At 42.9% G+C, this 63,981-nt stretch overlaps 4 protein-coding genes across 6 annotated transcripts in view; 1 reads left to right on the top strand and 3 right to left on the bottom strand.

Annotated features, from left to right (window-relative positions):
- NC2beta (negative cofactor 2beta) overlaps window positions 1-878 on the bottom strand; it is a 7,519-nt gene extending 6,641 nt beyond the window's left edge. For 2 of the 3 annotated variants that reach the window (XM_045727037.2, XM_069321789.1), the window contains exon 1: window positions 472-878. In XM_045727037.2, the coding sequence (XP_045582993.1) occupies window positions 472-589 (118 nt within the window). In that variant the 5' untranslated portion in view covers window positions 590-878. Of the gene's footprint in view, window positions 1-330 lie in introns of all 3 variants that reach the window. The other variant, XM_069321790.1, reaches the window with a different exon arrangement.
- Window positions 879-20,790: 19,912 nt separating this feature from the next.
- On the bottom strand, window positions 20,791-40,994 carry slmo (PRELI domain containing slowmo). Its single transcript, XM_045727048.2, has 5 exons — window positions 40,835-40,994; window positions 37,766-37,931; window positions 36,858-36,944; window positions 30,023-30,196; window positions 20,791-24,133 (listed from the first exon to the last, which is right to left on the bottom strand). The coding sequence occupies exons 1-5, from the start codon at window positions 40,864-40,866 to the stop codon at window positions 23,846-23,848; spliced, it is 747 nt and encodes a 248-aa protein (XP_045583004.1). The 5' UTR covers window positions 40,867-40,994; the 3' UTR covers window positions 20,791-23,845.
- Window positions 40,995-52,259: 11,265 nt separating this feature from the next.
- On the bottom strand, window positions 52,260-60,040 carry LOC123745946 (cilia- and flagella-associated protein 300). Its single transcript, XM_045727057.2, has 6 exons — window positions 59,912-60,040; window positions 58,844-58,925; window positions 57,819-57,888; window positions 57,491-57,657; window positions 56,365-56,537; window positions 52,260-54,922 (listed from the first exon to the last, which is right to left on the bottom strand). The coding sequence occupies exons 1-6, from the start codon at window positions 59,992-59,994 to the stop codon at window positions 54,733-54,735; spliced, it is 765 nt and encodes a 254-aa protein (XP_045583013.2). The 5' UTR covers window positions 59,995-60,040; the 3' UTR covers window positions 52,260-54,732.
- A 215-nt stretch (window positions 60,041-60,255) lies between these two features.
- The window catches only part of LOC123745958 (myb-like protein X), a 28,152-nt gene continuing 24,426 nt past the window's right edge, over window positions 60,256-63,981 (top strand). The window contains 2 exon segments of the mRNA XM_045727068.2: window positions 60,256-60,562; window positions 63,501-63,603. Coding sequence (XP_045583024.2) covers window positions 60,418-60,562; window positions 63,501-63,603 — 248 coding nt within the window. The 5' untranslated portion in view covers window positions 60,256-60,417.

The following is a 63,981-nucleotide window of genomic DNA, read 5'->3' as shown; positions in this document are numbered from 1 at the left end:
ATGTAAATTTTGCTACAGTGTACCTATTAATAATCCTCAAATTATGCTAAAATGTACCTTTTGATAATCTTCAAATTTTACTACAAATTCCCCATTTCAAGTTATGTTAGCTTAAGGACCTGCCAGAAATGTTATGAGTGATAGTGGCTGAACAAGAACGTAAACACATCAATGTTCTGTACTCTCATACACCCAATAGACCTCCTTGTAAAGAAATAAAGAAATAAAATAAATAAATATTAACAGGAGTAGTATCATTGAGTATCAAGAGTGGAGGTGGTGGCTAATGCTTAGTAACGAGACAAACGTTACCAGTAACTACTAACGAACCCGAGGCTAAGGTAGTATGGTAGACAATTACTAGTATGCTCCCTGGGTCATCACTGCCTGCCCCGCTCTCCCTCTCACACCCTCTACAGCGTCCTTACTACTAGTCAATACACAAGGTTCACCAGGATAATATTGCTGTACCTGACATTGTTGGTTCAGCGGAGGGCGCCCGTCTCTCCGTCCGTGGCCCGTGACGCTCACGGCCTGACTGGTGGCTGGCGGGGCTCCTGGAGCCTCCCTGACGGTAGTGAACCCCCATAATGATCCTGTGGGCGGTAGTGAACCCTCATAATGATCCTGTGGGCGGTAGTGAACCCCCATAACGATCCTGTGGGCGGTAGTGAACCCCCATGATGATCCTGTGAGCGGGAGTGAACCCCCATAACGATCCTGAGGGCGGTAGTGAACCCCCATAATGATCCTGTGGGCGGTAGTAAACCCCCATAACGATCCTGTGAGCGGTAGTGAACCCCCATAACGATCCTGTGGGCGGTTGTGAACACCCATAACGATCCTGTGAGCGGTAGTGAACCCCCATAATGATGCTGTAGGCGGTAGTGAACCCCCATAATGATCCTGTAGGCGGTAGTGAACCCCCATAATGATCCTGTGGGCGGTAGTGAACCCCCATAATGATCCTGTGGGCGATAGTGAACCCCCATAATGATCCTGTGGGCGATATAGTGAACCCCCCATAATGATCTTGTGGGCGGTAGTGAGCCCCCATAATGATCCTGTGGAGGGTAGTGGTCCCAATGCCCATCCTGTGGGCGGTAGTGAACCTGTACCGGAGACTAGTGCGGTGCGACACTCACCATCTGAGATACAGTGAACTTTGGCGGTTGCTCTTGCATAATAACTGGAATTTATTACCCCTCACAATGGGTATATCAAGTCCTGGGAATTGTGTCGTACCCTGAGAAGTATTATGAGTTCGAAGGAGCGTCTACTCAGCTCAAGAGATACTTCTTGGTCTTAAGAATTACTTTCTGAGTCATGCTATGAAATTTCGCCAGTGTCATGAAACATTTCCCCATAATTCTGGAAAGTTTCTCCAGAGCCTCGAGACCTATCAAGGCCCCTCCCAAGAGGTGTGATTGATATACCTTTTGATCTGCGAGAATACTCGTCTGAGCCCTGCGACTCCACCCATGAACCGTGGTAAATTGCACCGTCATGTTCATGAAAACTATCTCAGAAAATCTTGAAATTACTTGCAGACAATTGAGAACTATCAAGGCCCCCGAGGAGAATCTGGCGTTCCCTGTAAAAGACGTCCACAGGTAAGCAAGAACCAAGCGGAACAATTTGAAAGCCCTATAAGAATTATTAATGAAAATTATTTGGTACCAAATCAGATTGCTGATGAATCTGGCCAATTTTTTTCCAGTACGCATGCGCATAAAACAGTAGAGCGTATTCTCGGTAAGAAAGCTCGTATACAACATTAGATTCCACTGTTTTTTAATTTTTTTCTTGAGGTTCTTCTTCATTTTCTCTTTCTCTTTCTTCCGGCTCTTCTTGCTGTCTCCTGGCCTGACATTAGCACAAAAGAACTCACAAACAATCATCGCACAGAAAAGACCGCAGATGACGATAGCCGCCATACGTAGGAGAAACGAAGGCCATCGCCAAAAGTTGATGTTGGCAGCGTCCTTTGCTAACCCTGCCTCACCATCTGACTCAGGCAGGGAGACGAGCAAGCTGCTGTCGACCTGAGTCGCAACGTTCTTCACCGCCGGCTGGGGAGAGATCTCTTGCCCTGCGACAGGCAGTGAGGCGAGCCAGCTGCTGTCGACCTGAGCCATCATCTGTTGGATCTTCCGAAGGGGGAAGAATAGTCGCCCTACGACAGGCAGGGAGGCGAGCCAGCTGCTGTCGACCTGAGCCATCATCTGTTGGATCTTCAGAAGGGGGAAGAATAGTCGCCCTACGATAGGTAGAGAGGCGAGCCAGTTTCCTTCAGTCTGGGTCTCCACCTTCTGCTGAAAAGAGAGCAGGCGCTCTTCGACAGCGCCAACAACCTGGGCCTCCACCTGCACTTTCTGCTGGGGGAAGAATAGTCGCAGACTGTCAGGTAGAGAGTCGAGCCAGTTACCGTCAACCTGGACCTCCACCACCTCCTGCTGGAGGGTGAACAGACGCCTGACCACGGGCAGGGAGGTGAGCCAACTGTTGCCGTCTTGGGCCACCTCCTGCTGGAGGGTGAACAGACGCCCGACCACGGGCAGGGAGGTGAGCCATCTGTTGCCGTCTTGGGCCACCTCCTGCTGGAGGGTGAACAGACGCCCGACCACGGGCAGGGAGGTGAGCCATCTGTTGCTGACTTGGGCCACCTCCTGCTGGAGGGTGAACAGACGCCCGACCACGGGCAGGGAGGTGAGCCATCTGTTGCCGTCTTGGGCCACCTCCTGCTGGAGGGTGAACAGACGCCCGACCACGGGCAGGGAGGTGAGCCATCTGTTGCTGACTTGGGCCACCACCTGCTGGGCGGTGAACAGACGCCCGACCACGGGCAGGGAAGTGAGCCATCTGTTGCTGACTTGGGCCACCACCTGCTGGGCGGTGAACAGACGCCCGACCACGGGCAGGGAGGTGAGCCATCTGTTGCCGTCTTGGGCCACCTCCTGCTGGGAGGTGAACAGACGCCCGACCACGGGCAGGGAGGTGAGCCAAATGTTGCCGACTTGGGCCACCACCTGCTGGGAGGTGAACAGACGCCCGACCACGGGCAGGGAGGTGAGCCATCTGTTGCTGACTTGGGCCACCTCCTGCTGGAGGGTGAACAGACGCCCGACCACGAACAGGGAGGTGAGCCAAATGTTGCCGACTTGGGCCACTACCTGCTGGAAGGTGAACAGACGCCCGACCACGGGTAAGGAAGCCGTCCATCTGTTGCCGTCACGGGCCATCTTCCGCTGGGGAGCGAAAAACACCGTTAGTGGCATTACAGAGTAGATTTTGGACATCACTATTCTTAAGAGCATTAGAATAAACATACTTTGTCTGTAACTTTTATGTAATTTAAGAAAAATCAACTATAACCCACTGTATATTTATTGCAATTTCCAATACACGAGGAAGTAGGATGAGAGTTGGCCAGTTTAGAGTGGTAGGCCCAGTAACACCGTGTGGTGTAGTGGGGATAGGCAAGCTTGTACTGCCGCCTCACACAAATGGAAACCAAATTGAATCGGTTACAGGATATTGGTTACTCATGTGAAGCTTGTCGAGGCCTACCTACATCCCAGGGCGTGGCTGGCGGTGTTGTCACCAGGTCCATGGCAGGTTCCCTGACTATTGGCTCTATACTTATCATCAGGGGTAGGGGAAGGTGGTGAAGGGTAGGGGAAGGTGGTGAAGGGTAGGGGAAAGTGGTGAAGGGTAGGGGAAAGTGGTGAAGGGTAGGGGAAAGTGGTGAAGGGTAGGGGAAAGTGGTGAAGGGTAGGGAAAATTGGTGAAGGGTAGGGGAACGTAGTGAAGGGTAGGGGAATGTGGTGAAGGCAGGGGAAGGTGGTGAAGGGAAAGAGAATGTGGTGAAGGAGAGGGAAAATGGCGAAGGAGAGGTAAGATAGTGCCGATGATGGTCGTAGATGTGGTACCCCTGCAGTACCCGGATTACGACGATGGTTACAGTGATGAGGATGGTAGTGTGTAGTATAGATGGCTACAGTGATCAAGACTGTAATGAAGAGGTGGCCGCCCTCACAAGAGCAACACCGGGAATCCTCTCTATAATGTTTTAATAATTATATCTGCCAACCAGATAGCCCAAAACATTAGGGCCCCGATAGCACAGTCGGATTCGTTCTTGACTCACAATCGAGAATTACTGGTGCGAATTCCGGGCGAAACAGAAATGGTTGGGTGCGCTTCCTATCACCTAATGCTTTTCTTCTTCGCGATACGTGCAGTTTGCATGAAGGTTTTCCCCCGATGACTGCACGAGTGGTGATGTTGAAAGATGCGGCACTCACAGTGGCGCATTAATGTTCATAATTTGGCAGAAATTGGAAGTTACTATTGGTGTGAGGATAAAGATAAAAATATACATTTGAGTGGAAATGGACTCAGGATGGTGAAGTTGTGTTAATGGTGGTATCCAAGTGTTGATGTTTTATGAGAAGTGTGAGGTTTAATCAAGAGACTGAGTTTGTGAGTCGAAGTATGTTTGGCAGTTAGTCGCAATTCAGATAGGTAAGGGTAGATTATGGTAGGGTAAGTTAGAGTACATTACGTAACATGGGGTTAATGTGTATAAGTTAGGTTTTCGGGCATTTAGGTTAGGTTAGGTTGGGGATAGGTTAGTTGAAGATAGGTTATGTTGTTCTATTTCAGAGTTTTAAGCCTGAGATGTGATTACCTCGGTCATCTTTGACGTGCCAGTAGTACACCGTGTTGAATATCTGGGAGTGGTTGGAGGATATGTAACGATTCTATTGTTACGTAAAGTATGGTGACAAATAAACACAGACACTAAGATACTATATATATATTTGGTCGAATATACAGAAGTACACAGGTGATACGTTGGTGTGAGTTGAGCGCACTGAGCGTTGGTACAGTATCTCGCAAGTGTCTGCTCTAGACCACACTTGAAAGTAGACTAGTTAATGTTTGATTGATTGATTGATGAAGATTAAGCCATCCAAAAGGTGGCACGGGCATGAATTGCCCGTAAGTGGTGGCCCTTTTGAGCCATTACCAGTATCGAGAGCTGATACTGGAGATCTGTGGAGGTGCGAATGCACCCTGCATGACGGGAGATGTCTCCTTTGTGAATGTGTTAAGATGAAGATGAAGCCACCCAAAAGGTGGCACGGGCATGAATAGCTCGTAAGTGGTGGCCCTTTTGAGCCATCACCAGTATCAATAAATGATACTGGAGATCTGTGGAGGTGCGACTGCACCCTGCGTGACGGGAGATGTCTCCCGTGAGTTAATGTTTGCTATTCTTGCTGCTTATATTGCTCGGGCAACACCTCACCGTGTTGCCCGGGCAACGCCTCACCTCATTCATCTCCAAAGGTTGACAGGAATATTAACACTATATTTGGAGCGAGTATATTATTGGGATAATCTACTTCGCTACAGAACTCCCCCTCCCAGGGGATGAAAGGAAAAATACTTGATCAAGGAACTTAGCTGGTCGGTGAATTGTACGCCCTGCTCGCGTTACATAACCATCAAAGTTAACTTCCTCCTCTTCGCTGATGTCATCTAACTGGGGTCGTAGGGTGGGAGGTCGTACAGGATCGTCCGTTGTCGTAGGTGGCGGTGCTGCTGGTAACTGTGGTCGAAAAGTGAACTGCGTAGTCGACGGATGTGTCTCTGGATTTAGCAGTGTCGCAGACGTTGAGACGAAGCCTGGAGCAGAGCAGAGAGCTGAGTGAGGCCGGAGTCGTGGAGCTCTATGTGGGACAGCGTGGCGGCTCGATTGAGAATTGTGAGTGTCTAAACTCGGGGAGCGAGAGCGTGGCGGCTCGATGCGGTCGTAGTCTGCTGTCTGCTCTGTGTCGAAGCTGTAGCGTCTTGGGTTGATTAGGACTGTACACGGCGAGTACTACATTGTTGACTGTGGAAATTGTAGTCTAGTACCAGAAGATGTAGGCAGTGTGTGGACAAGCTCGGTGTAGCAGGAGAGAAGAATGTGCATAATTGTTGCGTCCTTGGGTCGCTGGTGGAGCATTTAGATCCGGGGCGGATGGGCTCGGGCACCAGGACATTAGGAGGTAATGTAGGCACGTAGTTAGGACAACGAGGTAATCACATCTAGAGCTGAATTGTCCTGAAGGCAACGAAGTGTCGGAAACGCAAGCTGTAAGTCCTGTACTACGCAAAGGGCTTGAGTCGGCCGAGTATCAAAATGCAGTGAACGTGTAGATGAATCTGATGACAGAGCAGCTGTCGTGGGCGTAGGACAAGCAGTGCCCTGGCAGCGACGGAGAGTCGGCAGGACAGGCTGTAGATCCAACATGATGTAATCATTGATGAGGCTGTCAGAAGAGTGAGTAACGATCGTGGAGCAGCAAGCCGTAGTAGATGAAAATGCAGAGATGGACGCGATGAAAATCATAGCTGTGGCGAGGGTGTTGGCAGTGTTCCATCACAGCAAACAGTAGCAGTAGAGGTCCAGTGAGAGTCCATGTTGTAGTCCACCGTGGCTGGGTATCGTCGAAACTTCGTGAAGGTCGAAAATAGCCTCCATCTGCGTGAACCAAAATTCTGGCTCATCTGCGTTGTATGCTGGAAACCTGGGGCCAGATTCACGAAAGCACTTACGCAAGCACTTACGAACCTGTACATCTTTTCTCAATCTTTGGCGGCTTTGTTTACAATTATTAAACAGTTAATGAGCTCCGAAGCACCAGGAGGCTGTTTACAACAATAAAAACAGTTGAATGGCAAGTTTTCATGCTTGTAAACTATTTAATAAATGTAACCAAAGCCGTCTATGATTGAGGAAAGATGTACACGTTCTTAAATGTTTGCGTAAGTCCTTTCGTGAATCTGGCCCCTGGTAGATAAATCCATGACGAAGATCTAGTTTGTGACTAGGTGTTCTTTTCACTCACTGGGTCACCAATGTAACGGTTCTATTGTTACGTAAAGTATGGTGACAAATAAACACAGACACTAAGATACTATATATATATTTGGTCGAATATACAGAAGTACACAGGTGATACGTTGGTGCGAGTTGAGCGCACTGAGCGTTGGTACAGTATCTCGCAAGTGTCTGCTCTAGACCACACTTGAAAGTAGACTAGTTAATGTTTGCTATTCTTGCTGCTTATATTGCTCGAGCAACACCTCACCGTGTTGCCCGGGCAACGCCTCACCTCATTCATCTCCAAAGGTTGACAGGAATATTAACACTATATTTGGAGCGAGTATATTATTGGGATAATCTACTCGCTACAGATATGTCGTGGGAGAATGTGGTTTATGAGGATTTTCAAAGTGCGAGGTCGTTGGGAGATTTCTACATCTGGGGGTTTCTTACTCTTGGTGCCGGTGGTTGAAGTTTGTGGCAAGTTAGCCTGGGGAGTGACTTTGGTAAGGCGTGCTAAGGAGTTATTTGGGAGTTTTTCCGTCATCAATTCAAATAATGTCTGTCCAGCAATAGTAGCTGTGTTAGGGCGGATGTCATTGTCTGTAGATGTCGATGGGGTGTCTGTTGGGTCAGCCTCGGGGATGGGTTGGTTTACTTGTGTAAAGAATTTAGTTAGGAGTCGGTCCAGAGCCTTTTCTAGTGCATTTTTAAAGCGGGAGGTCGCCGCTCTGCTACCGGAGGGCGCTGACGTTCGGCCCGGGCTGTCAGTGTTGACCTGTACCTGCTGCGTGGTGGTCGTCTTGTTGACGGTGTGGTGCGGCCATTGGCCGGGGCCTGGCGGGTGTCATGGCGTCGACTAGTGGTGGCCGTGTTCGCCGGGTCGACACCGCCCGGCTTGATTTCTCGGCCCCCATTGACTGGCCCTTGGTGGAGGTTGCCCTTATGGACGTCATGCGTGTTGAGTACCAAGATCTCTACGGTGTTGAGAAACTTTCCCCTACCCGGGTGGCGGTGACATTCTCCTCGGCGCAGGTGTATCAGCTGTTTGTGCGTCGATGGGGTACACGGACGCATGTACTTCCAGGTTCTGCTGTGACGGTGGAGGTCTCCGATCCGTGGGGCCCCCCTGACGTATGTGAGCGTTCATGGTGCGCCGGTGCAGTTTCCTGAGGAGGAGCTGTCCGCCGCGTTCCGTCGGTATGGTGAGGTGGTGGGGCAGCGTCATGCCTGTCTGCTTAGTGGGCGCCTGAAGGGGCTCCGTATGGGTGCCCGTACTTTGCGCATGCGGCTCTCTGGGGCTATTCCCTCTCGGGTGGCTGTGTGTGGGTTTTATGTGCGTGTGTTCTACCAGGGGCAGACTCGCTCCTGTTTCCGGTGTGGTGAGGTAGGCCATTTCGCTGCAGCTTGCCGTGCCCCTCGCCCGGAGGACCCATCGGTTTTCCATGCGGATGATTTTCCACTTCTGCCGGAGGCTGGGGCGCCCCCAGCGGGCCCGGGCTCTGTGGGTGTGCCTCTGGAGGCGTCGTCCCCAGCTGTCCCTACCTCTCCGTCTGCTGCTGGGTCCTCTACTCTGTCTGTTGACTCTGATGCTCTCGCGGCTCCTGCTTCGGGTGCGCCTATGCTGGTGGCGGCGGAGGTACATCGCGACCCGAGTGTCTCCTTGAAATCCGACGTGTGTGGTGTAGTGCCGGAGGGCGACCCGTGTGCAGTGGCCAGTGTGCTTCCCGAGGCCAGGGGCGGTGTTGATACTGTGTCTCCTGACGGCCAGCCTAGCGGTGTTCCTGATGCTGGTGCCGTGGCGCAGCCGCCTGCTGTCGCTTGTGCTGTGCCTCCTGTGGTTGCATTGGGCTCTTCTGTTCCTCGACGAAAGCGCGCTCCGAGGGATCGGTCGCGCAGCAGGGGCCCCCCTGGGAAGAGGATCGAGGCTTCGGGTGGTGTGCCTTTGGCTGGTGCTCCTCCCTCCGCTTCTCCAGTGGTTCCTCCTCCCCCTTCGGAAGCGGGATCTGGGGATGAGCGGGGCATTGAGCGTGGTGTCGGGCTCGGGGCAGCGGAGGAAGTGGAAAAACTGTGGATGGTGTCCTCGACGCCTGGGGCGCCCTCTTCGCATGGTGTGTCTCCTGTGATTTTGAAGGCGGTTCCTGGCCGGTCGTCTTCCAGGGTGCGGCAGGGGGTTGAGCCTGGTGGTGTGGATGTGGCTCCCGCTGCGGGTGCGGTTGTGTCCCCTGGGGGACGCGTTGGGTTGGGGGTGTCCTGAGGTTCTCCCGATGGCGCCCTCTGTTGTCTGTGCGTCTTTGAATGTTCGTGGTTTGAATGATCTTGGGGTCCAGTTGGGCCTGTTGGATGTTCTGCAGGAGCAGCGTGTGGATGTGGCTCTGATCCAGGAGCATAATGTTCGTGAGGTGTCTGTGCTGCAGTGTTTAAGTGCGCATTTTCATGTTGTGCTCAACCCGCCGAGGACGTCCTTCGGGGGGACGCTTATGTTGTTTTCTAGGAGGGCTTCCTTCTCCGTGCTTCACACGGAGATGGATGAAGATGGGCGGGTTTTGTTTGTGAGGGTTGAGTTTTTGGGGGTCGTTCTTCCGTTCCTGACGGTGTACGCCCCCTCGGGGGTGGCTCGCCGTCGGGAACGGGAGGAGTTTTTTCGGGTGGGGCTTCTCCCTTTCCTGCGTCATGATACGCGGTGTATGGTTTTTGGTGGTGATTTTAACTGTGTGACGAGTGCGCGGGACTGTAGTAGCGCCCGCCCGCAGAATGTCTCGGGTGCGCTGCTGGAGGTGGTGCGTTCTTGCGGTTTCAAGGATGCTGCTGTGCTCTATGGAGGCGAGTTGTCCTTTACTTTTGCTGCGCATGGGGCGCGTTCGCGGATTGATCGCGTGTATGTTACTGGCGGGGGGTGTTCTGTGTTTGCTTTCCACACTGTCCCGGTTGCTTTCTCGGACCATAGTCTCGTGGTGGTCCGGGTTGGTGTGCCCAGTCAGGTACGGGTCGGTGCGGGGTGGTGGAAGCTGAATTGTGGGTTGTTGCGTTCTCCGAGGGTTTGTGGGCAGTTTCGGGTTTGGTGGGTCGGGGTTCTCGCCCGGCGGTGTGATTTTCCTTCTGTTTTAGATTGGTGGGAGTGGTGTAAGGAGCAATGTCGGTTGTTTTTTCGGGCGGCTGCCAAACGTGAGGCTGCTGGAAGGTTTGGGTTGCTGCGGTTGTTCCAGGCGAGGCTTTCGCGGTTGTATGTGCGGTACAATGCTGGGATTGACTGTTTTGGGGAGATTGCGGAGTGTAAGGAGCGTATTTGTAGTTTGCGGAATGAGTGGGCCGAGGGTGTTCGTGTGCGTGCTCGTGTGAGTGAACGTGTTGACGGGGAACGGCTCTCTCCTTATCTTTTAGGGAAGGTGAAGGCTGCGCGGGACGGTGTTCTTTTTACGGCTCTGCAAAGGCCGGATGGGTCTGTTATTTCGGACACCGGTGGTGTGTTGCATTATGTGCGGCAAGAGTTGGTTGCGCTCTATGGGGAGGTGGTAGGGGACGACGCGATTGCGGAAGGTTTTTTGGGTGGTTGTGCTCCGGGGTTGTCTGCTGCTGATTGTGTTGGTTTGGAGGAAGATGTTTCGTTGGGGGAGCTTTTCGGTGTGGTGAGGTCATTTCGTTCCGGGAAGGTGCCGGGCTCGGATGGTCTTCCTGTCGAGTTTTATGTTGCCTTTTGGGATGTGTTGGGTGATGTTCTTTTGGAGGTGGTCCGGACTTGCCTCCGGGGGTGCGTTCTGCCTGTCTCTCAGTGCGTTGGGATTGTGCGGCTGCTCCCGAAGCCGGGCGATTTGCGGTTCTTCTCGAACTGGAGACCCATTACTTTGTTGAATGTGGACTATAAGATCCTGTCCAAGATTTTAGCTGGTCGGTGTCGCCGTGTGGTTGCGTCTGTGGTTTCCGTGGAACAGTTTTGTGGTGTTCCAGGTCGCTCGTTACTGCAGTGCAATGCGTTATTTCGGGATGTGCTTCTGTACGTGTCGGGCTCTCGCTTGTCTGCAGCGATGCTTTGCCTGGATTGGTCTAAGGCTTTTGACCGTGTTTCGTTAGCTTTTGTTTTTCGTGTGTTAGAGAGGCTTGGTTTTCCGCCTTTGTTTGTTCGTTGGGTGCGTATGTTGTACGCTCAGTGTTGCAGTCGGGTTTGCATCAATGGGTTCTTGAGTGCTCCTTTCCCTGTCCGCCGTTCGGTGAGGCAGGGTTGTCCGCTTTCCATGCTCCTTTATGTGCTCTTTCAGGAGCCTTTTTTTCGGGCGGTCAAGGCTTGTGCGTTGATCCGTCCCCCCCGGCTGCCTTCTGATCTTCGGTTACCCATCTGCGGTTATGCGGATGATACCATCCTGTTCGTGGCCTCTGCTGGTTCTGTTCGGGCTGTCCAGGTCGTGGTTGAGAGGTTTGAGTTGGCCACTGGGGCCCAGGTCAATCGTGCCAAATCTGGTCTTATGGGTATCGGTGAGTGGTCCTCTCGCCTTGTGTGGGAGGGGTCTTGGTTTCCGGTGGTCTCCTCTCTGCGAGTTCTGGGGATCACCTGGTTCGCTTCTTACGAGAGATCTTTGGAATTTAATTGGGGTGCGGTTTCTCGTAGTGTTGGTGTTGCGGTTGGGTTGTTGGCTGCGCGCCCGTTAACAATTTATCAGCGGGCGTTGCTTGTTACTTGTAAAGTTCTGTCACGTGTCTGGTTCGTGGCTCGGTGTTTCCCCCTCGCTCGCCGGCTGGCTCTGGGGTTGGAACGTCAGGTTTATAGGTACGTGTGGTGTGGTCGTTACCACCCGGTTCGTCGCTCGACGTTGGTGTTAGCGGTGCGGGAAGGTGGGGTTGGTATTCCTGATGTGTTTACCAGGGCTCGGGCGCTGTTCTGGGTCTCGTTGCGTCAGGGTTTAGCGTTGGGTGGGGGGCTCAATGCTTTGTGTGTTTTTTATTGTTCGGTCCGGTTTAGTTTTTTGGTGGATTGCGGTGTTTGTCGGGAGGTGGCCTTTTGTACCCCTCCTGTTTACTCCTGGGCGGTAGACATTCTTCGGGCTGTCTGTCGTTGTCCGGGTTATATGTCTCTCTCAGTGAAGGCGATTTATGGGGTTCTATTTTGTCGTGTTCAGCCGCGGGTGGAGTCTTTATTCCCGTGTTGGGATTGGGGGGAGGTGTGGGCGGCGTTAGGGGCGCGGTTTTTGGCGCCGCAGCAGCGGGAGTTGTTGTTTCGCATGTTGCATTTGTCGTTGGCGACAAATGACCGGTTGTACATGCTGGGTTTGCGTGCCTCTGACGCATGTGTCCACTGTGGTTTGCCTGAAACTCAGTTACATGTTTTCTATTTTTGTGAGAGGCTGAGTGGTTTGCTTGCTTGGTTTCGTGCTGTGTTGGCCGTGGTTTGTGGGCCGGGTTGTCGGGGTAGTTTTTTGCCGTTTTTGTTTTTGTCTTTTCCGCGGGGCTCTCGACGGGTGCGTAATACGCTCTGTCTTCTTGTCGCTGACTATGTGTATTGTGTGTGGGTTGGCCGGAGGGAGGGTTATGGGGTTGATAGGGTTTTGGGGTTTTTGAGAGGGCGCTTACGGTTCACCTGGTGGTGGCTGCAGCGTGCTTTTCCGGATGATTTTTGTGGTTGGTTTACTGGTGCGTATGTTCGTGGGGCTGCTTTTGAGTGATTGGTCGTGGGTTGGGCTCGTGGATGTTGGCTGTGGGTTGGTTGGGTGGGTCTTGTTCCGGTTTATTTTCGGTCCCCGGTCCTCCGATGGGCCTCCTCGGCGGGGGTTGGGCGGGGTGTGTGTGTGTGTGTGGTTGTTTTGTTCTGTTGTGGTTGCTCCTGTGGGTGTGTGTTTCGTTGGGTGTGCTTGTGTGTGGGTGTGGTTTTTATGTTTTCCCTGGCTCCTGCGTGGGCCTTTTTGTTTGCCTTGTATGGGTTTTATGTTTTGTGCATTTTTGTTCTTTATGATATGTATGCTTATGTGCTCCTCTGTGTTTGGAGCGTGCCTCTTCTGTCTTTTGTGATTTCTGTGTGGGGGGGTTGGGGTGCCCGGGTTATGTTTTGTCCTCCTCCCCCCCCCCTTTTCATGTACTACTGTTCCTGTGTTATGAGTGTTTTTTTGCCATTACTGATTGTTATTTCTCTTTTTATGTGCCATGTACTTTGCCTTGTGCTATTTATGTATTATTTATCTGTTCTTTCTTGATTTGTGTTTTGTGTTCTGCCTTTGTATTGTGTCTTTTTAATTATGCTTGAGGAAACGGAGTAAGAAAAAAGAAATGTACTCAGTTATTTCTGTTTGACCTTCACTGTATGTATTTCCATGTTTTTTGTTTAATGTAGTTTTGTAATTTTGCCTCTTAGGGGTTTCGGAGGCCTGTTGTTCTGTACTCTTATGCACCTGTGTTTGGGTTGTTGGGCTGGGCTTGTATGTGCGTTCTCCTTTTGTATTTCTGTACTTAAGGTTGTGTGGATGTGCCTATGTTTTATGTTATTTCTATTGTGTGCTATTAATGACATGTTCTGTTTTTTGTGGTACATACTGTCCCCGTTTCTGGGTTCTCTCTTTTTTTTTTGTGCCTTGTGTCATGTGTTTTCTTTCTTGGTTTTTGTTGGGTATGTTTAATGTATCCGTGGTTTACTTCCTTTGTTATATTGTCCTGTGTATGTTCATAACTTGTTTGTTCGGCGGGTGTCTGTTTTGTACATTGTGTATTCTTTTATAAAAAAAAAAAAAAAAAAAAAAAAAAAAAATTTAATAAATGTAACCAAAGCCGTCTATGATTGAGGAAAGATGTACACGTTCTTAAATGTTTGCGTAAGTCCTTTCGTGAATCTGGCCCCTGGTAGATAAATCCATGACGAAGATCTAGTTTGTGACTAGGTGTTCTTTTCACTCACTGGGTCACCAATGTAACGGTTCTATTGTTACGTAAAGTATGGTGACAAATAAACACAGACACTAAGATACTATATATATATTTGGTCGAATATACAGAAGTACACAGGTGATACGTTGGTGCGAGTTGAGCGCACTGAGCGTTGGTACAGTATCTCGCAAGTGTCTGCTCTAGACCACACTTGAAAGTAGACTAGTTAATGTTTGCTATTCTTGCTGCTTATATTGCTCGAGCAACACCTCACCGTGTTGCCCGGGCAACGCCTCACCTCATTCATCTCCAAAGGTTGACAGGAATATTAACACTATATTTGGAGCGAGTATATTATTGGGATAATCTACTCGCTACAGATATGTCGTGGGAGAATGTGGTTTATGAGGATTTTCAAAGTGCGAGGTCGTTGGGAGATTTCTACATCTGGGGGTTTCTTACTCTTGGTGCCGGTGGTTGAAGTTTGTGGCAAGTTAGCCTGGGGAGTGACTTTGGTAAGGCGTGCTAAGGAGTTATTTGGGAGTTTTTCCGTCATCAATTCAAATAATGTCTGTCCAGCAATAGTAGCTGTGTTAGGGCGGATGTCATTGTCTGTAGATGTCGATGGGGTGTCTGTTGGGTCAGCCTCGGGGATGGGTTGGTTTACTTGTGTAAAGAATTTAGTTAGGAGTCGGTCCAGAGCCTTTTCTAGTGCATTTTCAAAGCGAATGACGAGAGTTTCAACAAGATCGGGACTCAGTTGTACCTTAATTTACCTCAGGGCCACTAATACTAGTGGGCTCGACGAGGACAGGAAGCTGGCGGCTTGTCAAGGGTCCCCCATTTGTCCGGATGATCTTTTCTATCTGTATTTTAAAACCCAGCTGAGTTTTTGCGTTTACGGCCTCGGCGGGTAGGCAGTTCCATGGGTTTACAACCCTATTAGTGAAAAAGCATCTAATGTTTTCTGTCCTGCATTGTAGTTTGTTGAGCTTGAACCCGTTGCTCCTTGTTCGTGTTACTTCCGGATCGACATCGTCCAAATTGTTTAGTATTTTGAAGGTTTCTATTAGATCCGCCCTGTCGTGCCTTGTTTGCAGTGTTGTTAGCCTAGTGGCCCTCAACCGTTACTGATAAGAGATAATTAAGTAATTATCAAAAGAAGGCACCAAAAAAAACCGGGAAAGCTATGTAGCACCATCAAATGTGCAGAATAATCAGAGGGCGCTAAATATCACCAAGGATACCAATACGTGAACAGAAATGCATAAGGCGAACGATATCAAAAGTATCAGATTCACCAACAGTTCTATCGAGGGACAAATGACTGCGAGGGACTGTCGGAAAGCAAGACACATGCTCGTCACCATTCAACAAGGATATGCATGACTGTAAAAAAGATAATGCAATTTGGACAATAAGGAGCAGGGCGGTTCTCCATTAAGTGACCGTGAGTTAAGAGAGTATGGCTAATACAACCTCGCCAGAGCCGTTTCCCACCGCCGGTTTCCGTGACAGGAGGAAGGCCACGGGAACACGCTACACTTAAGAGTACGCAGTTTATTACCCACAACAGAAGAGCGAGATGATTAAGCTCTGGTATGATTTTTGTTGCACGTTCTCCAGAGCACCTATGTCTTTCTGAAGCAAGTAATTATAAAAAAAGGCACCAAACCGGGAAGATTATGTAGCACCATCAAATGTGCGGGATAATCAGAGGGCGCTAAATATCACCAAGGATGCCAATACGAGAACAGAAGCGCATAAGGCGAACGATGTCAAAAGTATCCGAGTCACCGAGAATACGATCAAGAGACAAGCGACCGCGGGGGACGGTCGGAAAATAAGACACACGCTCATCCAGGTAGTCAGGACATTCAACAAGGATATGCACGGCCGTAAGAGGGACAATGCAATTAGGACAATAAGGAGCAGGGGCGGCGCTCCATCAAGTGACCATGAGTTAAGCGAGTATGGCAAAGACAACCTCACCAGAGCCGTTTCCCATCGCCAGTTACGGTGGCAGGAGGATAGCCACGAGGACACACAACCTTTAAGAGAACGTAGTTTGTTACCAGTAACAGACGACCAACAAGCCTGCCAACGGGTAAGGATGGAGGAATGGATAATCGGGTAAAAGTTGGAATAAGGAATACCTTTACAAGAGATGGGACAAGAGCGGACAGCTTCCCTGGCGGCAGCATCCGCACGCTCATTTAAAGAGACACCAATATGACTGGGAACCCAACAAAACTCAACCGACTTAAATTTACTGTGAACAAGAAACAGCCAATGCTGGATCTCGACAACCACTGGATAAACCGGATTAAAGGACCCGAGAGCCATGAGGGCACTACGAGAGTCAACAACAACTACAAAAGAAGATTGACGAGAGAGAGCAGGAGACGAAGAGCATAGAGAATAGCATAAAGCTCCGCTGTGAAGATGCTAGTCTCCGGAAGTAAGCCACACATTTGTGTGTCGATCCTGTGTGATCAGGAAAAACAACAGAGTAGCCAACACCGTCCGCAGACTTAGACCCTTCAGTGAAGACGAAAACAGAGTGCGAGTGAGAAGAAAAGTGCTCAAGGAAAAGGCGTTTTAGAACCGTAGGAGGGGTAAAAGCTTTAGTGATGTGGGTCAAGGAATGTACAAAACTGCGGAAGGGGGGGACTCTCCACGGGGGGCAAAGAAGGAACAACACGAGGAGAAATATTAGAAATACGAACGGAAAGAGAATCCTGTAAGCGAGATAACCGGACAAAAAGAGGGATGTGGTGAAGAAGAACAGGAACCGCAGGAGGGGTAAAAGATAAAGCACGACAGGCGAGAGGAAGGATGTTGCAAGGATCGTGCAAGATAGCGAAGACAGTAGCGATCACGGCGGTCCTGGAGAGACAGGAAGCCAGTGTCTACATGCAAGCTGAGGACGGGAGTTGAACGAAAGGCACCAGAGCTGAGGCGCAACCCAGTATGGTGCAAAGCATCAAGACGGCGAAGAGTAGCAGGAGAAGCAGACGAGTAAGCAGTGCAACCATAATCGAGCTTAGGCAGGACGAGAGAGGAATGTAAAGCAAGGAGTGCGCGCCTATCCGCTCCCCAAGAAGTATGGGATAATACCCGAAGGAGGGCAAGGGCCTTAGAGCACTCAACACGGAGCTAAGAGATATGGGAGACCAAGACAAACGAGTGTCAAAGAATAACCCCAAAAGCTTCGCGGAATCTTTGTACTCAAGGGGATGACCATAAAGTGACAAAGAGGGACGAAGAACGACCCGTTCCGAGTAAAAGTCATGGCACAAGTCTTAGTAGAAGAGAACTTGAAGCCATGATCGGTGGCCCAAGACGACACAGCATCAATCGCAAGATAAAGCTGACGTTGAAGGAGAGGCGTATCATCACCCTGACAGCAAAGGGTAAGATCATCGACATAGAGAGCGGAGAAGATGCCTGAAGAAAGGAGGAAAGAAGACCATTGAGGGCAACCAGAAAAAAAAAAAGAGTAGTGCTCAGAACACTACCTTGGGGCACACCTTCGTATTGCTGAAAAGAGGCAGAGAGAGCGGTACCAAGCCTCACCCGAAAGGAACTACGAAAGAGGAATCTGCGGAGAAAAAGAGGGAGAAGACCACGAAGGCCAAAAGAATGAAGCTGGGATAGAATATGATAACGCCATGCATGTGGTGTCGTAAGCCTTTTCCAGGTCAAAAGGACGGCAACAACGGAGGTCTTCGCAGAAAAAGCAGTACGAATATAGACCTCCAAGTTCACCAGGACATCTGTTGTGCTGCGGCACTTGCGGAAACCAAATTGAGAAGGGGAGAGGTGGTAATGGTGTTCCAGGAACCACATCAGATGAACGTTAACCATACGTTCAAAGAGTTTGCAGACAACTTGTGAGGGCAATAGGGCAAAAGTCCTTAGGGGATGTTCCCAGAGACCCTACTTTGCGAACAGGGAGGACAACGACATCGAGCCAATCCTCAGGGACTGAGGATTGGCACAAAGACAATACAGACTCAGTAAATACTGAGACGTGCACAGAGGAAGATGGCGAAGCATCTCGTAATGAATGCCATCGGAGTCACTGCCGTAGAACCACAGAGGGCCATGGCAGAACGAAGTTCAGAGAGAGAGAAGGGATCGTTATAGGGAAGTCGAAGACGAGTGCAGAAATCGAAAGGACGAGATTCAAGGACAGGTTTACGAAGGAAAGATTGGGGAAGATGAAGACCAGAGCTAACAGAAGAAAAGTGGGAACCCAGTTCGGTAGCAACTTGCAACGGGTCCGCCACAAGAGTACCACGGAGGTGAAAGACCGGTGAAACATCGGGAACGAACTTACCCGCTATCTTACGGATACGCTTCCAGATCTGTGGCAGAGGAGTTTCGGACGTAATGGAGGAGACATAAGAAGCCCAATAGTCACGTTTAGCCATATGGATGGCCCTACGGGCCACCGCACTCGCCTTCCGAAAGAAAAGAAAAGAATCGGCCGTCTGCCGACGGCGGTCTCTCTTCCAGGCTGCACGCTTACAGCGGACAGCCCGAGCACAATCCGCATTCCACCAGGGAACGCACTTCCGTGGACCCCTAGAGGAAGAGCGAGGAATAGAGCGGAGGGCAGCGTCGAAGACAGTGTCATGAAAAAGGAGGAGAGAGCGAGGGAGAGGCAGAAGGGAGGGGTCAGAGAGAGCAGCACTGAGGGTAAATAGGTTCCAGTCCACTTTAGCAAACTGCCTACCTAGGGAAGGAGAGGGAAGGGTGAAAAGAGAAAAAGGTAACAAGGATGGGGAAATGGTCACTGCCATGGAGGTCATCAAGAACCTGCCACGTGAAATCTAAGTAAAGACAAGACGAGCAAAGAGAAAGATCAAGACAGGAAAGGGTGAGTCCGAGAGTCCAAATGTGTTGGCTCACCAGAATTCAGTAGACAGGGAAGAGAGGATAAACGGCTCAAGAAGGCGACCTCAGGTGTTCGTCAGAACATTACCCCAAAGGGAATGACTGACAATTGAAATCACCCTAGCAGGAGCACAGGCAAGGAGTTCAGTAGGTGTTTCAGATCAGGAAGAGTCGACTTACGATATTTGTTGGTACACGTTCGGGTCGACCGAGCGCATGGTTCCCGGTCACACCGCCGACCTGCCTCAGTTTACTACATCTGCCCGCTTAGTGACGATCGCGCCTATAAGAAATTTCACTTTTGTGATTTTTTGCATTTTGAACATTAATTATTATATATCACGCCATGAGTCCCAGGAATTCAGTGGTAAGCCTCAATATATGAGATCCCATGTAAGGATGACCATAGAGCAGAAACAAGAGATCATTCGTAAATATGAAGATGGTGTGCTGGTTGTTGGACTGGCTAGGCAGTACAACAAATCTCGGTCAACAATATCCACCATACTGGCTAAGAAAAAGGACATTATGGGTGCTAAAGTGATGCATCATTACAGACAAATGTTAAAACGAAGGGAAAAACAAATCTCTTGACAAATTTGTAGTGAGACAAACAAGCACTGAACCACAACCAGGTCCTAGTGGTATTCAGGCAAAATGTAGGAGTGTGTACCCCAGAGAAAACATTACTGCCTGATGTGATAATGGAATGGGACTCCCCTTCCAAACAGTAACAACTCTCCTCCTCCCCCCTCATCACCATCTTCCATATGCCATCAAGAGCCCTCCATAAAGGTAAGATAAACTTAGGTACTGTATTGTAGTTAGAAAAAAAAAACATTGTATTCAGTATAAAATGTGTATGTTAATATTTTGGAGGGTGGGGAATGGATTAATTCAAATCCCTTTATTTCTTATGGGAAAAATTGCTTTGACTTATGATCCGTCTCTGGGAACGGATTAGCATCGTAAGTTAAGGCCCCATTGTAGTCCAAAGGAATAACCAAAACAAGCAAAAGGTCGGCAGGAAACAACAAGCAGATAGGAGAAGAGGGGGGGGGGGGGGAAGAAAAACAAAACAGAAGGAAAAGGAAAAGTCGTTCAGCACAATTAGAGAGAACAGCAGCAGGAGCACAAGGCCACAAGAGGACAGAGGACTGTCCCAAGGAGCATCACAGCCGGCAGCCGCCCACTAAGCCCCTCACGGCATCGAGCTGAACTGGGAGGGGGGGTATGTCTTTGAGGAAGAGTTCTCCATGCCTGGATGCAATAATCCAGGTAGGGGTACGCCAGACTTAACAGCTGAACGACGGCTACTACTACTTTTTTAAAATGAGCGTAACATTAGCATATTTCCAATCCAGAGAAACTATCCCAGGGTCCAGGGATTTTCTGAAAAGGAGTTTCAGTGGTATGCATAGTGTATTTACCAGTTCCTTTACGACTTTGGATTGAAGTCCATCCACACCTAGGGCTGTTAATTCTTAGTTGGTCAATGCTCTTCCTGATTGTGTCGCATGTAATGGGTAAATCCCTTAATTCTCTTCACCTCCTTCAAACATTTGTGGGTGATGGGCATGTCGTTCCGTCTTTCTAGTAAACATTGATGTAAACATTCAATGTTTGCTGCCCTTATATCACCCAACATTACTTACCGTCATTTCTTAGGGGTCCTACAGAGTCCATTACTTCAGGTGATGAGATAATCACCACAGGGGCCTTTAGGCTCAACCTCGCCAAGAGAGTTGGGATAGTCAAAAATACAGCCACGTCTGGGCCCATCTTAACCAAGGTCACAGATCCCAATCTTCCGTCGCTGTTGGACATGGGACTGGTTGCCCACCCCACGACCTTTTTGAGTGTTTTCAATTACCATGCATCATTGTTTCAAAAGTTTAGGATCCGAAAGATCCCAGCTACCTGGGCAGCAAGAGGGGCCAAGCACTTGTCAGTGCAGGAAGGAGCATGTAATTCCTAGCAGTGCCCCCGCCCCTTTATAAAGGTTTAAGTCCTACAGCTTCACATTCTCGTACACTGCTGCAAAGATGTCTCGCCCCTTCTAGCCCAAGCCTGAACAGTTACAGGCCCACACTACAGTAGCTGTATCACCAACTCCCTAGTTTGGTGGAGTGAGATGAAACAAAGGTAATAAATAAAACAAGTTTACAGTGCTGCAGTATTCATTGTTGACATCTGTTTATTAAGAAGCAAAATTATTCTCAATAATAAAATAAATACTATACAACATAACTTGCACAGATAAAACTACTCAACAAATTGGATCTGCAGCATAGGTGAAGTTATACTGTATTTGGCTTTAAATTCTCAATACTGATGTACTTCCTTGAGTTCGTGTACAAAGTCTTTTGTTATAATTTACTAGTATCATACACCATAAAATACACATTTCAACATGCATTAGACAAAAAACATTGCATTTACCTCAAGGTTATACCATAGTTTACCTGTTTGCTCTTAAATGCTGTGCCCTCGTGGGAATGCCTCACCTTGACGGAAAAGCCACATGCAGAATCACAATAAATTTAAAATGCCCTTAAGTGCCAGACTCTTGAAGCATCTAAAACATTTGCAAATAGTTCTACATGTTAATTAGGCTGCAATAAAGGTGAAAAAATTACATGCTCATGTCATTCACTAGTCAATAATTTCATAAATTACTCGTCGTTTTAAACAAATCTTCCTAAAGTAATCTCAAGAATCTACACAAGATACGAGTATTGTTTTGAACTCCTCAGAACCTAAAACATGAAAGAAATAACATAAAACATGAAAAACTGCTAAAATATTGCATTGAATGTCTTAAGGTAATGAGCCAAAATGAATAGAGAAGTTCAATACATAGTTATATCAAGTCTTGCAGCTACAGTGTTTGTATTAGATTTAAAAACTCCAACCAAAGTGCAATCTAACGAGCATGACTTCTAGTGCAATTTTTATCAATTCTTTATGCTCTGCTCCCCCAAAATTAGGTTAAGACTGAAAGAGAATATCAACTGAAAACTATAAAAAATACATACACAATGTGTGTGTGTGTGTGTGTTCTGTAAACTCTAAAAAATACATACACAGTGTGTGTGTGTGTGTGTGTGTGTGTGTGTGTGTGTGTGTGTGTGTGTGTGTGTTCGTTCTGTAAACTCTAGCACAATGTAATAAAATTAATAAAAATCATCATTTACAAAAAAAAAAAAGGAATAAGGGTGGTAGAAGAAAATATTAAAATATTCTCGTATCTGAATATTCTTTATTCTCTTCTCTAGAATATGAATAAGAATATGGGACCCTACAATTGCACCAGTGGTGATACACACACACACACAACGATTGATATTATATATACATTATATATACATATATGTGTGTGTGTGTGTGTGTGTGTGTGTGTGTGTGTGTGTGTGTGTGTGTGTGTGTGTGTGTTATATATAGACACACACACACACACAACAATGATCAAAAAACACCGATTCAAGTATGCAGAAAAGCCACATGTGAAAAAGAGAGAAGGCTTAACGCATTTTTGGCTACATCGCCTTTATCAGAGCAAAGTAGAATGACATTCTACTTTGCTCTGATGAAGGCGATGTAGCCGAAAATGCGTTAAGCCTTCTCTCTTTTTCACATGTGGTTTTTCCGCATACTTGAATCTGTGTTTTTTTTATCATTGTTGCGCGCGTGCGTGCGTGCGTGCATGTGTGTGCGTGCACACGCGCACACACACACTGGTACCTTGGTTTACAAATGCCCCTCTTTACGAACTTTTCGGGTTACGAGCCCGATTTCTTCGGAAATTTTAATCGGGTTACGAACTTTACCTCAGGATACCAGTTTGTTGATACGCATATGGCCGATCTAGCGCGTAGTGGCACGGCGATCATGCCTCAGTTTTCCAGTGCCTCCCGCCTAAATTCTTTGCAAGGATTTACATTTTTTTTTCAGATTTTTGGCTATTTGAACATAAAAGTTGTTATTATATATATCTCATCATGGGTCCCAAGCCAGTGGTAAGGTTCAAGGCAAGAAAACATACGTGAGAATTGCACACAGACATCACAATAGCGTGATGCATCAATGAACAAATCCACAAGGGTCGTGACGAGGATTTGAATCTACGTCCGAGATCTTTCCAGACGCTTCCTTAATCGACTGAGCTACGACATGGTAAAAAGAGTTGAAACCAGAAGTTCTACTGGACTTACTTGGATCCTACAGCCTCTCCAAGTCACAAATCAGGATTTTACACAACTCCCCCACACACTCGAGCTATGTCAATAGGCTGTTCTACCTCTTCGCTCTTACTTCATTACACACAGAAATCACAATAGCGTGATGCATCACACTATTTGTGTATTTGTGGCCTTTGTGGATTTATTCATTGATGCAACAATGATGGATTAATTCATTTCCCATTATTTCTTATAGGGAAATTTGCTTTGGTTTATGAATTTTCGGGTTACAAATTGTATCCAGGAACGGATTAAATTTGTAAACCGAGGTACCCCTGTATATGTGTGTGTGTGTGTATGAATGTGTGTATGTATTTGTATGTGTGTGTATGTGTATATACACACGGTACAATTTTTAAGGGATTAAAGAGTTATGTTATACATGAGAGTGCAGATTACTTCCACACATGGATGGACCCTGAGAGAATATGAAGCATCTCACCTGGAATCTTGGCCTCACACCACAATACAATAATCTCTCCAGTACAACAAGGCTGCACTCACACCCTTCCTCTCCAATGCAAGCTTGTCATTTACAACCAAAATATCATGGCAACAAGTACAGTAACAGAACACAATAAACCAATGATTTTTTTCTAACCTCAACTTCCCCCCTACCCTCATATTTAAATTACACTTTACAACTAAGACTTTCCAGTAATGGGTATACTAAAAGAAATCTTCAACATGAAGAAAACCCATTTGTTACTGGGTGCATTAGTCAAAAGAATTTAGTTGATAGATTACAAAATTGTTTTGTATAATGAGCATTTTATTACCATACAGGTTTAAATTGCAAAAATACACCATAAAATGTTATTCAATATTTGTTAAAAAAAAAAAAAAAAACTGTACTGTTCCATACAACTATTACATATACAGGTACATCTTATTTATTACCTCTTCTTTTTCTTTTGTTATCTGAACCAGAAATTGTTAAACTACAATTGAAATAAATCCTAGATACTTCTTGCTATCATATTCTTGGCATGGATTCTGCTGGTTGAGTGAAACTATCAATTCCCTTCTTTGCTGCAAATGATAAGTCATCAATTGATTTCTTAGCAACATCTGAAAATTCATCAACAGATTTCTTTGCCACTAAAGAAATATCATCAACAGAACGAAGCGCCGATTCTGTGATTTCTCCAATAGAACGTTTGGTATTAGAGAGTATTTCATTTGTACTACGCTTGTATGTGAACATCAGCTCCTCGACCTCTCTGTTTATTTTGGAGATCACAAATTCCATTGCATCACGACCCTGTAAAAGAAATATCTACTAATATATACATACATTGATTAAAGTTGTCCGAATTTTCCCTCTTGATAAATTTTATTAACATTCTTTTCTCACATTCATGTTATTAGTACAAATACAAGGCAAATAACAGTCTGCATGTAACTAATAGCCAGCATGGGAATTTGGGGAGGCAAATATAAATTTTTTGTTTAAGTCTTCAACTCCAATTCTAGTTCTAATGTCCTGTGCATGTTGCATAATTTACACAATTTTGAATATATTTTTAAAAAATTAAACCACACAAATACTATGGCAGAAAAAGATTCAACGGGTATAAACATAGAAAATTACACATACATGTACAGATTCATCTAGAGTACATAGCACACATGCACGTGCACACACAAAGTTCAAGCTGGGCTAAAATTCAACCCAAGTAAAATGTAAGGTAATGAAACTCGGCAGAGGAAATAGGCCAGACACAGGATACCGAATGGGAGAAGAAGTCCTTCGTGAAACGGTCAAAGATCTAGCAGGAGATATGCCAAACCTGTCTCCTGAAGCCCACATCAAAAGAACAATATCAGTGGTGTATGTGAAGCTGGCTAACATCAGAACTGCCTTCAGAAACCTGTGTAAGGAATCCTTCAGAACCTTGTATACCACATAAATAAGGCCAATCCAAGAGTATGCAGCCTCAGCATGGAGCCCGTTACCTTGTCAAACACAAGACGGAGCTAGAAAAAGTTCAGAGGAATGCCACTAGGCTAGTCCCAGAACTAAGAGGCATGAGTTATGAGGAAAGGCTACGTGAACTGCACCTCACATCACTGGAAGACAGAAGAGTTCGGGGAGACATGATCGCCACATACAAAATTCTCAGGAAAACTGACAGGGTAGACAAGGATGGATTATTTAACATGGGTGGTTGTCACGAGAATCTCTCAAGGAAAAGAGATTGACCCTATTCCACAACATGTCTGCATATTCAACAACAACATGTTCTTAGGAGCCGTGTCTAGATGAGCCCGATACCACCCTACCTCCTCCAGTACCCGTCAGACCAACGCACCTGGTGTCTGGGAGCACACGCCACATGCCGGTTAACATGCACCTTGATAGTTTGTCTGCTGGCTGGCAATTATCTGCACACTAGTGCTACCTACACGGGCTCACCCGTGTGTATATAGAAGCCAGCCAACCTCCACTAAGCACACCATCTGGTCACCACTTGGTCCGGGAGACATCTCCCGTCACGCAGGGTGCAGTCGCGCCTCCACAGATCTCCAGTATCAGCTCTTGATACTGGTAATGGCTCAAAAGGGCCACCACTTACGAGCTATTCATGCCCGTGCCACCTTTTAGGTGGCTTCATCTTCATCAATCAATTCAATCTGTTTAAATCACGGAAGACATCTTCCGTCACGCAGGGTGCAGTCGCACCTCCACAGATCTCCAGTATCATCTATTGATACTGGTGATGGCTCAAAAGGGCCACCACTTACGGGCTATTCATGCCCGTGCCACCTTTTGGGTGGCTTAATCTTCATCATCATCCACTAAGCAGAATACTCTCAGTGCTCATACGTGTTGAACCTGCTTCCACACTACCCTGTGTGGTGGTAGATTTATGCAGTTTTGTACATAGTTTTCAAGCACCACTTATTTTGATCTTTAACATAACATTAACTTGTTTGTTTGCTTTTCATTTTTGCACTGTGTTATTAAGCCAAGTCATAGAGGAACTATTTTTATTTATTATAAATTGTCAGTTATTTTTTGTCATAGAAAAGTATTTAAATTTTTATTCTTTGTACTTTATCCAACAGCTACCACACTGTGAAGAGTTCTACATAGCAGTTTTATTTACTTTGTTTTTACTTTTTTTTTGTTTAATGTGATTTGCATGCCATCTGTCCTAATAGCCACTGCTCTATTAGTCATTTTACCGTGAAATTAAAATGGGGGCCTGTCCAGGAGCTCCGGAGTCTGCAAGGATGGTACACACACAAAGGGACAAGGGTGGAAGTTGAGTACCTAAGTGAGCCACAGAGACATCAGAAAGAATTTTTTCAGTGTCAGTAGTAAGTAAATGGAATACATTAGGAAGTGATGATGAGGAGGCTGACTCCATACACAGTTTCAAATGTAGATATGATAAGAGCTTGAGAAGCTCAGGAATCTGTACACCAGTATATTGAAGGTTGAGAGGTGGGACCAATGAGCCAAAGCTCAATCCCCGCAAACACAACTAGGTGAGTACACACACACACACCAAAGCCAAAGATGTGTGGCCGAAGCTTTCAGTATGTGCATAATCTACCCAATGACTTCAGTTATCATTAGGCCAACATTAAAAATAATATGCAATTCATATTTAAGAATTCAGACTGTTGTACACTCTTGAAAGAATATTTAAATTACACAAAAGAAGCAGGAACACATGGAGAAAGTAAAGATGCACACAGTTACAGTAAAGAGAAATCAGGAGGGTATGATGACACTCTTCAATAAGAGTACACGTGTACAGTAATTTTATTTTAGGGTTAGGTCAGATTGTTTAAGCTGCTAAAATCAGCACATTTTATATTTATTTTCATGTAAAATATGCACAAAATTAAAGCTGTTAATTTGTGTTTTTTTGGATGTGTATAATACTGTAGCTTTGTACTGATCTGACTTGATTTAATCTGAGGGTGTTAAAATTTTTTATTCATGAAACTGATATATCCGTTTCATGAATAAAAAATTTTAACACCCTCAGATTAAATCAAGTCAGATATATATATATATATATATATATATATATATATATATATATATATATATATATATATATATATATATATATATATATATATATATATATATATATATATATATATATATATATATATATATATATATATATATATATATATATATATATATATATATATATATATATATATATATATATATATATATATATATATATATATATATATATATATATATATATATATATATATATATATATATATATATATATATATATATATATATATATATATATATATATATATATATATATATATATATATATATATATATATATATATATATATATATATATATATATATATATATATATATATATATATATATATATATATATATATATATATATATATATATATATATATATATATATATATATATATATATATATATATATATATATATATATATATATATATATATATATATATATATATATATATATATATATATATATATATATATATATATATATATATATATATATATGTCGTACCTAGTAGCCAGAATGCACTTTTTGGCCTACTATGCAAGGCCCGATTTGCCTAATAAGCCAAGTTTTCCTGAATTAATATATTTTCTCTAATTTTTTTCTTATAAAATGATAAAGCTACCCATTTCATTATGTATGAGGTCAATTTTTTTTTATTGGAGATAAAATTAACGTAGATATATGACCGAACCTAACCAACCCTACCTAACCTAACCTAACCTATCTCTATAGGTTAGGTTTGGTTAGGTAGCCGAAAAAGATAGGTTAGGTTAGGTTAGGTAGGTTAGGTAGTCGAAAAACAATTAGTTCATGAAAACTTGGCTTATTAGGCAAATCGGGCCTTGCATAGTAGGCTGAGAAATGCGTTCTGGCTACTAGGTACGACATATATATATATATATATATATATATATATATATATATATGTCGTACCTAGTAGCCAGAACGCACTTCTCAGCCTACTATGCAAGGCCCGATTTGCCTAATAAGCCAAGTTTTCATGAATTACTTGTTTTTCGACTACCTAACCTACCTAACCTAACCTAACCTAACTTTTTTCGGCTACCTAACCTAACCTATAAAGATAGGTTAGGTTAGGTTAGGTAGGGTTGGTTAGGTTCGGTCATATATCTACGTTAATTTTAACTCCAATGAAAAAAAATTGACCTCATACATAATGAAATGGCTAGCTTTATCATTTCATAAGAAAAAAATTAGAGAAAATATTTTAATTCAGGAAAACTTGGCTTATTAGGCAAATTGGGCCATGCATAGTAGGCTGAGAAGTGCGTTCTGGCTACTAGGTACGACATATATATATATATATATATATATATATATATATATATATATATATATATATGTCGTACCTAATAGCCAGAACGCACTTCTCAGCCTACTACTCAAGGCCCGATTTGCCTAATAAGCCAAGTTTTCATGAATTAATGTTTTTTCGTCTACCTAACCTAACCTAGCTTTTTTTGGCTACCTAACCTAACCTTACCTATAAATATAGGTTAGGTTAGGTAGGGCTGGTTAGGTTCGGTCATGTATCTACGTTAATTTTAACTCCAATAAAAAAAATTGACCTCATACATAGAGAAAAGGGTTGCTTTATCATTTCATAAGAAAAAAATTATAGCAAATATATTAATTCAGGAAAACTTGGCTTATTAGGCAAATCGGGCCTTGAATAGTAGGCTGAGAAGTGAGTTCTGGCTACTAGGTACGACATATATATATATATATATATATATATATATATATATATATATATATATATATATATATGTCGTACCTAGTAGCCAGAACGCACTTCTCAGCCTACTATGCAAGGCCCGATTTGACTAATAAGCCAAGTTTTCATGAATTAATTGTTTTTCGACTACCTAACCTACCTAACCTAACCTAACCTAACTTTTTCGGCTACCTAACCTAACCTAACCTATAAAGATAGGTTAGGTTAGGTTAGGTAGGGTTGGTTAGGTTCGGTCATATATCTACGTTAATTTTAACTCAAATAAAAAAAAATTGACCTCATACAAAATGAAATGGGTAGCTTTATCATTTCATAAGAAAAAAATTAGAGAAAATATATTAATTCAGGAAAACTTGGCTTATTAGGCAAATCGGGCCTTGCATAGTAGGCTGAGAAGTGCGTTCTGGCTAATAGGTACGACATATATATATATATATATATATATATATATATATATATATATATATATATATATATATATATATATATATATATATATATATTACACACACACACACACGTACACACACACACACACGTACACACACACACACATGTACACACACACACACACACACACGTACACACACACACACACGTACACACACACACACACGTACACACACACACACACACACGTACACACACACACACACGTACACACACACACACACGTACATACACACACACACACACGTACACACACGTACACACACACACACGTACACACACGTACACACACACACACGTACACACACACACACACACACACACACACACACACACACACACGTACACACACACGTACACACACACGTACACACACACACGTACACACACACACGTACACACACACACGTACACACACACACACACACACACACACACACACACACACACACACACACACACACACACACACACACACACACACACACACACACACTGTATAACTAATATATGGGGACATGAAAGTTAAATTAGATGTAGAAAAAAAAAAAAACACTAAGCACTTTTCAAAACTTTGTGTCACTTTGAATAGAGTCTGCCCCACATGATCCAAATTAGTGATCAATTGCTATAGCGCTAGAATTTGAACCAACGCTGCTCTAAATTCTTGTGAGCAGACTATCACAAGCCAGATCTAGCCAACAAATCAAAGCAAGCTGGAGCTTACTGAATAGTAGTTTTCATGCCTAGTGCTTTGGAATATACAGGATTAAATTCTCGTTGGTCTTGATTATTAAAAATGTTTTTTACATGTGCAGATATGCACGCCAAAATATGTCCAAGTGCATATAAAGAGTACCGTATATACGAGATACATTTCATGACTCACCTTGAAGGAGTTTGAAGAAATGCTATTCAAGAGATAGTTCTCCATGTAGGAGGTGAGCGGCACCCCTTTCACAGTAATAATGGTCTCTTGCCTTAGGATAGTCTTTTCATCGTCGGTGGGATCGGGGGAGTATATCATGCGTTCGTCCATGCTTACAGTGCTAGAAAATGTTAGCTGTAGAATGTAAAACAAGAATTCAATATCAGCATTATTATAATGACATATCAAGGGTTCACCACAACCATGAGGCGATACCAGAACAATGAATTAAGGCGGCTCAATCAACTTTACTCTTGAACATGGTTTTCAGATTGATCATTTTTATATTTAGATTTAAAACATGAGCATGGTTAATCAAACCTTAGGAAAAAAAAGAATTCAATTCAAAAATTTTACAAATGTTGCTGCATAGTCATGTTTTTTTGTTATCATTGGGAAGCTCAGAGTTCTATAATAGTGAAAACCAAAAAAGTTCAAATTTGTTTCCCAATAATAAAAAACTACAAAAAATCTCATTTACAAAAAAAAAAAAAATGAAAAAAAGCCCTTTCAGTATTTTAAAACCACCTGAGCTCTATATTCCGCTCCAAATTTCATAAAAATTAACAACTTTACAATCTAAAAATAAAAAAATTTAGTCATGAGATTTTAATTTTCCCACCAAGAAAACAGCATCATAAATCCTAAACAAAGCTTTAATTATACGACTTAATTTACATATGCTTTCCCATGACATATGTAATTAATTATTTTTTAAGTTTAATAGAAAAAATACTTGTTCCTAGCTTGCCATTATTGCCAAATATTTTTAGCAGCTATGTGACTTAAAAGAAAAAAATTACTTAGTAGTTGGCTGACTTCTTTCAAATAAAACTCAATGTGTGGTTAATCATCTATGCTATTTAATGCCATTAATAAACTGACAAAAATAGCCAAAATATTATTTGAGTCCCTTAAGCATACCTACACATTAATTGGGTTTGATAATACAGGTACTGTAATTGCAATTTGTGACACCCTATTATTCAGTGGAAATATACACATTAAAACATCGTAGAAGCTGCTGTAAACAGCTTATCACTATAACATGAGAAAAGTAACATCGCTGAAAGTGTTACGAAACAATACCGAGTATAAAAATACTCTTAATAAGATAAGGAAAAATTCAAGAACTAAATACACAACAGATTCTACTGAAATAGACCCAGAATTCTTGTGGGGAAAGATTTAGTGTTATAAATGTAAGATATACCGAATACAAAAATACGAAAAGAGCACTCTGCTAAAGGCCCAATAGCCTGTGAGGGATTGTACCTCCTATTTAGGCCTAGCCACATCCAATCATATATTGTATATCTAACCAACACTTGAAGCAACACAGATATACCACCTATTCCAGAATTGTGGAGACACATCTCTAAGGTATTTTGTATTTACCCAGGCATTTGACACTAAACTTATTCAGTTTGTACCCACAATGACATATTACATTTTGTCTTGATATACTTAGCACAATATAAATATTCTACTTGTTATTCCCCTTCATCCATTTGTATACTTCAATCATGCCCCATGTCATTCTAGAGAATGTAAATTCTCTCTATATATAAAGGCAGCTCTCTCATTCCCAAGACTAACTTTTGTTAACCTTGTCAGTAAATATTCAAGGGAAATTATGGCCATTTTATAGTATGGTGCCCAAAACTGAACAGCATAATCTAAACGGGGCTTAATAAGGGCAACAATGGTTTTAGATTCCTATTAAGCTCAACTTCCAGATCTTTGTTTTATTCAGATTTAGCAACTTCAACACTGTTAAAGCTGATGTTTGGTAACTATCAACATTTCCCAGGTTCAGAACATAATATCACAGCATTACACAGCATCTGGCAATCTTTCCTACTGTTAAGTCAAAAGTGGTCTCATAATGATCTTGAGTTTTCATCTGAATATTTCCCACCCTATTTTAGTGTCAACAGCATTGTTTCAAATTTGATTAATCCTGTGCCTGTCATATATAATGATAAACAACAGGTTAAAACCAAAGACAGAGCACTCCACTAACAACAGCTTCCCACTCTGACTGGGCACTAATGAAGCTGACAGCATTTCCTTTGAAACACCTATGATCTTGAAATTTTAAAAAACAAATGATGAAATTTATGTTTACAGTTAAACACAAATATGTTTTGATCACTGACAATACTTGCAACATTTTGCAGACATTTTCAAAACAAAAAATGCCCTCACCCTTATACATATTAAATAGAGAAGTACATAAACAGTACTGTACATTATACAAACATATAATGCATGTTTATGTGTAATTACCTAAGTAAAGTTACAAAATGAGAGCTATGCTCGTGGGTCACTGATTACCTATTACTAATGGGCTTGATGCATGTGCGTCTTGGGCCAGAATGAAGGTTGAAAATACAGGAAAGAAATGAGTAATGTTAGTGTATAAAATGCACCTGGAGGAGCTGTTGCTTGTATGCATATCAGCCCCTTAATGTATGAAATAAGGGGACAGAGGCTACCATTGCTCATTTAGGACCACAATGTTTGTGTAAAATTACTGCAATGGCATTAGAATTATGATTATTTGTTTAGTTATTATTTTTAGTTAAGCTAATGTTGGTCACAAAATAAGCATATTTGTTAAAGGCTTAAGATATATGAGCACACGAGTCTGATCATAAAACTTACTATCACCTGTGCAATGATAGACTTTGCCAAATAGCAATATAATTCTTACATTTCAGAGAGATCTATACATTCAACCATCAATGAAATATCTAGCATCAATTAAACTTTAAATTGTTTCTTAATAGTGTAAGCTCATAAGCTGAAGATGATTTGTGACAATTTTGTTTCATATGGACCAATATCAAGAGCCACTGCATTAAACTGTACAAAATGTTAAGCTATGCTACAGAAATTATAACCAGCTACAGATAGCTGGTTATAGAGGACAACACAACTGATGTGAGCACAGGCCAATACAAACTACAGTATTTACATTTAATAATTGATTAATACTGTACTAACAGCTGAACTGTTATAAACCACTTATAACTCAAAACTTATCATGCCACTTATAATGAACTTCAGTAATTTCAAGATGAGCTAATAAAAATATATAGAATATAGTGAGTCCAAGAGACTGTGCTAGACAGTTTTCAACTCACAAGCTTCCTGTAATATTTTGATTTTTGACTCTTGCCTGCTTGCATCTCTACATGTGGCAGAAGTCATCATATTGGGTTGGCATTATGTGGCCATCACCCCATCTACACAATCTCGGCCAAACTTCCCAGTCGTCCTGTGGTCCTGTCTAACAGTGAGAGGAACACAAGGTGGGCAAAGGCATGGTCATCATTGCTGGGTGGATGGGGTTCAACTTATCCTGATTAAGATTTAGGGAGTCTTAACATGTGTAGTTTCACGAAAGAAAGGTATCAAGCTACTTTTCACTCTTACTTCAAGTAGTTAAGACTGCCCGACAATCACAACACAGGTATCTGCTAATATGCATACAGTAATAAAGATATTCAGCCAATACTGTACTGTAGCTTTATAGTCTTGATAATGTATACATTTTGTAGTTATTGTGTATGATACACCAAGCTTCTTTAAGTTAATCCTGCAGGTGAGGTCAACCCTCATTTCTGGAGATTGTTATAACTTACAAATCTTGGATTTTGCTTAAATTATACTACATTGTTATAAGGTTCATATATCAGTAAGGGTTCCTACACAAGAAACATCATCTTCATATGATGAAACGGTTATTACCTCTCATATCTACTATGTTATCTTCAAAAGACTATTCCATTTGGGAACTCTCTTATCTTGCGTGTAGCCTAGTGGACTCATGCATTTCAATGTTGTAATTATGTAAAATTTTTAAGACAAATTTAAACAATTTACTGAAGAATTCCACAAGATGAATTAGATATCACATTGCAAGTTATTTATTCTTTTTACAGAATAAGTAAAAATAAAAGCAAAGTTGCCCAACATTTAAATGAATATCAGCAAGTTGTGTACTGTACTCTAAAAGAAATCTTGACAGATGCTTTTTGAGGAAAGACCCAAGTTATCAGGAAAAACTGGTTAGTATGTTCCACAAAATGACTAGAGGAAAGAACCATTAAAAAGCACCATGCTCTAATACAAATTTAACAATACACAGCCAATACTGATTTACAGGTACAATAAACTGTGGTGCATTTATAGCTATGCAGTCTGAACACCTGAGATAACAAAATTACTTTTAGTGATTGGTTGACAAAAAATGATCAGATGGGGTGTCAAAGAAATTGTCTGTTCATGATTCCCTTACCCGACTGAATATTCGCAATGACACCATAGCCCACACCATGCATGGTGATTTCTAGCAGCAAGAATCAATAATGGCTCGCCAAGTGCTTCAGAAAGCAGCATAAAGGAATGAAGGAAGAGGAAGCATTTAAATGCCATGTTGAAAAAAAAGCATGAAGGGTTAGAGAGAAGAGTTTTCTAGGAAAACTTCCCTTAATGGGAAGCTCTCAGAAGAGAGTATATGGCATTGGGACTATAAACTGATCAGTAGAATAATGTTAAAGCAAGAACCTCATTGCTCTCGGCGCTGACTAGGGTGAGGCGCCACAGCCACATTGCCATTGTACAATAGATTTCTACAGCTTAAATTATCAAGCAAAACTGCCTAATCTAATAATTTTGTATAATTTCCCCTAAAGTTACATGAAAGCTATCTAATGTTTCTGAATCTCAACCAAATATTAATACCAGAACTGTACAGGACTTTATTGAACCTTATACTTGACTGCGATTCGAACTAAAATGGTTCTGAACCTTCATGGTACATCTAATTTTTATTAGTGCAATGATAGAAAATATACACTTGTACATTTTCATACCAGATTCAAATGAAAAGGCCATTTTTAATAAAGAAATCATCTTTCAGGCTTTCTAATTTATCAAATTTCCCAAAGAAGTAGGTTCCACTCAAATGAGACTCCACTAATGAAATCAGACCTCATTTAACTCTCAAACAAAAAATAAAATCAGAGATTTTGTCTTATATTTTATAAAATATGCCTCATAAGTGATCAGCTCTGGCTTATAGTCTATCAAGTGTTCTGTAATGTCATACTGGATCTAATGACCAGTATCAAGACCTGTCAAAGCTACTCATATTAAGTTAGGGTAATCTGAAAGAGTATGACAGTGAAGCAAGTTATTTATAATTGCTTTGTCCACACCCATAATACATCTAGATATGACACTTTACTCCAGTGTTCATTGCCATTACTTATTTTAATTGTTAAACAAGAAATCCGTGGAGTGAGAAATGCCTTAAAGATTACAAGAATATGCAGTATCAGTTGATAAATAGAAGATAAAAACTGGGAGCCAGACAGGCCCGAGTAATGATTATGAAATAATAAAGCGGGAAACTCGCAACAGTTACACAACACAGCCTTAGATGTTCTGTTTACTTCACCCTATATATTTATCACATGGCTCATTATGTTGAAAACACCAAGTCCCCAGTATCTGGCCACCACAGCCAAAACACCTATTTTATCTACACAATAGAACAATCTATAATCTCTAAGCCATTGGATAGAATATAAATATGTTAAAACTTTTCAAATATACTCTAATAGCATGAAACTTGAGTGGAATCAAATATGAAACGGCATACAAATTAGAACATATGCTATATGTTTTTTACTTTGAAAGGAACATATACCTTTACTATACGTTACTTATTAAAACCTTAATTTTTACCATTAAATGTATGAGGTAACATTTTAACTTGTTTTTAGGCATATGTACAATCTAATCAGGCAGAGGGTTACCTGCCAGGCGGGGAAGGAGGACAGCAGCTGATTTTACCAAACAGTACATGGGGTAAGGTGAAGGGTCGGGCAGAAAATTATTTGTCAGTTCCACCAGGTTGGGGATGGGGCGGTTTTAAGGGCGGGCTCAGGCTTGCTCGCCCCTGGCAGGGGCGAGTCTGCCACTGTGCAAAGATGGGTTATTTAGCAGATACATCATGCCATATCTTTCTAAATGGGATCACATTTTCTATATAAACCATACACATACACTGCCCATTATTTATGTGCCCTATTCATTAAAGTACAAATCTTTCCTATAAACACTAAATCCTGTTGTTGATCAATGGAGATAGCATGAAGCAAATTACTACAGTACAAATAACCTGACACTGGATTATAGTGTAGATAAATGCAGCATTATATGTGGTTTAGTGATACAGTATTATTATTAATATTCTGTCAGTACTCATGATTGTTATATTACAAACATCCTGCATGTGTTTATCCGATACTCGTAATGGGGAAATTCCATGAAAATTATGTGCCAACAATATACCTATTTGGCCATGTATTGTATATTCAATATGAGGTCAGATACCCGATTTGTGACACGTTTCACCAACTGACGAAAGTTTTATAATAACTACTGTATATGGGTATCATACAGGCTGCGAGCAGCCACGTCCAACAGCCTGGTTTACCAGTCCAGCAACGTGAAAGCCTAGTCGAAGATCGGGTCGCGGGGACGCTAAGCCCCAAAATCATCTCAATGTATTCAAGTTAACTATAATATACCATAGATTTTACCAATAACCTAATACTGTACTGGACCACATTTCTTTCTTATTCGTCTATTAAAAGAAATAACTTTCTTAAAAGTAGCTAAAAATGCATACCTTCAACTGCATAATACAATAGGTAAAAGATATTGGAATGTCAAAATCTTAAGAAAATGAATGTAACCCGAGTTTACAACTTACGTTTCTTGTTCTCATTGTCATAGTTTTGTTCTCTGGATTAACTTCTGAATGTTCATAACCATAACAAACCCGGTCAGCACCAAGAATCTGCAACAAGTTATGAAAGGTGAATCATACCCACAAATAAAGCCTCATTAATACAAGACGCATGCATCACATAAAAACAAAAACAAATAACCGAGTACATTGGACCCCTCTGCAGCACATAGTATCACCAGAAAAACAATGTGGAAGATCTACATGTTGGGAAATGTTTATAGTGGCCTTTTAAATTTATGGATGGTGAAATACTAAAGAAATTGTTATGTTTCGAATGCAGCTATTTAACCACTACACTGCGCAGAGCGCCTTGTGGCGCTGGATTATACAAGTGATATTTTTACATTCTTGCAAAGGCATTATCTTGCATAGCATTTCGGGCAAGTTGATCTACAGATTAGCTCAATTTATCCATTCTCTTTCCTCACACCATTAAAATTTGCCAACACATTGAAATGTCAAGTGTGTTTTCCAGAACACAGTACTGTACCACCAATAATTCCAAGTGAACCTATGGTGACTAACACTGTATGATACACTAGAAAACATTATCTACTGCAGATGAGGAGTCACAATAACATGGCTGAAAAATGTTGACCAAACCACACACACTAGAAAGTGAAGCGACGACGACGTTTCGGTCCGTCCTGGACCATTATCAAGTCGATTGCAACAATGATCCAGGACGGACCGAAATGTCATCGTCTCTTCCCTTGCTAGTGTGTGGTTTGGTCAACATTATCTACTGCATATTTCATATGGGAATTACAGTATTTGATTACAGAATGTATGGCACTGTATTTAATGATCCGGTTCCAAATTTTTAGCAAGTATATAATTTATTATACAGTACGTAACCTTAAACTTACATTCTGGGCCCATGACGGCAGGCCCCACCGAGAACTGATGAGTCTGTGAGAGTGTAACACACCATTCACAACTTGTCGCTCTACAACATCTGTGCCGACGACTGCTGGATTGTGAGGGTTTGGATATTTTCGCCATACTGCTTGTGTTACCGTTTCCCAAGGATGGCTGAAGAAAAATCGAATCAAATACTGTAAATACTTGCATAGTACAATGGACTTATAAACATCTTAAATAAGAAGATACAGTACTTATATTTTTTTTTAGCAAAGGGGCAGAGAACTTTCATCAAATCACTAAAACTACATAAATTGCATTCTCTCCCTTCTAAGGTGGAGTAAGTTACAGTGGGCAAGTCTTACTGAAAAAGATTTACTGTACTTACATCTTTTCTACCTTTGGAAAGTTTAAGAATATAATTAGCCTACACAAAGAATAATCACTTGCTCCCATGCTTTCATATATTCAACTTCTCTCACTTTCATAAAATCCTCAGTAAGTTCCATTAATTAACTCTGATGTCTTCACACTATTTCAAGCAGAAGTGTAGAAGTGTCTGATCGGAATGATATTTTTCAAACGAGCACCACAGAGCTTTGAGGTTACCTGAGATTAAGTAAAGAGGCATCTACAGGTACTAGAAAATAGCTAAGGCAGTGGAGAATCTATGGATACTAAGTGAAGGAGCTGAAACCCAACACTGGCCACTTACTGTGATATGTAGCAAGTCACAAAAAAAAAAAAAAAAAAAAAATACTGGAAAGTTGGAAGACAGCCAATGTAGTGCCAATATAACAGCAGACTGCTTATTAACTTACATCATTATATTTATTTATAAGGTACAATGGGTTATGAAGGTACTGTACATAAATTGGTGATTAAGTGATAGTCTTGCAAAGCCACTATGTAATAACACACAGCATGTCAGAAAACCTTTGATGCTGTAACCAATATTAAATGTAACCAATATGTAACCTTTGTTAAATTATCAATCAAGTTGTCAATGCTATCAAAGCTATCGATGTGCTTTAATATACCTACTACTATCATTTTTTTCTTGCAATGTACCTGTTAACATTTTAAAAATTTTGCTAGAATTTACCTACTTAAAATTATCTGTTAGATTAAGGACCTGCCTGAAACGCTACGCGTACTAGTGGCTTTACAAGAATGTAAACATGTACCCTCACAAACCCAATGTACCTTGTACATATATAAATAAATAAATACATGAGATTCATGCACAAGTTGGGGAAACAGGCAAACGTGACTGGTAAAGTGCTTTAATGGACAAGGGAGTATAAAAATCATTAAGAGATGTGGAGAGAAAGTTCTAAGCCTTTATCACTATATAATCACTGAGGGGATACTCCTTCCTTTCAATGGTTTTTGAACACCAAAATCATGATGAAAATGCCAGAAAACTACAAAACTTTAGGATGGCCTTGACAAACTGTAGGAATGGGCCAACGTGTGGCTACTTGTTTAGGAAAATTTATTTGTTAACATTCTGTATTAAAAATCCCAGGTAGGGTCCTCTAAGGGGTAGGGTCTCGGTAGTACAACAGTTGGGTTCGTTGTTGACTTGCAATCGAGAATTCCGGATTCGAATCCCGAACGGGACAGAAATGGTTAGGGCCATTTCCAATCACCTAATGCCCATGTTCACCTAGCAGCAAGTAGGTATCCAGAAGTTAGCTTGTTGTGGGGTTGCATTCTGGGGAAGGGGGGGGTAGGGTTAGTAATTCAGCCTGGGGGGGAACCTCAATTTAAGTTTAAGGTGTATAAATACACTGGCTACCTGTTCCTTGAAACAATGATTATTAAATTATTATAAATACGATAGCTGGGTTATATTAAGTGAAAGTTAGACATATACTGTACAGTATATAAATATGTTGGGAAATAATATGAACTTCACGTGGATCAAAAGCCTTCTAATGTTTCATTTTTCTTACGTTATTAGCTCAAGCAAAATAATGCGGCTGCATGCCGAGACAACAGACCTGACAAGGTATTAAATGGGAAAGGAAACCCACTAATAATAAAAGATTGAACATAGTTAGCAGTTAGCATTGTATCACACCACACCTGGTAGAGGCAGACTCCAAACACAGCTTCCAAATTTTATATGACATTGCCCGAGACTGGAACCTGTACACTAGTCAACTGAAGGTCGAGAGGCTGGACCAAGGAGCTAAACCTCATTCATTGCCCCCTCAAGCCTATTGGATAGGTTCTTTCATCTAATATCAACACCTGAGCCATCACCACCCAACGACGGGAGACATCTCCCGTCACGCAGGGTGCAGTCGCACCTCCACAGATCTCCAGTATCAGCTCTTGATACTGGTAATGGCTGAAAAGGGCCACCACTTACGGGCTATTCATGCCCGTGCCACCTTTTGGATGGCTTAATCTTCATCAATCAATCACCACCCAACACCTTAAGGAAGCCAGCAGTTGTTCTTGCAAGCGCTGCATCGATTGGCGAGGATGAGCCTGGCTCCCACCTGGCTATGACCACCCTCCATATATTAGTGAACACACGTGTAAACACCTGCCACAGGTGAGTGAGGCACACCCTCCCACACTGACACACACACAGGTGTATAAACTGTTAAACATGCGCTAATTATTCCTTCACCAAGACGACCACCACCAAGCCGGACAGTAAGAACACGACCACCGGGTATAACCTCACACCAATGGCATCACTTTACAAGTTCATTGATGAGAGGCAGAGTGAGAGGGGCGAGTAGTGAGGGGGTTTATCAGCACCTTGACTCACTACACCACTAAACACACTCAAGGCTGACCAGACCTTGACATGCTGGAGCACCCGGTGGCTCAACACTCCTGCATGCCTCTCCCCACCTGGTAATATCCTGCTGGACAGTGATTCATGCCAGGAATTGTTTCTTGTTGGCTGGTTGTTCCAGCGACCTGCCAGGTCGTCTGGGCTGGATTATTCCAGACGTGTTCCCAGTCGATCACAGCTGATGGCGGCGGCGGCGCCGGGGAGCTCCACCCCGCCCCTGGTAGTGCTCACGGTGCTCCTCTGCACTCACCTGAATACGTGTTCGGACGTCCAAATCTTCATTATTTTTTGTTGAGGTGTAAAGTACTTGAAATGCACAAAATAATTTAGGTTGGAGCTCAACAGGAATCAGTGAGGCCTGACGCGTGTAGCCGACAGCGGCGAGTTACGACGAGCACTGAGCGGCGGCGGCGGTGGCGGCCCTACGCAACACCACCACACCTGCCAACACCCGCCACATTCATCTTAAACATTAACCACAATCTTCTCTCTCTTTTATATCACTCACTTACTATACTCATGCATGCAGACATATACGATGTCGGTAACTTAATATGCTTCATTGACAACAAAGTTCATATCGTTGTTTTATGTTGAATTATAAATAATGGAGTGTGTGTGGCAAGGGACTCGTGACGTCACAGTGACGTCTTGGAGGTGCCTCTGGTCTAACACAAGAACTTGATTCCTTACTCAACCATTTGTCTGGCGTCTCCGAGAACCAGTCATTTTATCACATTCTGGGAGGGTGAGTCTCATGAGCGGTGTTGCCTGCGGCTGTTTTGTTATACACGTAGTAACTGTGCTGTATATCAGGAAGTGAGCGCAGTATTCTCACTGGCAATCAACGCGCATGCACCTCAGGCTCACATGCACCGTTTATTGAACGTTTTCATTCATTAACATTTACCTCAGCATATGCTATCCAGTGCATTAATTTACATACATGTATGTGTATTCGGAACTAATAGGCCTAGGCATGCATATTTATTTCCCGTTGTCAGAGGCAGGAAGCCTGCATACTTTTTTTTCCATTAACAAGCTTAGGTATACACAGCTATGTGCTGCTACCCTATTCTATATGAAACACAGTGTATCTACACAGTGTAGATAAAAAAAAAAAACAGCTACAAGCTCACCCAACATTCCCACCTCACAGGACGTCCAGTCATACATGGAATCATTAAAGAACAAGAAATGTGTGGCTGACCTAATAGCCTCCACTAGCAAAATCTTTGTACAGCACAAGAATATCTTCCAATATTCATGAGTTTTAACATGTCAGTGTGCCTACATCATGAGTTCCTGCGTTCGAAGAGGGGGAATTGTCTTACTGTGGATGAAATGCTAAGTGATCATTTTGCATTACAAATACAGCTTAAACTAGATAAAAAGAATGCTTGCCTTCAGAGGAAAAGGTTCGAGTTTAGTGAGAGAAAATTAAAGGGTCTTGTTGGCCATATTAAGTCTTGGTATGATACTTATAAGCCAGTTTCGGCAAAAGCATTTTATGAAGATCTAATTAAGGAGGTAGATGTATTTAATGCGACATTGAACAGAAGAACATCTAGTGAAAAAAGCATCCCCACAGAAAAGAAAATTATACACAGGACAAGATGATTAAGGGCCCGGGTGGTCATTAACAATGAGAAGAGCTCACAGGGACTGGAATGGGAATGGTAGGACTGAGGAAGGGAAGAATGCTCTACTGCCAGTTGCTAGGCTGTGTGGGGGGGGGGGGAGGAGAAGAGAAAGGAAATTAGGAGCAAGTATTGGCGGGAGCTTGCAGAGAAAGTTGGGAGTAACAGAAACTTGAAGGAAAGTCTGGCAAGATGTAAATAAAGTAGGGGTAAAAAGCATAATTTTGTTGCACATCCTGACCTGCAAGGAATTGCAAATGGTCTCATAAATAAATGGGCGGAAGCTGCCAAACTTAGTTCTTTACCCGCTATAACGAGAGTCATTAGATTCTTGGAAAGATCTAAGAAAGGATTTTATACTTACAGCAGGTAACAGTGGTGATGTCACTTGCACAGGTATTACCAGAGAAGAACTAATAATGGCGATTAAAGTTGAGAAATCTATCCCCCCCCCCCCCTGGGAAGGATGGAGTAACTTATGAAATACTTAATACAGTCCTGACCCCCTTGCTCTAAATGCCACAGTAAATACTGAGCTAAATAAAGTCCATCTTTGGCTAACTGCCAACAAACTCACCCTTAACATTGACAAAACTTTCTATATTCTGTTTGACAATAAATCCTCTAATCAAATAAATCTCAAAATAAACAATACCCAAATTTGTAACAAATTAGATGGCAAATTCCTTGGCATTCTCATTGACCACAAGCTGAATTTCCAGGCCCACATTCTAAATATATCAAAAAAAGTTTCAAAAACTGTTGGCATTCTTTCTAAGATCAGATATTATGTACCCCGCCCTGCCCTGGTGACTCTCTATTACTCCCTCGTCTATCCATATCTCAACTATGGTATTTGTGCTTGGGGTTCTACTACCCAAAATCATTTACGTCCTCTAATTACTCAACACAAAGCTGCTATTAGGACAATATCCAACTCTGGCCCCATACATCACTCGGTACCCCTACTCAAATCTCTGAATATGTTAGACATTAAGTCACTGCACATTCTCTCTTGTGTATTATACATATATACAACGCTAAACTGTAATGCAAATCCTGACCTCAAAAGCTTCATAGAAGGTTGTAACAGAACCCATGAGCACCACACCAGAAATAAATACAGTTTTGATATTCCTAGAGTACGACTTAATCAAACTAGAAATGCTCTACAAATCAAGGGACCCAGATTGTGGAATGACCTTCCCAACCATGTTAAAGACTGTACCTCTCTCAACCAGTTTAAGATAAAAACTAAGCTATACCTAATAAATTCCCTGTAACCTACCTTACCCCTCTAATGTCATCCAATGTCTGTTAGAATTGTATTTGTGCTGCTTTTTCAGCTATGTTTTCATTCCATGTTTTCATTTTACTCTTTATGCCCAATTAGTATTAAGCTTTAGTACATTTAAGTTTTTATGCCCGAAACGCTTTGCGTAATAGTGGCTTTAGGCATTGTATGTACTAGCCCTAACTATAAATCCATCACTCTTTGTAAAATCTCTTTTATGTATGTACCTTACCTAAATAAACATTTTGATTTTTGATTTTTGATTAATGAACTTGCCATTATGAAGAAAAGCCCACTGTTAGACCTCTTTAATATTACTTACAAAGAGGGCAGTATTCCTAGTAAATGGAAAAAATCTATGATCATCCCTATCCATAAAGCCAATGGAGAGTACAGACCTGTGTCCTTAACCTCGTGTTTTTGTAAAATGATGGAGAGGATAATTTTAAATAGACTTTTATATATAATAGGTGATCATCTGTCTAGTAATTTGTTCGGGTTCCTCAGAGGCAAACGTACCTCTGACTGTATTATTAAATGTCTAGCTAATGATAATGATTACTCTACAATTTTTATTGATATACAAGGAGTTTTTGATAAAGCCAGCAAAGAGGTTATCTTATATGAATTAGCTGGTCTTGGTGTTAAAGGGAGATTATTGCGCTGGATAGGGGATTATCTTCACGAAAGGAAGGCTCAGGTGCGGTATCAAGATTGTATGTCAGGTGTGAGATCTTTCGAACTCTGCACACCTCATGGAGGTGTGATAGCATCTGAGAGATACTCAAATGAGGTAACTCCGATCATATATGCCGATGATATTTTGTCTCAGTTCAAAGATATTTCAAAGGTTCAAACGGTGTTGAATAATTTCGGAAATCTGTGTCACCATATGGGACTGGTGGTTAATGAAGACAAAACTAAGTTTGAATGTAGAAGTCGGAGGCCTATTGTATTGAAAATCAACGGTAACAATATAGAAAGACTTAATATATATATAAATATTTAGGCATATATGTTGGATATACTCATGAGAGTTTGGAAGCTGAGATGAACAGACTGTTAGGTCAATGTCGGAAGAGATTACAACCTCTGAAGGCCTTGGCATGCTGTGGAAAGGGAGTGGAAGTCCCTGTGCTACGAATGATATACTTGAGTACTGTAAGATCCCTTATTGATTATGCTGCACCTGTTATTTCTTGTTTTGGTAAAAGTAGGATGGGCAGGTTGGAGACGGTACAAAATGAAGCCATGAGAATTATCTTAGGATGCCCAAGAAATGCTATGATTGAGATAATGAGGATGAAGTTGAACCTGAAGAGTATTGGGGATAGAATTTCAGAGATAAATGTAGCCTCCTCTGCCATTAAATAAATGAGATGATCCAGCTTAATTAAGAACAATTTTTAAATTAACAAACCGTTGCACATTCAGTAATGTGCTGCTGCTGTTCTATTCTGTATGTGGAACTACAGAATATATAAATCACGCGCTAGCTCTATGAGGTCATGTCATCTATAATATGACATGACCTTCATCATCATGTCTTCATCTCACAGGACGAAGAAGCATAGTGTATAATGTATACCATGGTCTCTAGAGCCCGCAACATGGTCATGTTGTAACCAGACTCTACATGTTGTCAATACAAAGATGATGTCGTGGATGAATAATCTTATACCACCTTGCAATATTGGGTAAATGTTAGAACTGGTAAAATGGTGTCCCTCGCAATTATCTTTAATTGCATATTTTACCCCCTCGTTAACTTAAATGCCTCAGGGTCCAACAGGGTTGAACTACTGACCATCCCCAAGATGCAACTCCACAGCAGTTGACTAACTCCCGGGTATCTATTTACTGCTAGGTAATCAGCGGCATTAGGTACAGCGAAATGTGCACAACCATTTCTGTCTCGCCCGGTATTCAAACCCGGAATTCTCGATTGCGCCTCGAGAACGGACCCGACTGTACTACCGGGCCCTTAAAACTATCTATATGCAGGACAGTGTAAGACTCGCACTAACTATTCTTCCCGCCATTATAGTACTGTGTATGATGATGATGAAGATTAAGCCACCCAAGAGGTGGCACGGGCATGAATAGCCCGTAAAGTACTGTGTAATAAGAGCCACATATATATATATCTTCCTGGACGTTCGCACGTGTCGGCCTTGGCGAGGTTTGGTGCACGCCTGCTGGCGAGGCTATCAGCACCTCAGCACGAGGCTATCAACCTCCTGCTGAGGTGAAATTGCATCACTTGCTGATATAGTGTCCTGTACTGGCTTATCTCATGACCGTGACCGCAAGGTTAGATACAGTAGTATAATTATATCACTCACCTTGTAACTGGATCACAAATTTGGGTCAATAAAACCCTCACTAGTACACCACAAATGTTAACCTGCTCATGTCTAAAGAACATTATGATTCTGTAACCATTATCTAACTGTAACCTTTATGTTAATTAAGCAACTGTTATGACTATTCTCTTAATGTATATGTTCATCCAGCTCATCAATGCTGTATCTGGCTTGGCTAAATGAATATTGGGGTTCAGTTCTTGAGTCCATTATGTGCCTTTGTAATCTTTTCCGGTACCACTCACTGGGTGGGTATGGATTCCTTTACAACTCACAGGATGAGTATGGGATCCCCTATGGGATCATCCCAAAGGATGAATATGGAGTTTACTACCACTCACAGGATGAGTATGGGCCTTCACTTCCTCTCGTAGGAGATGCACAGTAAATGAACTAAACTCTAACTTAGCTAAACGAACTTGGATGTTTAATTCATGTTGAAATTATTTGTCTTCCTCCACCCTCCTCAAGATGTCTATGGGCTCAATGATAAAACAATTCAACTTTAAGATAAAATACTAGATTACATGAAGATTTTTTATACCATTTCTTAAATCAAGTTTATCTTGTATATGTTTACTTTCATGTCCATTTAAAGCTTGGAAAGGACAGTTCGAGACGTGAGTAATGGCGGTACTCTCGATAGTACATCGCATGTTGAAGTATAAATCCCCAACGTCCAAATTATGTTGTACTGTAAATCACCGCGGCTCGCTAAACTGACGAGCTGTCCCATTTTCTATTCGTGTAGCCTCAATTAGGTTAGGTTCGAGCAAAATTTAGTACGTCAGCTTGGGGACGTTGTGACAACTGGAGAGGACGGGGTGCTGGCAGAAACTGGCCAGCGGAGATAACCTTATCTGGAAAGTTAACAATATTACGTGAGGAATGACTCGATGATGAGGCATGCAGAGCTCTGCGCGGCCAGGTCTGTACTCACCTAGTTATGCTTGAGAGGGGTTAAGCTTCCGCTCTTTAGTCCCGCCTCTCAACTGTGTTTGATTCCAGCTGGTTCTGGGATGTGTGTGATGTGTGTATTACAAGCCTGCCTTCCCTGGAGCAGTCTGCCTTCCCTGGAGCAGTCTGCCTTCCCTGGAGCAGCCTGCCTTTCCTGGAGCAGTCTGCCTTCCCTGGAGCAGCCTGCCTTCCCTGGAGCAGTCTGCCTTCCCTGGAGCAGCCTGCCTTTCCTGGAGCAGTCTGCCTTCCCTGGAGCAGCCTGCCTTCCCTGGAGCAGCCTGCCTTTCCTGGAGCAGCCTGCCTTCCCTGGAGCAGCCTGCCTTCCCTGGAGCAGCCTGCCTTCCCTGGAGCAGCCTGCCTTCCCTGGAGCAGCCTGCCTTCCCTGGAGCAGTCTGCCTTCCCTGGAGCAGCCTGCCTTCCTTGGAGCAGTCTGCCTTCCCTGGACCTGCCATCTAAAGCTAAATTTGGTTTGAAGATTTACTTCCCCCAAAAATATAGTAGGTCTTTTCTATGTTTAGTGTGATTTTGTTGGTTCACATCCATGAGTGGACTTTTTTAATCTGTTATTTACAAAATTATCTGGTGTGTGGGGGGTTGGGGTCTGACTGGATGAAGGATGTATCGTCAGCAAACACAATAGATTTAAAGACATGAGACATTTGGCAAATCATTAATGTATATAAGAAATAAGAGAGGCCCTAAGATGCTGCCCTGTGGCACTCCTACGGGTAATGGTAGAGTGAGAGAGGTAATGTCATTGATGGCTATATATTGGTGTCTGTCATTAAGATATGATCGGTTATAGTTTATAGCGAGGCCTCGGAAGACCTCGCTATGTTGAGTCAGGAGATGTTGGAAGGTCGACCCGGCCTGGTCTGACAGGAGATGACGGAATGTCGACCCGGCCTGGTCTGACTGGAGATGGCGGAAGGTCGACCCGGCCTGGTCTGACTGGAGATGACGAAAGGTCGACCAGGCCTCGTCTGACTGGTGGAGTAGAAGAGTAAAGTGTGGCAGGATTGCCCGTTACATCCTACAGTTACTGGATCTCCTTGACATACTTTACCCAGCCTAAAGTTGCTGGTTGTAAATGTCACGGTGGAAACAAAAACATGACCGTAAGTAAGCGGAGAGGGATTACAGGACACCTCTATATACCTGCTCCCCGGGGGATGATCATGTGTAGGATGGAAGACCTCGGCTCCACGTCCCTCTATGTACACTCAGGTAAGCAGGTGTCAAGTAACTAGCTTATAACGTATGTTTATGTGCACGTATTTGGTTGAGTACACAAGTTTTTTTTTATTATTTATTTATTATAGTCTTGCTTACAGCAGTCGGTATGTTGGCAATGTAGTGAATTGTTGTAGAAGTTGAGACGAAGCCTGGAGCAGGTCAGAGAGCTGAGTGAGGCTGGGAGTATAGAGCTCGCATGGAGGGGGAGAGTCGTAGAGTGCGGCGCTCTGAAGGCTGGCGGGGTCGAAGAGCTGGAGGCTGGTCGTAGTCTGGCTGTCTGCTCTGTGTCGAGGCTGGAAGGAAGGAACTGGACACGTCGAGTGGTACAAGGTTGTTGGTGAATGTTGAAGATTGTGATATATCTCAAGCGTCTGTATTGAATCACTCTTGGAGTTAAACTTTTTTTTTTATGATAATTTATTGATGAAGATTAAGCAACCCAAGAGGTGGCACGGGCATGAATAGCCCGTAAGATGTTGATTCGTTGTTGTTGTTTTAGGTTCAGCTGCTCAAGCACGGGCTATGGTGAGCCCGTAGTGGACTTACCTGACACAGGAGCGGGGCTGTAACTGATGATAATCGATGATTGATTGATAAAGATTAAGCCACCCAAGATGTTGTTATAGATTCAGCTACTCTGAACAAGTTCCAAGTAGCACGGGCTATGGTGAGCACGTAACTTATCGGGCACAGGAGCGGGGCAAGTAGCACGGGCTATGGTGAGCCCGTAGTGGACTTACCTGGTACAGGAGTGGTGCTGTAGGGGGCACCCAAGAGTTGGCATGGGCATGAATAGCCCGTAAGATGATAATCCGCTGTCGACTGGTCCAGTCCTAGTCCTATATCTCACCTGACCATCCTCTAGCAAGTTGGGAAGAGGTATTAACTGTAATTACTGGACAAGTAGAATTAACAGACCCCTGTCATTATCTGCACATATTAGTGGGCCAGCCAGAGGCTTAGGGCCCGAGCAGGAATATCCCTGCAAAAAAAAAAAAAAGCTATCGTTGATTGAACGTCGATAACGCTAACGTTATTTTAACATAGATAATATTGATTCAATACCTGAAGTGCGTAATACACCAGACAAAACCGGAAATCAAAAATAATTGTGAGGAGTAAGAACACCCGGCCGCTGTGAATGGTGACGCAAGATGGCACTGTGCGGACCCCTGACAACTGTCTTCTGAAACTGAATGATTGACCGCGCTGCCAACTGTGGTTGGTGATGGGCCTATCGCCCCCCCCCCCCCGGAGGGTTATCATCCCCATCACAATAGCTTACTGACCGAGTATACATTAGTCCTGAGCTAAAGTAAGCTCTCGGTGTATGTACAGAGGTAAATGGTGAATACTTCTAGAGCGGGGTTGACATTGCAAGCTGGCAACTGCTTGCCTGCCGGGGACGTCAAGGCCGGACAGACCGGCTCGTGGCTGTGACGTCACGCCTCCAACAATGATTTGGGAGGGTGGGTGGTTGTGGGGGGGGGGGTTATTAGCACGTGTTGCGGGGAAACTTGGCGTTAAACAAACTCTTACTTTTGGGTTATTTATTATGTGTAAGCCATGGTTTACCGAGACTGAAACAAAGAGCAATAGATAAGAATGACTTGGGATTGATAGTACAGTTCGACGCTAATTCGTTCTCGAATTTCAATTACGGATCCTGGGTACCATTCCCAAGTGAGACATAAATGGTTGGGCACGTTCCCTTACACATAATTCCTCTGTTCACCTAGCAGTAAATAGATACTTCCAGACAGTTGGGGTATTAGGCAACTGCTGTGGGGTTGCATCTTTAGAGAGGGCAGTAGTTCGACCTTGGGGGAGACCTCGATAAATGCCTAAAGTATATATATAAATACTGAGGCTAGTTCATGCTAGCATCAACGATACTTACAATAGAGCCAGATGGTCACTAGCAGGAGCAGGGTGTCCCATTACGGAGACATGAAGACTGCCGTACTGAGGTGCATGGCTTGATAGCACTTTCTCATGATAATTATCTTATTCAACCCACAGTTAAACACCTGATAATTACTGTAACAATCAAACTGTCTTCAATATAAATTAGTAGGTGAGTCATCCTGTGAGCAGTAGTTTGTTTATTGAGTACTCTATAATCATCCTATGAGGTACAGTGTATGGTGCACCCTATATTCATCTTGTGAGGAAGTTTATTGTGCGCACCATAACTATCCTCATCTTGTAAGAGGTAGTGTATTGTGCACCCCGTACTCATCCTGTGAGCGGTTACGCAAAAGGATTGCAAAGAACGCAAGGTCTTAATCACCTAAGTAGATGTTTGACATTAGTGCTTACAATTCATCAGTACTGCTTATATTGAATTATAATGATAGCTTGTAACAGAACACTGATTGCACTGTAATTCTTATGAACATGATAATAGCTACACAAACTAGGTAATAGAAGCGTTGCTGTTGAAGATTTTAGCCTCTACAGCTTATAGACTTTCATCACATACTTTTCTTTATCTAATAGAAGTGAAATTTTGATACAGTTCATGAATTTCAAATATTTCAGTATTAGCAATAAAATAAATTCCATTTCATGCAACGAAAGTATATATCTCAAAGGCTCAATTTTCACACAAAAGATGCAACTTTCTAATGTGTGTTTATTCACCTAGTTGTGTTTTGCGAGGGTTGAGCTTTGCTCTTTCGGCCGCCTCTCAACTGTCAATCAACTGTTTACTAACTACTTTTTTTCACACCACACACACACCCCAGGAAGCAGTCCGTGACAGCTGACTAATTCCTAGGTACCTATTTACTGCTAGGTAACAGGGGCATTCAGGGTGAAAGAAACTTTGCCCATTTTTTTCTGCCTGGTGCAGGAATCGAACCCGCGCCACTGAATTACGAGTCCTGTGCGCTATCCTGGGGCCTGATAGGACACACACACAGCCCAACCTGTGTGTGTGTGTGTGTGTGTGTGTGTACTCACCTAATTGTGCTGGCGGGGGTTGAGCTTTGGCTCTTTGGTCCCGCCTCTCAACTGTCAATCAACTGGTATACAGATTCCTGAGCCTACTGGGCTCTATTATATCTACATTTGAAACTGTGTATGGAGTCTGTGTGTGTGTGTGTGCGCGCGCGCGCCCACATACACACAATGACGGGCGCGCGCGCCCGTCATTGTGCACATCACATTTCAAGCGTCATCTGCGGCTGACCAGAAGCAGTTGTCAGCATTCCCAGAAGACAAATCTTAGAGTAGATGTTAAGATATTCAATTACCTCTTTCCCATATGTATCCTCTGGCCTCCCCCGTCCCACTACACACACATAAGCTGCTGCTATCATGTGTCACATGACTCATCAAAGGTATATGAACACTATTTTCTACACAACTATTACCCTTAATCGTCATTATTGATTTATTATAACGTATGCCTAATCATATTTTTGTCTGATAAGGATGATTTGCATTAACGAGAGTTTTGCTGTGCAGTGAAAGAAATACTTTTGTGTTTAAGTATTTTGGCTAGCGTCCAATTGGCAGGGAAAGCGTGAATGTTTTCACGACTGCTATATATGAACTGTAGTGGAAAGAATTCTTAGGTAACACTTTACTGATGATCATGTACCGTACTGATCACAATTCTAACAGATCATCAATCACATTGCGTGCCTGGTGCTAGTATGCAACACTGTAAGTCAACACGACTGGATTGTTGACGTGTGTGTTTGACGCAAGCACCCCGTGACTTGGATGCTGACCGGGATTCCTGTCCCGTGAAATATACAGTTGAGAGTAGGCTTCGTCGTGTACTTCCTGCAGCCTTGTTACTGTCAGATATCTAAATGATCTTCAACAGAAGACATACATGTCCCAGAATAACCAATATTCCCAACCTGTGCGCCCTTCATAGCCTTAGCATATCCTACATCTTTGCCTTCCTCTGTAGTGTTGCACAAGGAAACGTTAATTGATACTAGAAAAACGTTTTGGCTAAGTTTAAGCCTTAAGGCAACGTGGATCGGTTATAAAACGCAATGGGTAAATTAAGACATATATATCAAATTATGTTAGGGCAATATTATTTAAATTAGACCAACTTGGTGAAGTTGAAATTAATAGTTGACTACCTCTGTTACAGAAAGTATTGCTAGTGCACCCCAATATTTACCACACTACGGAAATTTAAATGAAATTAAATTATCGATATAACACTTGTTATTACAACCTGTACATTGCTCGACAAGCCATACAATTATGGAAATATAAATACTAGCAAAAACGTGCACACAGGGAACTCCTTTTTCATTCATTCAGTTTCTTTGCCAATAGTAGAGCATACAGAAACACGGCCACCTATTATACCTTGGCAGGAACACCTGCTGCGATGTAGATCTTCACTTTGGCTTCAGAGTGACATAAATTTTAATGGCAAGGCCAAGATCGGGCAAGCTTTGCGTAGCATACAAGATCCTATTTTCACATCTCATTATAGCAGAGGTTTGGCATATCACCAAGGTCCCTCCCTAACGCCACGCCCTTGACCCAACACTTTCACCTGGTGTATACATTCTTTGGGTACTCAGCAACAGCTTAATATGTATGATTTCAGCAACTCTAACTACGTATCAATATGCATGCAGTATTACAAAAAATAACAGCGTTTGTAAAAGTTGGTCTATTAATATATCAGTGAAATAACTAAAGGATTATTTAATTTGTGTTTTCATAGGCTATTCTTGCGAAGTTTGCATATGGCACACCAAGTTTAAAATGCGCTGAATGGTATTGCACTTTGAGCAGCAACGACTTACGCCTGATGGTTTGTGTGATGCGAGAGAGATTATAACCAGTCGGTAAATTGGTTGTGTCAATGGTAACTTTTTATTATTATTATTATTATTATTTTCTACCACAGACGTGGCCACACATTTACAATGCTAACTAGCATATATACATTTTCTTCTGTCCTCCATGGACAGGGTGAAAGATTTGTCAAACATACAGTTCAGAGATTTATTGAACAACCACAGAAGGTGATCGTAGTGCTTTTAAAATGTTAGGCTAAATACATACGTAAATACATAGATAAACAGATTTATCAATGCATTAATGTGAATTTATAATGGTGAAATGTAATTCTGATCAGCTTTATACTTTATACACATACATACACACACACATACATACATATATACACATACATACACATATACTTGTCTCTTTTACTCTGGCAGGGAGAGATAGCTGACAAGAGAAACTAGTGTGCAATTAAGAACTTAACCACTGAAGGTGATTAAGATGCTTTTAAAAGCTCAGGTTATATAGTTACATTACATGGTTAATCTAGGGTACAAGGCAAATATATCATCAAGTGTTCCAGTACTCATATAGTAGTTACAGAGTTCAGCATACCTCAGCCCAGGAGGGCGAAAGTCAGACAATATGGGACATTCTACAATATAATGTTCAAGTAAGTGCATGTTTTCTCTTTCACAAAGTTGACACATTGTGTACTCGACATTTGTGTTTTGAGAAAGCTGCCAGATACGTCTATATCCCAGGCGTATTCTGGCCACTATAACATCACATTGCAGAGTTCTTGCTCTATTAGTCCCATATGTGAATGTCTCCTCATAATATCTATCATAATATTTAATACTGCAACTTTCAGGTCTTTGTGAATTTGTTAGGTCTTATCTTGAGGTTATCTTGAGATGATTTCGGGGCTTTAGTGTCCCCGCGGCCCGGTCCTCGACCAGGCCTCCACCCCCAGGAAGCAGCCCGTGACAGCTGACTAACACCCAGGTACCTATTTTACTGCTAGGTAACAGGGGCATAGGGTGAATGAAACTATGCCCATTGTTTCTCGCCGGCGCCTGGGATCGAACCCAGGACCACAGGATCACAAGTCCAGCGTGCTGTCCGCTCGGCCGACCGGCTCCGAAGGTCGGTGAGATCTTCATTAGATATTTGTTTAACTATTCTCTTTGTCACTGCTAGTGAAACACCCATATTAATTTCTACTACTGGTTTTCTACAAGCTGTCTTTGCAAGCATATCAACAGTGTCATGCCTTGAGATGCCAACATGTGATGGTATCCATAGGAAATTAATTTCAAATCTGTTTTCTTTAGCAGCTAAAACATTCATTCGAATATCACTGACTATTTTCTGGGTGTCACTACTATGTGCATTCAGTGCCAGGAGTGCACTCTGCGAGTCACAATATATAAGTCCACTACCTTTGTCTTTTAAAAATTCAGTAGCAAGGTATATGCCTGCAAGTTCGGTTTGAGTTGTACTTGCCCAGTCATTGACGCGCTTCATTGCTGTATGTAAGAGAGAAGATTGTTTAAATATATTACATACACATCCGGTACATCGTCCACCTTCTACAGAGCCGTCGGTATAGCACTGATACACATCGTTACCCATACTTTGAGTACTCTCAGTGATGCTTTTCAGTGTTAACTGTTTTAATAATGTAGAGTGTACGTACACTATCTTTCTTGAGCGCATTTACAAAATCAACTGATAGATCATAGTTATCCCATGGAGTAATTGATTGATTATTCATTAATTGAGTTGGGTACATATTTAAGATTTTGATGGAATTGGCTACCTTGTAGAACCAAAATGCACTTTTAGGTTATATAGGTTGGCAGACGCCCTAGTCCAAGTCGCCGACGCCGTGCTGGTGTAGAAGGGTGTGGACGGTACGGGTGTGCGGGTTGATCACTAACAGGAGAATGTTTTGAGAGTGGGTTGGGTCCTCTGGTACAGTAACTCCACCTGCTGTCTTGAGCCTCAACTTGGCCGCCACAGACCTCACCATCACCCTCCCGTCCTCAACCACAGGCCTGGGGGGGGGGGAGGGGGTATTACAGTAATGTGAATAATCTAGTTAAAATGCCAGAGCCTGTCACAATATCAGCCTAGCGAACACTGAAGTAATCATGATCACCAAAGCACATTAAAACGGAATGCCACATAACGAAAAGACAGACATTCGAAACTGATTAGAACATTCTGCAGTGAACCACATCCAATCACTGAAGCCATCCTACCCTCACTGGGATAGCTATACCCAGATTTTACATCACATTAGAACCCCAGCCTTAACAAAGGGATAACCTAATCAACAATCTTAACACAAGATTCTTTCCTCAACCATTCTAAACACATGATACCCTGCTCAAGTAGTCTTAACATAGGATACACTAAAGTATAATCTTAACACAGGATACACTAATCAAACAATCCTAACACAGGATTCCCTGAAAAAATAATCTTAACACAGGATAATATACACACAAATAATCTTAACATAGTATACCTTGCACAAACAAAAAATTTGTTTGTGCAGGGTAATATCAAAGAAATATCAACATCTATAGCAACTCCCCTTTCCTGGTGATTTTCACGAAGCAGATCTGAAATAAAGGTTATGTTTTCCGTAGAGTTATTTAGCCGTTTTGTTCAGTTCTTCAAAATACTAGTATAAAATTTTCTGCGAGAGGGGGAGATGGGAGAAAGTGGGAATAAGAGATGAGTAGAAGGGGAGATGTTGGAAGAAAGGGAAGGCCAGAAAAGTGAAGAGGATGGGGAAGTTTGGGAGGAGGAGTGGAGAGGGTAAAGAGAGATGAAAGAAAGGGAGAGAGAGACCTGGGCAGCTGTTTGTAATATGGCATGTTTGCTTTGCAATTAATTTGTCCATTCTCGTACGCATTAAAATAGCCTCAGAACCCAACCAGAGTTTGCTAGTGCTGGTTACTGAACACATATGACTAACCATCTAACCATTCTGCGAGATGGCAATCATAGTAAGACTGCTAGAGCTTGACACAAACTTCAAGTAATACTGTAATACTTCACATAATACAAGTTTGTTAATGATAAAAAATACATGCAAATTTATAACTTATTTATATTTAATTCCTGCCCTGAGAGTAAGGGATATAAATAAGAATTAGTCTATTTGTCATGGGATGCAGAAGAAAACAGAAGGTCGATTTTGATGAAACAGCCGATGGACTTTTTCTTATGTAAAAGGACGCTATTTTAAGATGAAAGTTCACACACTGATCATGCAGGGCTGGTCGAAGCTCTGCCAAAGCAAGAATTGAACCTAAACCAGCCAGTACCTTTGTTTCCCTCAAATCAACATGGGAGGCGGAAAGTACTGTTCCCCCTCAAGTTAGCATGGGAGGAGGAAGGCTCTTGTTTCCCTCAAGTTACTGTAGAAGCAGTAATGCTATAACTGTTTCCCCCTCAAGTTAGTACGGGTGGGGGAAGAACTCACGTGACGAGGTCCCTGTAGAGTGTTCTGGTGACGGAGAGGTAGTGGTGGATGTTGTCCTCGAACTGGCAACACTCACCCCCCAGCGCCACCAGGCTGAAGAGACGCACCAACAGCTGCCGCCGCTGCTCCTCGTCCACCACCTCCCACAACTCTCCGCCCTCCTCCACCAGCACCTGTCACACACCAATTCGTCCTCTTATAATTACGTCGCTTTTCGCTCGTAAGCGCGATATGGCCAAAAATGAACGTAATTTGAAATGAAATCGGCTCACGAAAGTGACGTACTGTCCCGTTTTCTGTTTTGAACCCTCTGGATTACTCGGTTAGGTTAAGAGAGAAAACTTTCAATTAAGGGTTTTCATGACGTTTTGAAACCTTAGAAGAACTTCTTGCCCCCTAACCTACCAGAAGACCCCTTAACTTGCTCCTTTGAAAAAGAAATAAAAAATTTATTTATAATTATTTTTAATTTTCAAATTACGTCCATTTTCGGCCATACGGCCAAATTCAGACGTAATTTGTAAGAGGACAGGTTCTCACATTAATAATAAATAGCAAAGAGAAGTAGACAGAAACGGCATACACAAAATTACATTCAACGAATAAAAGGAAATACAGACGACGTTAATATACTGGCTTCACTCACAAATTGAACTTAAATCCCCCTGAGGGTGTTCCCCCCCCCCACTTGGCTGCTAGTGACTCTTTTTAACTCAAAACTTAAACTGAACTGCAAGCACTCAACAGTTTCACAAAACCAATGAACCGAACATCAACTCAAAAACAACATTCACTGAAGCTGTCCTTTTAACTTGACATTTACTTGAACAACATGAACTCAAAGAACTGTTACATGAACGTTTTAAATCTCTAGCCCTCACTAGGCTTTAGCAAGTAATGTCAAAACTCACCAAAAATAGCACAATGGTAAAAATGCTTTTACTATGCTGGGGTGTAGTGATCTAGAGCGTTTGCTTGAGTACCCAGAGCATAGGTTCGAATCCTCCTCATGGCTCCTACTGATTTTCTGAAAATCCGTAGGAGCTGTGATGAGGGTTCGAACCCTCATCGGCTACTAGGGAGCGAGTGAGGGTAGGGAAAAGGTGCAGAAGAGCACAGTGCTTACCTTCTTGAGCTTGTCGTCGATGACAAGATGGTCGTGATACTGTTCGGGACAGCGGACGATCTCCCCGTCTTGTCTCACCACCCGAGCCTCATACAGCCTCCGGAACACTGCCATGGAGGTCATGGTACAGGGCACCTCCTCCACCCTCTCCACGCTGGCCCCGTGCCCTGGCGAGGACAGGAGCGGGTAGAGACCATTCAATATCCACTATACCTTCTGTAATATCCAATGTTGTAAGCACATCAAAGATACCACAAGCCACACTAGCCAGGCAACCCTTGCCTGTTGAACCACCAGCAGCGTAGTGTGGCTGGGAGCCTACACTGACCTAGAGGCTCCTTGCAGTAGCCCCGCCACACCTCCAGGCCGCTGGCCACGGCCTGGCTCCTCACGAACCCCTGCGGGAGTAAACACAACAAATCCACTAATTCTTTTTATGTAAAAATATTATTGTAATAATGCAACACACTAAACCTGCCTCGTTATTGTGACGTTCTTTATTTTAATACATTATGCTGTTTCATTATTATTACGTATCTCTAAGAGACTATGTCTGTCAGTTTGTCTGTTTGGGAGTAATCTCAATAAATTTTGCAGGATGACTGGTGTTATCCTGGGATGGTCATAGGCAGGCTGGGGTCGATCCCCATGCCCGTCCCCCTTTCCATGAAATGACAAATTATAATAATTTCCTATCTAGCTAAATAAAGGACTCCACCCTCACTAAGATTACAATGATAAAGGGAAAATGGTGGGAAAGGATAGTGAATTTGGTGAACGATGGGGAAAGTGGTGAATTGTAAGGAAGGTGGTAAGGCCAGGGAAGATGATGATAGTAATGAAGGTGGTGCAGGGCAGTGAAGGGCAGGAAGATGATGAAGAGTAAGGAAGGTGGTGAGTAGTAGGGAAGGTGATGATAAGGGTTGGGAGGGTGGTGAATGAGAGGGAAGGTGGTGGTGATGATGTCTGAAGATGAGGAACGTAGCGATAACTGGGAAGTGAAAAAAGTCAGTGATGAAGATAGTATATGTAGTACAGATGATTACAGTGATAAGAATGGTCATGTATAGTGTACATGGTTACAGTTTCGAAGTTTTTTGTATTGAAAATGTTTATATTTAGGAAGATGGTGTGTAATTAAGATGGTTACAGTGAAGAAGATAGTGTGTAGTGAAGACGTAGCCTCCGTCACCCGAGCAACACCTATTACCCCACCTGGTACTAGTATTCATATAAACAAGGAGCAACGGTTTCAAGCTCAAGAAAGAAACAATACAGGACTGAAAACAGGAGATGCTTTTTCACCCACATGGTTATAAACCCACGAAACCGCCTAGCCTGCCTGTCTCTCACCTCAATGAACTGCTCCAGCAGGTACTCGCTGAATTCTTGGTCGAAAACAAACGCCTGGCAAGTCAGCCTCCCGAGCATGGACCTGAAAGTTGTGAATATTTCCTTTTTTTAACAAAAAATTATAACATGACGACCAAAGCTGATCATGACGATGATCAGCTTATCAACATTGGCCAAATGCTCGTTAACCCTTTGGCTACGACTGTTGACGAATTTATAACTATTACTTCAATGTTTCGGTGGATTGACTTCAACCTGCCCTCATGTGGTAAATTTGCGTCAATTCAACTACCAACTCCACTGTTATTGGTGAAAACAGTGACATTATGCCCCTGCAGAAGGAAGCTGGAACTTTCACAGATAGGTACAGAGAAAGTAGTGATATTTATTTATTTATTTACAAGAAGGTACAATGGGTTTGTGAGAGTACATAAGGAGAGGACAAAGGTCCCCCCATTAGCCTTGATGAAATGTATATTACATCAAGGCAAATGATGAAGTAAGTGATTATCAAAAGAAGGCACCAAGGCACCAAGAAGAAGGCACCAAGTCGGGAAGGCTATGTAGTACCAAATGATTTTTTTTTTTTTTGAGATATATACAAGAGTTGTTACATTCTTGTACAGCCACTAGTCCGTGTAGCGTTTCGGGCAGGTCCCTGGAATACGATCCCCTGCCGCGTAGAATCGTTTTTTCATCCAAGTACACATTTTACTGTTGCGTTAAACAGAGGCTACAGTTAAGGAATTGCGCCCAGTAAATCCTCCCCGGCCAGGATACGAACCCATGACATAGCGCTCGCGGAACGCCAGGCGAGTGTCTTACCACTACACCACGGAGACTCAAATATATATATTACGGTTATATATCAGGTAAATATTTATGTATATACGGTTATATGTAGAGATGAATGTATGCATAAGCATGCAGATTTACTGTATATGCCTAAGATGATCTTTTGCTCAAATAACTGGCAGACTGGCAAGTAATTTAACTAGAACTAAAAAAACACACACGAACATACTCTAGGCCTATAGGTGTTAAAGGCCGTGCAACTAAAAATCCTACCATTTTCGAAGCAGATTTTGCACTGAAGGATCCTCGAATGTAACAAATTTCTTGTTAGGTAAGTGGGTGAAAGTATAAACCATTATATCAGCAAAACTTTAACTTTTCAGAGAGCAGGGAAAATAACTCCCAATCTTTGCGTCTCGTGTTTCCATAGTAACTGTGATAGGGAAAACACTTTTACAAATTAAAATTTCACATTAATGTAAATTTTTCTTCAGGAATAATAGTAATGATAACTTGCTGAAAGTAATATAATTGTTTCAGGGAAAGAAGAATCACAAAATGGAAGCAATAAAGATTTGAAATGTGCACTGCAATGGAAATGGCTACACAAGGGAAAAGTCAATGGAGGCGCTAGGTATCGACCAATAAGAATTAGTTTCCACATAGGACTGGCCAATGACAACCCCGAGACACGCAGGTGACGCTGTTTTGGTCGTAAACCCCGAGAGCAACAACAATCCCGCAGGGGCCGTACAGCTCGGCCAACTTGTCTGGCCAAAATGAGGGTGAAGCTCGACCTGAGCGAGTTTGTGGAGGACGAGAGGAAGTTCTCGGTGGTGAAGGTGAACGTGGAGGAGTCGCTGACGGTGCGGGACGTCCTCGACAAGATCTGCTCCCGCTTTAATGTCGCCCTCGGACACCCAGGTCAGTCAGCCGCTCCCCCCCTTACTCGCTTGTACGCGCTCATTACCGCTCTAGGTAGGAGTTAGGCAAGAGAATTCTCCTCGTATTTACGGTGTTGTTTAGTGAGGGAGAAGATGGGTGAGGGAGCAGTGCCCGGTATGGTCATCTTCACAAGACGGGTCCTCCAAGAGTGTTGGCTCTTCAAACAGTGTGTCTTATTAGATAAGATTGCAATACCTTAGGTTGTATTAGGTTAGGTCAGTTTGGTTAACGTTTAGTAGGTTTTGAAATCCAATGGTGAACCTTCTTGTGTAGGATGTTGCTTGTGTCTACACGTGCGACACCTGTCACTAGGCCTAAGTGACGAGGCTTGGCACCTGGCACCACATTGTGTAAATGGGATCTTGTTGGTTTTTGTTGTTTAAATGTTGTGCTGGCACTGTTGTTGGTGCACTATTGTGCCGGTGGCGACCTTGTCGGTGCACCGTACTGTTGTGCCAATAGTGGCCTTTCAATGTCTTGCTTATCCACAAATCAAAGGGAAATCAAATACAAGTCACCGCTTTTAATACATAAGTTCTCTACAAACACAAGGAAGTGAGAGTGGGCAAGACCTCATATTTATGCTTGTAGCATCTTTGCTACTCGATTAGGCTCTAGCAGTTTCTCTGGCCATCTTCCATGATCTCTGCCATATTGAAGGGGAAACAAAGTCAATAATCTTGTCAGGGCATTGTTGTGCTACCTGCGATGTTGTTGGGGGCATTGTTGTGCCGCTGGGAGTGTTGTTGGGGCATTGTTGTGCCGCTGGGAGTATTGTTTGGGGATTGTTGGTACCTGCTTGATGGGGTTCTGGGGGTTCTTCTGCTCCCCACTCACAAGCTGACTTGTGAGCTTGATCCAACAGGCTGTTGCTTGGAGCAGCTCGCAGGTCCACATGTTGTGTTGCCTCAGGTGTTTTTGGGGCATTCTTGTGCCATTGGGGGTGTCATTGGTGCATTGTTGTCACTGGGGGGTGTTTACAGGGCATTCTTGTCACTGGAGGTGTAGTCAGGGCTTTTTTATGCAACTGAGGTGTTGCCGTGGTGTTGTTGTGCAACCACAGGTGTTGTTTGGGCATTCTTTAAACGAGTACTCAAACTTTTGTAATTTAGGCTATTATACCTAATTATTCTGTTAGAGTACTTATATATTTTTGTTGCTAATCCAATACAATACACATGCAACATGCACAAAACCATGAAATATGAGGCTACCTTTGGATTTATTCTGTTGTTGGATTCAATCTGTTGACTATGGTTATTATGTTTCACTCAGCAGTGGTATGGATATAGTTGATAATAGAATAAAAATGTGTTCTACATTGTTCTACATTGTAGCTTTGGAAAATAAGTAAAATGTACTGTTGATTTGTGTGGAGACCGATGAATGGGTTTCTAAATGCTTGGTATACAATGAAATCTTGGACACCACTAGGTTTTGTTAATATATGTCCATAGGTTTTACATGTACATCATCCATTCCAGTGTTTTTTATAGAAAGCCATATCATAACTTTGCATAAACTTTTATTCCACTGAAAACATCAATGACTAAAGTTTCTAAAGACTGGTGACTTTATTCTGATTCTGGAGTGTAAAAGCTTTTGATTATTTGTTAATGGCAAGTGTGCTAGCATCTACTGTATATCTGTAAAAGAGAATATTTGTTTGTTTGCATATTTGTTTGTATATTTGTTAAAAATGTTTGCATATTTCAAGGTTGGGGGCCAGGCACTTGGGGCTAGCCTCGCCAAACTTTGTAGGGTAACTGATCTATGCCTGGAGATGGTCATTGGTGGGTTGACGTTGAACTGCCCCCCCCCCCTCTTAGCATGAAATGGCAAAGCCTATTAGTTTCCAATCTCGCTAAATACCAGACTCCATCCTCATTTGCCCCGTTTTGGTTTTAGGGACCTGAACCTAGGGGCGTTGGTCACTTCTACCTTGGTTCAGTCCTGTGCCTTCAGGTCCTTACCAGTGGCCGTAGTTTGCCCTGCTCCTACCGCTGGTGGCTCCCAAACGTCTGAGGGTTGCAGAGTCAGGGTGGGGTTTAGATGGTGATGAGGCTCGGGTGGCCCTGGAGGCTACCCTCATTCAAGACAGAGGCATTCGAGCATAGTCCTCCTGCCGAGGCTTCTGGGTCGTCCCAGCAGGCCTCCATCTTTTCTGCCTTTTCCCTGGACTCTGTCTTTCCTTCAGGGATTAAGGGCATGGAGGACGGCTCTGCCCCAGGGCATGGTTTCGAGGCTCCCGAGGCTGGTGGGGGAGTCAGCCTGGGGTTCATGGACCCCCATTGATTCGGCTTGGGTTTTGGTGCCTTCTTCGTGGGGTCTCTTGTTACAGGGTTTGGGCTTTTCGTATCCACCTTCCCTATACGAATTTGATTTGGGGTCGGCTCCCCCCCCCCCCCCCCGGGTTCGATTCTGGCTTCCTTTGGGTTCCTCGCCCCCTATTTTCGGAGGTTTTCTGCCTTCTGCATTTTCCCTACAGAGGTTCGAGAGGCCTTGCTGCTTACCTCCTGTGTGACCCGGATTTTGCCTCTGAGATGGCTCCATCCTCTTTTTGAGTTCGGCTCTTCTTCCCTGTATTGGGTGCATTATGAGGTTCTGGACTCTGGCAGGCAAACTGCCCTTTCTTTTCTCAGGGGGTGTGGCACGGGTTTTGTCGTACCCGCACGCTTGTGGAGAAGCCACCCAGGCAGAGAGGCTCCCTGCCCTTCTCTGATGGGGCCAGGTTCTGGCTTGTGTTCTGGTAGGAGGAACTCCAGTTGATTTAAGCCCCGGACTAATATAGCTAATATCAGTTTGATAGCTCCTAGGAGCCTCCAGGGCTCACCCAGAAAATGGCTTTTCATTACATTCAATGCTGGTTTTTTTGTAGCTTCTTCATTTTTAATTTAATATAAAAATCTTTTGACAGATGGAGCAGGACAAAACAAATTGGCTGTAGGCCTATTTGAAGATGAATTTTACGTCAACCCAGATGAGACCTCCACAGTTCTTCAAGAAACAGGTGTTCTTAAGTAAGTGACCTATTTTAATGAGATGAGATAATTTACTTCAGTATTTTGTTTTCTGGATGAGCGTGGTGCTCCTGTGTAATAGTTCAGTGTAGGAGAATTTTTTCCTGAAAATGTTACCTCTGCTTTTAATGTGTGCTTTTAATTACCTTGTACAGTAATTTCTTTATTTTGTAACATAACCTTTGCCCATAACTCGGCACTGATTGTATTAATCTTAGGAAATCGGAAAATGCTAGGTTTGTAACATTTAAAACATGTGCTAGAGCTGATTCATTGTGGGGCCCTGCTGGTAACATTTTGCAACTTGGAAGTCTCTTCCCTTACTATGATTTGCTGCTGCTTTTTGCAGAGTTCTTCCTAGATCCACCGAAACACGTC

Source organism: Procambarus clarkii, chromosome 10, assembly GCF_040958095.1.
Source record: "Procambarus clarkii isolate CNS0578487 chromosome 10, FALCON_Pclarkii_2.0, whole genome shotgun sequence".
NCBI lineage: Eukaryota > Metazoa > Arthropoda > Malacostraca > Decapoda > Cambaridae > Procambarus > Procambarus clarkii.
Note: the sequence above shows the minus strand (reverse complement) of the source record. Positions and strands in the feature narration are given on the sequence as shown.

Bases quoted from the DNA above. Each gene is read 5' to 3' on its own strand.
- slmo (XM_045727048.2), bottom strand. From the start codon at position 40,866: ATGAAGATTTGGACGTCCGAACACGTATTCAG. The intron at 30,197-36,857 runs GTAAGTTGTAAA...TACATTCTACAG, and splicing joins TGACAATGAGAACAAGAAAC to CTAACATTTTCTAGCACTGT. The intron at 24,134-30,022 runs GTGAGTCATGAA...TTTCTTTTACAG, and splicing joins TTTCTTCAAACTCCTTCAAG to GGTCGTGATGCAATGGAATT.
- LOC123745946 (XM_045727057.2), bottom strand. From the start codon at position 59,994: ATGGTTTATACTTTCACCCACTTACCTAACAAGAAATTTGTTACATTC. The intron at 58,926-59,911 runs GTAGGATTTTTA...CACAACTTTCAG, and splicing joins CAAAATCTGCTTCGAAAATG to GTCCATGCTCGGGAGGCTGA. The intron at 57,889-58,843 runs GTGAGAGACAGG...TTACTCCCGCAG, and splicing joins TGCTGGAGCAGTTCATTGAG to GGGTTCGTGAGGAGCCAGGC.